The 72,089-nt window shown below is 47.5% G+C and overlaps 1 long non-coding RNA gene across 1 annotated transcript; it reads left to right on the top strand.

Moving 5' to 3' along the window:
- Positions 1-30,349: 30,349 nt before the first annotated feature.
- On the top strand, positions 30,350-57,071 carry LOC137327808 (uncharacterized). The gene is made up of 3 exons (XR_010964550.1): positions 30,350-30,425; positions 34,261-34,398; positions 56,856-57,071. It is a non-coding gene; the product is annotated as an uncharacterized lncRNA (long non-coding RNA).
- The last annotated feature ends 15,018 nt before the right edge of the window (positions 57,072-72,089 follow it).

The following is a 72,089-nucleotide window of genomic DNA, read 5'->3' as shown; positions in this document are numbered from 1 at the left end:
GGTATTAAGGGATATGGGGCTAAGGCGGGTATATGGAGTTAGGTCACAGGTCCACCGCGATCTCATTGAATGGCAAAACAGGCTGGAGGGGCTAAATGCCACTGCCACTTGCTGCCTCCTGATTTGCGCCACCTTCTCCTGCAAGAAAGCGGGACGTGTGTCTGGGTGATGTGCCTGTCATGGTTGAATAGCTGCCAGTGTGTGGCCTGTGAGTTGTGGGTGGGTGGCTTGAAACAGCGATAATGTGTAAGGGTGAGAGGAAGCATCTGATTGGAAGAGTTGAGTACTGATAGAAAGGGTTTGTTGGTATGTGGGTGATGAGGGGTGTAGTTGGTGGGAGACACCACTTGACAGTTGACCTCACTCACCTTGATCACTCATGTCAAAGCATTGAACTTCTTCCTGCACTGCGTCCATGTTCATGATGCTGTGCCCCTGGCATTGACTTCATCCCCTGCTGCCTCCCACTACCTTTTGGGCATATGTCTGGAGGGCCTCTTGCACCCCCCCAGGGCCTAGGAACATCTCAAGGCTGGAGCAGCCCATAGGCTAGATTTTCCCACAAATACTGCGTGATTTTCAGACGATATACTGGGAGTGGAAAACTGGGCAGCGATCAGATATGGGAGATCTCCATCCACTTTATCGCAAGTCCAATTTTCCACCAATTTTAACCTCTGGTGGATGGGGGAAGCGCCTTCTTTAAAAATGGCAGGGGGTTATGCTACATGCTGCGTCCGGATCTATAGCCCATCTCCACCCATAGGCACCACACCAGTAGTCACTGTAAAGGTCACTGTTGCCTGACCCTTTATGCTACAAGGTCGATCCAAGCTGCCACTGGAGATATCAGTAATGTTAGATCATCGGCAGTGCGCAGGTATAATAAGCAAATCAGAGATGCATTGTTTGCTAGAACAAGTCATTTTATCTACTTCTCCGTGGGCAGCTGGCACCAGAATGATCAAGCACTGCAGTTCTACAGTGTGGCAGGGTTCTCCAAGGCATCATAGATTGCACACACTTGCCCATATATGTATGCTCTCTTGATCATTGACATTACCGATGTCAGGAGGAAACTGAATGCTAGCTTCTTTGAGAGCTACGAAAATATTCTTCAATTTAAGGCTGCGGCAGCAAGCACTCTTCAATATAAAACCAGAAAATGCTGGAGGAGCTCAGCGAGTCAGGCGGCATCCGTGGAGAAAGAACTGGGTTCTGGCGAAGGGTCTTCGACCTGAAACGTTAACTCAGTTTCTTTCTCCACAGATGCTGCCTGACTTGCTGAGCTTCTCTGGCATTTTCTGTTTTTATCTCAGATTCCAAGCATCTGCAGTATTTTGCTTTTGATGCAGCACACTCTCTAACCCTTGCTGGGAGAGCAAGGTTACCCGCTACCAGCCATTGCTGATGACAGCAGGTATAACAAAATCCTTTCTCCCACCACAGTCTTCGGAGAGCACAGAATTGGAATGTTGAAGATGCACTTCAGATATCTTTCGTTATTTGTTCCCGGGTTGTGGTGCTGGGATCAGTCTGGGAGTGCTCAAAAATTTAGTCCGCCTGGGGTCTCAAGGTTGTATTCCGTCTGCTGCACTTTTTTTATTTGCCTTACATCATTGATGCCTTAGAGGAAGAAAGCTCTCAATTGACGGGGTCGGGGGGGGGAATCAGTTAAAAGAAGAGGAACAACCTGAAAAAGTGCTGGGAGAACTGGTCGCAGGCTGCAGGACACATTTGTGCTCCTCTTGTCGGTGCAGACCATCTTCAGCCGTAGCTCAGTGGGCAGCACTCTCGGTCTCTGAGTCAGAAGGTCGTGGGTTCAGGCCCCACTCCAGAGATTTGAGCGTGTATTCCCAGCTGACAATCTCGCTGCAGTACTGAGGGAGTGCTGCACTGTCGGAGGTGCTGTCTTTCAGATGGGATGTTAAATCGAGGTCCCGCCTGCCCTCTCAGGTGGACGTAAAGGCACTATTTCAATGAAGAGCAGGGGAATTCTCCCCAGCATTCTGACCAATATTTATCCCTTAAACAGCAGAATGCCAGCTCATTTATCTTATTGCTGTTTTTGGGATCTTGCTGTGCGCAAATTGGCTGCTGCCGTGATTCCTACATTACAACAGTGACTGCACTTCAAAAGTACTTCATTGACTGTAAAGTGCTTTGGGACATCCTGAGGTCCTGAAAGTCGCTGTATAAATGCAAGTTCCTTCCTTCTGACTTCCACGTCTGGGACTAACACCGTTCCCCTTCTTTTTCCAAATGCCACGCCCTTCAGACCCTTCTCTGCATCAATTCACACAACTCCCATTCAAAACACTTAAGACAAGCCACTTCTAATTTTGCCAAGGATAACGGGCCAGATTTTGCTGCCAAAATAACATCGAGATTAATGGCGCTCACCATTATTTATACGTAAATGATACAGCAACTTCAGGCGAGGAGCAGACGCGCGGTTAAATGCGAATATCCAAAAGTTGCTGTCCGAGATGTGCCGTTCCACAGTTAGCTTCGAGAAAGCGGCATTCCGCTGTCTGCCTCACCACTGACATACATTTGACTGTCATGGAGTTGCTGTGTTTGGGTGGTAGACACACACTAAACTCGCCGCAGGTATTTAGGGCTAGTAATTACAAGCGTAAGTACCCTTTTAATAACATGATAAGTGTTAATGACTGGCACCGAAAATTAACTATTACAAGTGTAAAGTCTCCTTCCTTCAGATTTTGAATTTTTCGGGGAGATTTTAAAAATGTCAAATTTAAATTTTTTTTTTCTCGCTTTTCCTTTCTGTCTCTTTTGTCTCTCTCTTAATCCAATCTTTCTTTCCCTGTCTCCATTTCTCTTTCTGCACCTGATTTGACCTTGAATTCACCCTCTTTACTTCACCCTCCTTCTCAGTCCTTCCGCTGTTTATTCCCTGATCCTTAAATCTCATTGATTAAGGAGATACCCAGTTGCCTGCCCTGTTCACTCAGGCAAACATTTATCGAGCTGAAGGGGGCAGGGACATGTCTAACCAATGGCAGGTGCCGTCAGATGCCCTGCCACAGCAAAACCTTGCCCAAAGTCTGCGTGTGTGACGTTAATTTTAATGAACGCCCGTAGTGTGTGTACATGCTTCTTACCACCAAGCTTCCTCTTGGTGCCAGTGTGTAAAGCGTCAATTCGCAACCCTTAATCTGGTAATTCTCCGAGGTGCAATTTGAGTGTCAGGAGGGGTGAGGTGACTGAGTGCTGGACTTCAATATAAGCCTGTTGGAACTATGTGGCTGAAGGCACAGCCACCAATGGTGGGGCAAAGTGAGTGGGATGGTGGGGGGGGGTTGAGGAATGCACAAGTTTTCATAGGGGTTGTAGCGCTAAAGGAGGTTATAGTGATCGGGAGGGACAAGGCCACGGTGAAATTCAAACCCAAGGATGAGAATTTTTGAATTGAGGCATTGGGAGACCTCGAGCCACTGTCCATCAGTGAGGATGGGGTGATGCTTGGTGTGGGATAGGATCTGGGCAGCTGTCATATTTGATGTTGTTTTTTTTTCTCTCCCTCTTTCACACACAAATACATGTACACGCATTCACACATGCGTGTACACAAAGACAACCTATCGATTTAGAAAAAGTTTATCCAAATAAAATTGTACACGTTGCATTTGCAATGATCTGCCTGCAATGAACAGTCACAATTCTAGGCAAACATATCGGGGGTTAAACGGCCAGAAACGGGCGCTGGGGATCGCGGTGCGCAATTAACCCGCACCCGGTCATTGAGATGCAGGCAGCATGTAACATTCAACAACATGTAACAAGAGGAGCCTGCACCTCTTAAAGGGGGAGGTGCACTGTGGCTGCAGGGAGACCTGGAATTGGTGTGGCAACTAACTCTGTGCTGGAATATACTGAGGAATGGCTGGGCCTGTGAGGTTCTCGGACGACGCACTGGAGGCCTTGGTGCAAGAGGTGGACGCTCGGAGGAGCATCCTTTATCCTCAGGGTGGCAGGAGAACCTCCAGACACATGGTGAAGAGACAGTGGGAGGCTATGGCGGACGAGGTAAATGCCAGGAGCAGCGCACCATGTACATGGATGCAGTGCAGGAAGAAGTTCAATGATTCGACACGAGTGGTCGAGGTGAGTGACTTCAACTGTCAAGTGGCATCTCCTACTAACTGCACCACTAGCCTCATCCACTGCTCCTCGCACTACACCCTCGTCACCCACCTACCAACAAACTCTTTCAATCAGTACTCAACTCTTCAAATCAGATGCTGCATCTCACCCTCACACATTACCACCCTTATGAGCCGCACACCCACAACTCACAGGTCACAAACACTGGCAGCTATTTAACCATGACAGCCACATCAGCCAAACATCTTGCAGGACCCTCACTGACACACGTCCCTCTTTCTTGCAGGAGAAGGTGGCACAAAACACTAGGCAGCAGGAAAGACCCGGGGGAGGAACAGGCCCGCCGACACGTCCTCATCCCCATGGAGGGGACAGTGCTATCGATCATTGGGCAGGCTGTCACTGAGGCAGTTGCCACGAGTGGTGCTGGAGATATTGATGATGAGGGTCTCTGCATACCTAATCCTCCTTCTCGCTTCCCACTTCTCCCTCATCCCACAATCTTTTTGTGCTGCAGATTGTCCAAGCACACACTTCTTACTTTCTCCTCTCCCCTCACCACAACTCAACCCGTGTCCCTTTGTCATTTCAGATACCCAAGACCTGGAACCTGCCCAATCAGAGGAGACAGAGGAAGACGACAGTAACGATAGAGACACACCCTCACTCGATCTGACACTCACAGCCACCAGCTCAGAGACTGGCACTGAGCGTACTTCAGAGCTAGGTTAGAGGAGGGATCTGCACATGGTGAGACACCGGGCACAAGTGTGCAGGAGCCGGGGCGGGGGGAACGGATACCACAGGTGCCAGCTCACTGGAGGGTGAGGCCGCTCATTTGTTCTGCTGCAGAGGAGTCAGATGAGGACTTTGATGGGCCAGGCTACATAAGACGGCTGATAGGTGTCCACCACCAAATGCTTGGGGCACTGGAAAGCCTGCCAGAAAGTCTGCGCACAATGAGAAGGGGCATGGAGGAGTCCATCTCCAACTTGGCACAGGGCTTTGCGCAGAGCTTGGAGCCCATCCTTTCCAACATGGAACAGGTGGTCACCTCCATCAGTGCACCTGTGGAACCCACCATGATGCAGCGTCTGATGACTGATGTCACAGCTTCCATTGCAGCACAAACATCCGCCATCAAAGGCCTGACTGCTGCCTGGGAAGCTCACACTGCTGCTATCGTGACTCTGGGTTCCACTGTCGAAGGGGGCTTCCAGTGCGTCTCAGCACTCCAGCAATCTGTTCTGCAGATCACCAGGATTGCTGAGGCGCCGCCCTGGGAGAGTGGCAGTGGCTCCATGGAACAGGAACCCCCTGTCCTCTCTCAGGATGACAGTGTTCCTGCTCCCACCCCTGCCACTCCGCCATTGCCCTTGCTGTTACCTGTCAGCAAGCCGGCCCAGACTGCTGAAGCCCAGGCCGAGATGGTGCAGTCTGAAGCTGGGCCCCTCTCGGCCCAGAGCTGCTCGAGGTCGTCCTCCAAGGCCGTCTGCACTCTCCTCCATTGAAGGTCAGCAGCCTCCCACCACCGATGCTCCAGCCATGGGGGATGCACCTTATGGGAGCACTGGGAAAGGTAAAGGCACAGGAGTGACAGGCACTGAGGGAATGCACACGGGTGAGTAGGATTATCTTGTTTGAATTATGAGGTGTTAATTTATAAATGTGGATTTGAATCTGTATTTGGTGTTGGTTTCTATTTCTGCAATGGGCTGGGGGAAGAAGCAATGTGTAATCAGAAGGAGGGTGATTTAATGGTCATGTGGGAGAGGAAAGGTAAGGAGTGTGGTGAATGGGGAGGTGTTGTAGAGTTACTGATACCGTTCATTAATAATCTGATCACACAGAGCCCTGGCAGACAGGGCCTGTCTACCTTGTAGCCTCCCTGCCTCTTCCTCCTCCTCCTCCTCCACTTCCTCCTCCTCCTCCTCCACGTCTTCCTCCTCCTCCTCCTCCACTTCCTCCTCCTCCACTTCCTCCTCTTCCTCCTCCTCCTCCACTTCCTCCTCCTCCTCCTCCACTTCCTCTTCCTCCTCCTCCTCCACTTTCTCCTCCACCTCTTTCTCTGCCTGTTGCTCAGGTTCTCGCCTGATAGGCGGTGGTCAGGGCTGGTCCCTCATAATGGCGAAGTTGTGCAGCATGCAGCATTCAACGACAAATCTTGATACCTGCTCAGCTGAGTACTGCAGGGCTCCTCCAGAGCAGTCCAGGCAGCGGAAGCATTGCTCGAGGACGCCTCTGGTGTGCTCAATGATGTTCCATGTGGCACCATGGTTCTCATTGTAAGCCTGCTGTGCACGTGTGCGTGTGTTCCTGACCGGAGTTCATGAGCCATATCATGAGGGGTTAACTCTTGTTGCCCAGTAGTCAGCCTTTGACTTGCCGTGCTGATTGAAATATAGGTGGAACAGAGGACTGCCGAGGGATGAAGGAATCACTGCTGCCAGGATAGTGAGCATTGACCTGCAGGATGCACTGCCTATGGTCACACACCAGCTTCACATTGAGGGAGTGGAATCCCTTTCTGTTCATGAATATATCAGAGTTCAGATGTGGAACACGCATGACAATATGCATGCAGTCAATGGCACCCTGCACCATGGGGAAGACTGCAATGTGAGCAAACCCTCGTGCTCGCTCCTGCTACTTGTCTCTGGCAAGAGGGAATGAGATAAATCTATTTCTGAGTGTGTACAGAGCCTCAGTAGCCTCCCTTATATAGCAGTGCACTGCAAACTGCAAGATGTTGTTTATATCTCCAGCAGCTGCCTGAAAGGAGCCAGAGCCGTAAAAATTAAGTGCCACGGTTACCTTGACATTCACGGGCAGTGCTGTCCTTGCCCTGCTCTGAGGCTGCAGTTGTGGCTGCAGCAGTTGACAAATTTCAGTCACGACCTCTTTAGTGAACCACAGCTGTCTGATGCACTGGTCATCGCTGAAATTGAGGTAAGAGAATTGGTCCCTGAAGACCCTCCTTGAATGTGGCCTCCTGCTGAGTGCCCTGCTCATCCTTGTAGTGGGTGGTGGTGTGTGTCAGCTTCACCTCTGACTACTGAGCGGTCCGAATCGCTCCCACTCCCTGGGTTCTAGACCTTGGACTTATTTGGGGGTTGTGACAAAAAATGCAGCAGACAACTGGTTTTGGTACAAGAAAAGAAACTGGGTTTATTGAAGTCACAAATGAACTTCTAACATTAGGATAATACTGAGATACAAAGTACACTTAGTTAAGAATGGGGAACACACGGCATAATGAGGGAAAATCACCCTACTAATCCCCTTACCCTTGTCCCACCCCCAAAACCTAACTAAATTGAACTAGGAGAGGTCAGCAATCATGCTCACCAACAACGTTCCTTGACAGTTCGAAATCCAGCCAGGTAATCCGGTTGCAGTTTTGGGGTACGCTCTTTATGTCCTCTGGGCCCTACCGTCCCCACGTGGTCCTGGTCTGTGGAATCTGCGAAGGTTCTTCAGTTGGATCGAGTCTGTTGGTACGGTAAGGCGCAGTTGTGGGTGGACGACCTTCGTGCAGGGCTGTGGCTGCCTTCTTGCTGCTTCAAAACTGCTGTTTTAAAGCTGAACTGCTTAGAACCTGCTCCAAAACCAATCTTTTTTTTTTATTCGTTCACGGGATGTGGGCGTCGCTGGTGAGGCCATCATTTATTGCCCTCGAGAAGGTGGTGGTGTGGCTTGCTAGGCCTTTTCAGAGGGCAATTAAGAATCAACCACATTGTTGTGGGTCTGGAGTCACATATAGGCCAGACCGGGTAAGGACAGCAGGTTTCCTTCCCTGAAGGACATTAGTGAACCAGATGGGTTTTTACGACAATCCGGTAGTTTCATGGCCATCATTACTGATACCAGTATTTTAATTCCAGATTTTTATTTAATTAATTGAATTTTTAATTAATTGAATTTAAATTCGCCAGCTGCCGTGGCAGGATTTGAACTCATGACTCTGGATTTTAGTCCAGGCCTCTGGATTACTAGCCCAGTAACATAACCACTATGCTACCGTACCCAGTTATACTGATTTTCGAATTTCTTATCTGATTCCCAAAACAAGGTTAGTTCTTTGTCTGATTATGGTGGGCTTCTTCCGGTGATTGTTGGTTTCCTGTCCCCATAACTCGGCTTGAACTGAAAGCCATTTCATTGATGGGTTTGCATAATTGCATTGATTGATTTATGCAAGGTTTTGATGGGCTTTGGTTTCGTGTATGTTGAAGTCTTTCTCTGGGTTGATTGTTTTAAAGGGAAGAATGCGTATTCTGTCTACTCTCATTGTCTGGTTTTCAGGAACAATCCACTCTGTCCCAACAAGTCCAGGCATGTCTTGCAGGGATCCATGTTTTAAACCTAGCAGTTGGTTCGTCTTCAAATAAAATTCCAAAAGTCATATCCTGGTTGATGATATGAAAAATGTGGGAATTTTGAGAACCCTTCATCCTCCTCCTCCCTTTTCTCACAGCTTGTCCTGCTCTGCGTGGCCTCTCTGCATGCTCCCAGTCATGATCAGTTCCCAGAGGAAGCCCCAGAGGGGCACCTATGTCTGGAAGCAACCTTGTTCAGCACACTGTTATAAATGCCACCAATGGAACGGCACTACGAGCCTGACCACTCTCTATGTAATATAGCAACTTTCTCCAAGTACAGGAAACATCCACAAACACCCACAACTGTACCAGCAGCCAGAATAACTATTCCAACAACGAACCTGTAAGTCCTGCATGCTCCCTTTAAATAACGCAGGTGGGGGTTCCTTCATGCCCTTTAACTCCTGTTGAGCTGTGTGAGGTTCGGACAGTGCATTGGCTGGAGCAGGGAGCTCGGAAATGGCGCCAGCCGCTTCAAATCAGTGTCGCACACTGATTAACGTCAGAATCCCCCTTCTTTACATGTTGCCGGCGTTCGTTAGGTGCGCATGCGCAAACTCCTTTACCAAGATGGCGTCCTGCGCAAGTCACGCTGGAAGTGTGCGCGCCCATCTTGGACACCATTTTCGGGGCTTAGGGGCCCACGTAGAGCCTACACTACGGGCGCTACATGGTCCAATTTAGACCCCACCAAGTTCAAGCCTTTGGGGGAGAGACTTAGACCCTGAAGTAAAAACTTTAGCAAAGGTGTTAAAAAGACACAAAAGACAGTTCGCTGGGAAAATTGAATCATATTTTTGTGAAATATTTATTTTTTTATGTTATTTTATTTAAAACTTTATTTTGAACACTAGAAATTTCAATTAACGAGAAAAAAATGGCAGGCAATGTTTTTTAAGTCGTTCAATTGGTTCACCGTCTTCATTCTTTTATTGATAGGTTCTCCGGACTAATCATTCAGGATTGATTGTTTTCATAAGTCCTCAGTTATTGGCGGTTTTCTAGCTATTTGCATCACTCTTGATTTGTGTGATCCCAACCTCTTCAAATCTGTTTTGCTGCTAATTTAGTTTGAGCCAAACAATGAAGTGTATCAGCAATAGTGTGATTGTGATCGAAAATCAGTGAATGTCACAGGAAGTGAGTGTTACACAACAGGAAGTGAGTGTTACACAACAGGAAGTGAGTGTTACACAACAGGAATTACGCACAGTCGTGAAACTTTCAATATGGCTAGCACACCTCCCAGGTCATTGCTTACAGTGGGGTTTTATGCCCAAACAATCTTGTCGGGGGCACTGATTTATCAGCTTTGGGAGTGGTCTTGTGATCTGGGAGCACTGGGTAGGTGGCCCAGGGCCTGGCAGTGCATTGATGTGATCTGCAGAGTTTAGCAGGACTTTGGGAGCGGCAGGGTGTGGGAGCATTAGACCGGGGTCTTAGGGTATTGAAACACTTTAGAGAGGGCTACTGGATGTATTAGGACAATTCCTAAGGTCTGGGATCACTGGGGGAGGGGCCCCTGGACCTGGAAGCATTTGGGAGGGAAGTTTTCAGGGTATTTCTGGGATTGGGGAGCATTGGGAGAGAGGCCTCTGGCTACAAGGACTCAGAATGTGGCCTTGTGGATTATGAGCACTGACGGGGGGGTTCCAGGATCAGGGGTAGGGGAAGAATTCCTAGGAAGGGAGGTTCTAAGATCCAGGAGGACTGAGGGGGAGGTTCTTGGAGCATGAGGACGCCAGGTAAATCAGGTAATTATTACTGGTATGGGTGTGTAGGGCACTGCCATCAGCACCCAGTCTGCCCGGCAGAAGTTGCCCTTTTTCCATTCCAAAGCTTGTTGCTTTTCTCTTTGAGCCTCCACTTTAACCTCTGATTTTCTCCCCGAACTCTTCCTATCCTACAGATATTGTGTTCGGGTACAATTCCACAGGTACCAACAGCCTTCCAGTATCTTGTTACAATTCAGACTCGGGTTTATCTCAATCTCACTCCCGTTACTTTTATCAACAAAAGTTCAATTGATCGAATGCAGCAAAGCAGTTATGGTCAGACCTGAGGAGTAGGACGGGGGCTCAGGGCTAGGGGAGGTGGTTAAAGGTGCTGGCGAAGATTTTAATGAGACTTTCAAAGCCAGTTAGAGGTGTTGTCAGTTGAAGGTTCAAGAACAACATCTTGCATTTATATAGCGCCTTTAATGTAGTAAAATGTCCAAAGGCGCTTCACAGGAGCGATTATCAAACAAAATTTGAAACCGAGCTACGTAAGGAGATATTAGGACAGGTGATCAAAACCTTGGTCAAAGAGGTAGGTTTTAAGGAGCGTCTTAAAGGAGGAGAGAGAGGTCGAGAGGCGAAGAGGTTTAAGGAGGGAATTCCAGAGCTGAGGGCCTAGGCAGCTGAAGGCACGGCCGCCAATGGTGGAACGATTAAAATCAGGGATGTGCAAGAGGCAAGAATTGGAGGAGCGCAGAGATCTTGGAGGATTGTAGGGCTGGAGGAGGTTACAGAGATAGGGAGTTCTAGGATTTTGACCCAGCGACGATGAAGGAACGGCGATATATTTCCAAGTTGGGATGGTGTGTGACGTGCAGGTGGTGTTGTTCCCATGTGCCTGCTGCCCTTGTCCTTCTAGGTGGTAGAAGTCCCGGGTGTGTGAGGTGCTGTCGAAGAAGCCTTGGCGAGTTGCTGCAGTGCATCCTGTGGATGGTACACACTGCAGCCACAGTGCGCCGGTGGTGAAGGGAGTGAATGTTTAGGGTGGTGGATGGGGTGCCAATCAAGCGGGCTGCTTTGTCCTGGATGTTGTTGAGCTTCTTGAGTGTTGTTGGAGCTGCACTCATCCAAGTGGAGAGTATTCCATCACACTCCTGACTTGTGTCTTGTAGATGGTGGAAAGGCTTTGGGGAGTCGGGAGGTGAGTCACTCGCCGCAGAATACCCAGCCTCTGACCTGCTCTCGTAGCCACAGTATTTATATGGCTGGTCCAGTTAAGTTTCTGGTCAATGGTGACTCCTGGGATGTTGATGGTGGGGGATTCGGCGATGGTAATGCCGTTGAATATCAAGGGGAGGTGGTTAGACTCTCGCTTGTTGGAGGTGGTCATTGCCTGGCACTTGTCTGGCGCGAATGTTACTTGCCACTTATGAGCCCAAGCCTGGATGTTGTCCAGGTCTTGCTGCATGCGGGCACGGACTGCTTCATTATCTGAGGGGTTGCGAATGCATCTGAACACTGTGCAGTCATCAGCGAACATCCCCATTTCTGACCTTATGATGGAGGGAAGGTCATTGATGAAGCAGCTGAAGATGGTTGGGCCTAGGACACTGCCCTGAGGAACTCCTGCAGCAATGTCCTGGGGCTGAGATGATTGGCCTCCAACAACCACTACCATCTTCCTTTGTACTAGGTATGACTCCAGCCACTGGAGAGTTTTCCCCCTGATTCCCATTGACTTCAATTTTACGAGGGCTCCTTGGTGCCACACTCGGTCAAATGCTACCTTGATGTCAAGGGCAGTCACTCTCACCTCACCTCTGGAATTCAGCTCTTTTGTCCATGTTTGGACCAAGGCTGTAATGAGGTCTGGAGCCGAGTGGTCCTGGCGGAACCCAAACTGAGCATCGGTGAGCAGGTAATTGGTGAGTAAGTGCCGCTTGATAGCACTGTCGACGACACCTTCCATCACTATGCTGATGATTGAGAGTAGACTGATGGGGCGGTAATTGGCCGGATTGGATTTGTCCTGCTTTTTGTGGACAGGACATACCTGGGCAATTTTCCACATTGTCGGGTAGATGCCAGTGTTGTAGCTGTACTGGAACAGCTTGGCTAGAGGCGCAGCTAGTTCTGGAGCACAAGTCTTCAGCACTACAGCCGGGATGTTGTTGGGGCCCATAGCCTTTGCTGTATCCAATGCACTCAGCCGTTTCTTGATATCACGTGGAGTGAATCGAATTGGCTGAAGACAGGCTTCTGTGATGGTGGGGATATCGGGAGGAGGCCAAGATGGCACTTCTGGCTGAAGATGGTTGCAAACGCTTCAGCCTTGTCTTTTGCACTCACTGGACTCCGCCATCATTGAGGATAGGGATGTTTGCAGAGCCTCCCCCTCCCGTTAGTTGTTTAATTGTCCACCACCATTCACGACTGGATGTGGCAGGACTGCAGAGCTTTGATCTGATCCGTTGGTTGTGGAATCGCTTTGCTCTGTCTATAGCATGTTGCTTCCGCTGTTTAGCATGCATGTAGTCCTGAGTTGTAGCTTCACCAGGTTGGCACTTCAATTGGAAAGACCTGGACTGTACTTTGAGATTCCATACTATTTTCAATGCATACTTTAATAGTACAAACATTTCACTGCTTATCCTGTCGCTTGCTATCCCAGATTGGGAAAGACAGAGAGTGAACCTGTAACAAGTGAAGCACTAACAGAGTGAGGACATTCAACTGGGAATTTGGTGAGTGAGAGAATTAGGTGCAGAGGGGGAAGGAGGTGCTGAGTGATTTAAACCAAAGAACTATAGACCAAGACTGAGCAGAGCATAAGGGAGTCTCACGAGGAATCAAATCAAGACAAGGAGGAGTGCCGAGGGTAAGTCAGTAAGTATTTAGTTCATTAGTTGGTGTTTTTTAGTGTTTTGCGGCCCCGTGTTCCTCTATGACAACTTCCTTGATCTCACCTCTGCGTCACTTACTTTTTCACTCCCGTGCACCGTATCAGATACTTTCACATGGCTCGAATTAAGTAGTACTTGTGAGGATTTGGCACCAACTGATTCAAAGAATACAAGAGAACTGGAGAGGTGGGGAGTGGGTGAAGATCTGCTACCTTGATGTTGAGGCCAAGGTGAAGGCTTGGGACCCAGATCACATGGGTAATCACCTGAAAAGAAAGCTGTTTTAGGAACGTCACACCTACGTACAGGCTCTGAGGTCAATTACTGAGGATGTATGGCAATGGAAAGTAGTGACTCTGGAGAACATCTGTGACCATTGGTGCCAATATCATAGAAGGGTTTCCATCATTGCTGGCACCAATGAAGCGCGTGGAATCAGCACCAGCCCCCCCCCCCACCTGAGAAACGGCCTGGGACCATTTGGTGCCTCCTCCTCCACGGAAGCACAGGCGATGGCTTGAATATACCTGCCTGAGGCTGCAGTTTCTGAGGACAGCAACACATGCCCAGGCATCTGGCCTTTCCTCTTAAGAGTACCATGTCAGTGAAACATAGAAGGTGACATCAGGCTGACCAGGAGCAAACTCTAAAGATGCAGCCAATAGCAGCTACCTGGCAGGAGCAAACCGCCATGAGAGTAAACTGCCTTTGGTTTCACCTCGGAGACACACTACTAATCAAAGGAAAGGCCCCTTTAGCCAGGAGAAATATGATGCAAGGAAAGAAGAGGTTCACTTCTGTTCACTTTGGAGTTTGTTGTGTGAACGAAGCATGTTCATTGATGTTGGGTTTGTTACTGATGGAGATTGGAGTCATGCAGGAAAGGGTGCAGGTCATTATTATTGGCATGGTTGTGTAGGGCCAAAGAGGTTTGATGTGTTTTCATGTTCTAGGATTGGTACTAGATTGAAGGATTTATCCTTTCTTTGAAAGTGGAGGAGGGGTTAAAGGTGACAAAGGTAGACTGCATAAAATGGATTGGTTAATCGGTTGTGTTGTGATACTCCTTGCAGCAGTCACTGATGAGTCCTTGGAATAACCGTCTTCCTGATGCTCTCCTCCATGTAATTCTGCCGCCAAAGCAGCAAGGGCCACCTCCACGGAAATGTCCATTTCTAGGCCTTTTTGAATGACAAAGTTGTGCAAGGCACAACAGGCTATAACTATGCATGACACGCAAATTGGAGCCTCTCCTGACATGTTAAGGCAGCAAAAGCACCCTTGTAACACACTGATGGTTCTCTCTATGACCATTCTGGTAGAAGCATGGGCTTCATTGTAGTGCTCTTCTGCTGCTGTTCATGCAATTTGCAGAAGGGTCATTATCCATGGCAGCAGGGAGTGTGCCTTGTGAACCATAAACCATCTGTTGACATGACTTTCTTCCTTGGAGCTCTCGCAGGACTGAATTCCGAAGGATAAATGCACTGTGGCAACTTCCAGCATATCTTACATTGACGTGGAAGATTGATCGCATGTTGTCGTATACAATCCGCACATTAAGCAACTGATAGCTCTTTCTATCAAGAAGTTCAGAAGGTTGACTGTGGGAGCTTGCAAAGTAACATGAGATGGACTTGGATTACGCTATCTCACTGTGGCCTTCCTGTAATTCGAAACTGGGTTAATTCCCCCGCTCTGTAGAACAGCATGTCAGTCACCTGACAAATGCATGCATCCTGGATGATTTTACACAGATTACCCACGGTTGTCTAAATGTACCCTGTGCAGTAAAAGTTGAGTGCAGTCATGACCTTCATCACCACAAATATAGCTGTCCAGACAGATGACAGGAACTGCGTGTCCTCATGCTCCCTTATTGATCTCTGGTGGTGCACTCTCTTCTCCTCCCACACATACCTGTGTTACCTGTATCTTCTTTGGGGATAAGGTAACATCTGGAAGGGCACATCTTCCTCAAAAGCTGCCTTCACTCTGCTTTCCTCCTTCCTCTCCTACCATTGCTCATCCTCCATGATTACAGCAGTCAAAGGTATGCCTGTTCGGAATCACATGATCTGCAGCTGTGAAGCGCTCGCTGCAGAGTGGAGTGTGTCATCTCCCGGTGGTCTCACAGTCCCATCAGCAAGTATAAGGCTTTGTCGGCTCAGAGCAAAGCAAAAACGAACATTTGGAACAATCATTCCTAGTTGCAAAAATCTACAATCAAATTTTCTGCAGTCTTCTGTCTCAGAAACTCCTCACTTCTGCCAATCTTGATCCTGGCAACAGCTACACCTGATTTTTCTCGTTTTAACTTTCACCTCGTGTATTGCAAGTATGAAAGAAAGAACTTGCATTTATATCGTGCCTTTCATGACCTCAGGACGTCCCAAAGAACTTCACAGCCAATGAAGTACTATTGAAGTGTAGTTCCTGTTGTAATGTGGGGAAACACAGGAGCCAATTTGCGCAAAGCAAGGCTCCACAAATAGCAGTGAGCTTCGCGTGGCGTCACCCCCACCCGTTCTCAGTGAATGAAATGCACCTTCACAATACCGACCTTGAAGTTCATATTATGGAAAATAGTTAATGCTGTGGATTTGTCAATTCAGACTCGCAGAGAAACGGTTACAGCCCCCGCCTCCCCCCCCCGCCCCTGCATGATCTCACAGTGCCCGTTCATGGGGCCACATTTGAAGGGGCCCACGAGTCAATTGCTGGGTTGGCCTGGCGTGGAGTGTTTTCAGAGTCAAAGCGAGGTGGGAGGCTGTTTAATGCAGAGGCCTCACTCCTCCAGCAGACAGGGGAGTTTGGTGAGAGTTTTTAATCACAACGTGCTGATGGCGTTCGACAATGTTCCACGTAAGAGACTGTCAACAAAAATGAGAGAACATGGAATCGGAGGCAATCTATTTCGTCGCCCTCCACACCTGTCTCCGAACCTGGATGTCAGTTCATCGAAACTCCAAGGAGACTCCACCTGATCTAAGTCAGCCTTATCCCACCACATGACCTCTGACTTTAACTCTGGACTCCCTCCTATTGTCCCCTCTCTATTCCCTGTTTATTATGGACATGTCTATCCTTATCTTGCGATGTAACTATGCCTATGTAACTTGAGTTTCCCTGTGTCCATTCCCGTGTGTGTTTTAGCTGCTGCTCTGGACCCGAGACCATCACTTCGATTCCCCTTTTATTCTTCTTTTCTCTTTACCTCTCCAAGCCCCTCCCCCCGCCACCGCCCCCCCTCCCTCCTGTCGTCATGCCTTCTTTCATTTTTCCCCTCTTGAATACTCTGTCTCCCTAAATCCCTACCCCAACCCTTCAGCACTCCTCGACCTTCCTACTCCCCTGCTGCCATCCCAGGCTTGACTCCCTCTTGGATAAGCCTACAGCATGCTTCTGTGCCTCTCTTGGCATCTTCTGAAGGCACTCGTCGCTGCCTCCTTACGAGCAGCAACCCCAAAGGCCCCATCTTACTCTCTCGCCGACTTTCCCGCCCAGCACGACCGATGGGGGCTAATCTCGCCCGTCCCACTCACCCCTCCCAGCGCTGACCCTGTGGACTCTGCCAGGGATCACCTATCATCACCCCTCTCTGCACCTCCCTCCAGAATGTCCATTCACTCGTGAACAAGGCCCTTGCCATCCACGAGCTTATGTCGATGATTGCATCAACATCATGGCCTAGACAGAGATCTGGATGATGGGTGATGACACCTTCCCCCTGAATGAAGTCTCCCCGTCTGGCTATATCTTTCACAACTTGCCGTGGTGGCAGTGTGGCCCTAATTACCAAATCACACCTTGGTCTGTCCCTCGACTCCTGCGGCACCTTCTGCTCCTTCCCTTCCTGGTCCCCATGTTAGCTGATATTGTTAACGGTTCCTTCTCCTTGAAATCTGTTGTCATCACCCCCTCAAAAAAACCACCCTTGCTCCCTCTGTCCTTGCAAACTACCGCCCCGTCTCCAACCTCCCGTTCCTCTCCAAACTCCTTGAACGTGTTGTCGCCTCCCAAATCCGTGTCCATCTTTCCCGCATGTTTGAATCCCTCCAATCAGGTTTCCGTCCCTGCCACAGTCCTGAAACGGCCCCTATCAAAGTCACAAATGACATCCCATGTGACAGTGACCGTGGTGAACTCTCCCTCCTCATCCTTCTCCACCTGTCTGCAGCCTTTGACACGGTTCACCACACCATCCTCCTCCAACGCCTCTCCTCCATCGTCCAGCTGGGTGGGACTGCCCTCGCCTGGTTCCAGTCTTATCAATCCCGTCATAGTCAGAGAATCACCTGCAATGGCTTCTCTTCCCACTCCCGCACCGTTACCTCTGGAGTCCCCCCGAGGATCTATCCTTGGCCCCCTCCTATTTCTCATCTACATGCTGCCCCTCGGCGATATCATCCGAAAACACAACGCTGATGACACCCACCTCTCTCAAACCCTCCACTGCCTCTCATTTGTCTCGTTGCTTGGCACAAACTCTTTTCCCGAGACACTGACTCCATCCCTCTCCCTGCCCACTGTCTGAGGCTGAACCGGACCATTCCCAACCTTGCCGTCCGATTTGACCCTGAGATGAGCTTCTGACCCCATATCCCCTCGATCACCAAGACCGCCCACTCCCACTTCAGTAACATCGCACCTTTCTTACCTCTTGACTTGACTGTTGCAATGATCTTCCAGCCGGCCTCCCATCTTCCACTCTCAATATACTTGAGCTCATCCAAAACTATGCTACTCGTTCTGACTTGCAGCAAGTCTGGTTCACCCATCACCCCTGTGCCCACTGGCTCCCGGTCCAGCAACATCTTCATTTTAAAATTATCATCCTCATGTTGAAATCCTTCCATGGCCTCACCCCTTCCGATCAGAACTCGGGAGTGTCAGAGATGTGCGTTCTCTGAACTCGGGAGTGTCAGTGTTGTGTGTTCTCTGAACTCGGGAGTGTCAGTGCTGTGTGTTCTCTGAACTCGGGAGTGTCAGCGCTGTGCGTTCTCTGAACTCGGGAGTGTCAGTGCTGTGTGTTCTCTGAACTCGGGAGTGTCAGTCCTGTGCGCTCTCTGAACTCGGGAGTGTCAGCACTGTGTGTTCTCTGAACTCGGGAGTGTCAGTGCTGTGTGTTCTCTGAACTCGGGAGTGTCAGTGCTGTGTGTTCTCTGAACTCGGAAGTGTCAGCACTGTGCGCTCTCTGAACTCGGGAGTGTCTGCGCTGTGTGTTCTCTGAACTCGGGAGTGTCAGTGCTGTGCGCTCTCTGAACTCGGGAGTGTCAGTGCTGTGCGCTCTCTGAACTCGGGAGTGTCTGCGCTGTGTGTTCTCTGAACTCGGGAGTGTCTGCGCTGTGTGTTCTCTGAACTCGGGAGTGTCAGCACTGTGCGTTCTCTGAACTCGGGAGTGTCAGTGCTGTGCGCTCTCTGAACTCGGGACTGTCAGTGCTCTGTGTTCTCTGAACTCGGGAGTGTCTGCGCTGTGTGTTCTCTGAACTCGGGAGGGTCAGTGCTGTGTGTTCTCTGAACTCGGGACTGTCAGTGCTGTGTGTTCTCTGAACTCGGGAGTGTCAGCGCTGTGCGTTCTCTGAACTCGGGAGGGTCAGTGCTGTGTGTTCTCTGAACTCGGGACTGTCACTGCTGTGTGTTCTCTGAACTCGTGAGTGTCAGCAATGTGCGTTCTCTGAACTCGGGAGTGTCAGTGCTGTGCGTTCTCTGAACTCGGGAGGGTCAGTGCTGTGTGTTCTCTGAACTCGGGAGTGTCAGCGCTGTGCGTTCTCTGAACTCGGGAGTGTCAGCACTGTGTGTTCTCTGAACTCGGGAGTGTCAGCACTGTGTGTTCTCTGAACTCGGGAGTGTCAGCGCTGTGTGTTCTCTGAACTCGGGAGTGTCAGTGCTTTGTGTTCCCTGAACTCGGGAGTGTCAGCGCTGTGTGTTGTCTGATCTCAGGAACGTCAGTGCTGTGTGTTCTCTGAACTCGGGAGTGTCAGCGCTGTGTGTTCTCTGAACTCTGGAGTGTCAGTGCTGTGTGTTCTCTGAACTGGGGAGTGTCAGCGCTGTGCGTTCTCTGAACTCGGGAGTCTCAGTGCTGTGCGCTCTCTGAACTCGGGAGTGTCAGCGCTGTGCGTTCTCTGAACTCGGGAGTGTCAGCGCTGTGCGTTCTCTGAACTCGGAAGTCTCAGTGCTGTGCGCTCTCTGAACTCGGGAGTGTCAGTGCTGTGTGTTCTCTGAACTCGGGAGTGTCAGCGCTGTGCGTTCTCTGAACTCGGGAGTGTCAGTGCTGTGTGTTCTCTGAACTCGGGAGTGTCAGCGCTGTGTGTTAACTGAACTCGGGAGTGTCAGTGCTGTGCGTTCTCTGAACTCGGGACTGTCAGTGCTGTGTGTTCTCTGAACTCGGGACTGTCAGTGCTGTGTGTTCTCTGAACTCGGGACTGTCAGTGCTGTGTGTTCTCTGAACTCGGGACTGTCAGCGCTGTGCGTTCTCTGAACTCGGGAGGGTCAGTGCTGTGTGTTCTCTGAACTCGCGAGTGTCAGCGCTGTGCGTTCTCTGAACTCGGGATTATCAGCGCTGTACGTTCCCTGAACTCGGGAGTGTCAGCACTGTGAGTTCTCTGAACTCGGGAGTGTCAGTGCTGTGTGTTCTCTGAACTCGGGAGTGTCAGCGATGTGCGTTCTCTGAACTCGGGAGTGTCAGCACTGTGTGTTCTCTGAACTCGGGAGTGTCAGCGCTGTGCGTTCTCTAAACTCGGGAGTGTCAGCACTGTGTGTTCTCTGAACTCGGGAGTGTCAGCACTGTGTGTTCTCTGAACTCGGGAGTGTCAGTGCTGTGTGTTCCCTGAACTCGGGAGTGTCAGTGCTGTGTGTTGTCTGATCTCAGGAACGTCAGTGCTGTGTGTTCTCTGAACTCGGGAGTGTCAGCGCTGTGCGTTCTCTGAACTCGGGAGTGTCAGTGCTGTGTGTTCTCTGAACTCGGGACTGTCAGTGCTGTGTGTTCTCTGAGCTCGGGACTGTCAGTGCTGTGTGTTCTCTGAACTCGGGACTGTCAGTGCTGTGTGTTCTCTGAACTCGGGAGTGTCAGTGCTGTGTGTTCTCTGAACTCGGGAGTGTCAGCGATGTGCGTTCTCTGAACTCGGGAGTGTCAGCACTGTGTGTTCTCTGAACTCGGGAGTGTCAGTGCTGTGTGTTCTCTGAACTCGGGAGTGTCAGCGATGTGCGTTCTCTGAACTCGGGAGTGTCAGTGCTGTGTGTTCTCTGAACTCGGGTGTGTCAGTGCTGTGTGTTCTCTGAACTCGGGAGTGTCAGTGCTGTGTGTTCTCTGAACTCGGGAGTGTCAGTGCTGTGTGTTCTCTGAACTCGGGAGTGTCAGTGCTGTGTGTTCTCTGAACTCGGGAGTGTCAGCGCTGTGCGCTCTCTGAACTCAGGAGTGTCAGCGCTGTGCGCTCTCTGAACTCTGGAGTGTCAGTGCTGTGTGTTCTCTGATCTCGGGAGTGTCAGTGCTGTGCACTCTCTGAACTCGGGAGTGTCAGCACTGTGTGTTCTCTGAACTCGGGAGTGTCAGTGCTGTGTGTTCTCTGAACTCGGGAGTGTCAGTGCTGTGCGTTCTCTGAACTCGGGAGTGTCAGCGCTGTGTGTTCTCTGAACTCGGGAGTGTCAGCGCTGTGTGTTCTCTGAACTCGGGAGTGTCAGCGCTGTGTGTTCACTGAACTCGGGAGTGTCAGCGCTGTGTGTTCTCTGAACTCGGGAGTGTCAGTGCTGTGTGTTCTCTGAACTCGGGATTATCAGCACTGTGTGTTCTCTGAACTCGGTAGTGTCAGCGCTGTGTGTTCTCTGAACTCGGGAGTGTCAGCACTGTGTGTTCTCTGAACTCGGGAGTGTCAGCGCTGTGTGTTCTCTGAACTCGGGAGTGTCAGCGCTGTGCGTGCTCTGAAATCAGTAGTGTTAGCACTGTGCGTGCTCTGAAATCAGTGGTGTTTGCACTGTGCGTGCTCTGAAATCAGTAGTGTTTGCACTGTGCGTGCTCTGAAATCAGTAGTGTTTGCACTGTGCGTGCTCTGAAATCAGTCGTGTTTGCACTGTGCGTGCTCTGAAATCAGTCGTGTTTGCACTGTGCGTGCTCTGAAATCAGTAGTGTTTGCACTGTGCGTGCTCTGAAATCAGTAGTATTTGCACTGTGCGTGCTCTGAAATCAGTCGTGTTTGCACTGTGCGTGCTCTGAAATCAGTAGTGTTTGCACTGTGCTTGCTCTGAAATCAGTAGTGTTTGCACTGTGCGTGCTCTGAAATCAGTCGTGTTTGCACTGTGCGTGCTCTGAAATCAGTAGTGTTTGCACTGTGCTTGCTCTGAAATCAGTAGTATTTGCACTGTGCGTGCTCTGAAATCAGTAGTGTTTGCACTGTGCGTGCTCTGAAATCAGTCGTGTTTGCACTGTGCGTGCTCTGAAATCAGTAGTGTTTGCACTGTGCGTGCTCTGAAATCAGTAGTATTTGCACTGTGCGTGCTCTGAAATCAGTAGTGTTTGCACTGTGCGTGCTCTGAAATCAGTAGTGTTTGCACTGTCCTTGCTCTGAAATCAGTCGTGTTTGCACTGTGTGTGCTCTGAAATCAGTCGTGTTTGCACTGTGCGTGCTCTGAAATCAGTCGTGTTTGCACTGTGCGTGCTCTGAAATCAGTAGTGTTTGCACTGTGCGTGCTCTGAAATCAGTCGTGTTTACACTGTGCGTGCTCTGAAATCAGTAGTGTTTGCACTGTGCGTGCTCTGAAATCAGTAGTGTTTGCACTGTGCGTGCTCTGAAATCAGTAGTGTTTGCACTGTGCGTGCTCTGAAATCAGTAGTGTTTGCACTGTGCGTGCTCTGAAATCAGTCGTGTTTGCACTGTGCGTGCTCTGAAATCAGTCGTGTTTGCACTGTGCGTGCTCTGAAATCAGTAGTGTTTGCACTGTGCGTGCTCTGAAATCAGTCGTGTTTACACTGTGCGTGCTCTGAAATCAGTAGTGTTTGCACTGTGCGTGCTCTGAAATCAGTCGTGTTTGCACTGTGCGTGCTCTGAAATCAGTAGTGTTTGCACTGTGCGTGCTCTGAAATCAGTAGTGTTTGCACTGTGCGTGCTCTGAAATCAGTAGTGTTTGCACTGTGCGTGCTCTGAAATCAGTAGTGTTTGCACTGTGCGTGCTCTGAAATCAGTAGTGTTTGCACTGTGCGTGCTCTGAAATCAGTAGTGTTTGCACTGTGCGTGCTCTGAAATCAGTCGTGTTTGCACTGTGCGTGCTCTGAAATCAGTAGTGTTTGCACTGTGCGTGCTCTGAAATCAGTGGTGTTTGCACTGTGCGTGCTCTGAAATCAGTAGTGTTTGCACTGTGCGTGCTCTGAAATCAGTAGTGTTTGCACTGTGCGTGCTCTGAAATCAGTAGTGTTTGCACTGTGCGTGCTCTGAAATCAGTCGTGTTTGCACTGTGCCTTGTCTGAACTCTGTAACTTGCCTGACAATGACTGGATCAAATGACACATTCCAGACAAAGGGTTGGGTGAGTCCTGTCGTCCCACATCCTGTCGGTGGCAATCGCAGAATGTGTTACCTCCTCCATCGAGTTCTGGGATCTTTCACATCCACCTCAGTATGTGGACAGAGCCTCAGTTTAATGTATCATCAGGAACATGGCACCTCTAACATTCTTTCAGTACTGCACTGAATTGTCAGTCTCGAGTGTGTGTCCCAAGTCTCTCGAGTGGAGTTTGAACGCACAACCTTCTGACTCGGGTGAGAGTACCACCACTGAGCCATGGCTGACACCTATTATAATGATGACTAACTGGACCTACTGAGAGCTCAGGACAGATAGTGCCAGTGTAATCTGCATTAGTGAGGTCCTTACTTTAAGCTCAACATGCACGAAGCTCCTCAGGGTGACATAGGAGGGCACTAACATGATGGAGCCATAACACAAGGCACACCGTGTTAAGAAACAGATCTGTGCAATTCTCACCAGGAATATCCTGAGAAGACCTAAAGTGATGTTGGATGGAAATGAGGTGTATTTTTGTGTGAGTGACACTCTATAAATGGGCGAGATCAGGGCGTAAATGACAGGAAGTCCAGGTGAGAATCAGTTGTGCTCGATCTCCACTCATAATACACCTCAAGCACATTTCCACCAGCACAGGGAGCTCTGGCCAGAAAGAGATGGGGGCTTCATCTCAATAGTTAATCAGAAGGGTCAAGAACATAAGAAATAGGAGCAGGAGTAGGCCATATGGCCCCTCAAGCCTGCTCCACCGTTCAATCAGATCATGGCTGATCTTCTACCTCAACTCCACTTTCCCTCCCTATCCCCATATCCCTTGATTCCCCCAGAGTCTAAACATCTATCCATCTCAGCCTTGAATATATTCAATGACTCAGCATCCACAGCCCTCTGGGATAGAGAATTCCAAAGATTCACAGCCCTCTGAGTGAAGAAATTTCTCCTCATCTCAGTCCTAAATGGCCGACCCCTTATCCTGCGACTATGTCCCCTAGTTCTAGATTCTCCAGCCAGGGGAAACAGCCTCTCAGTATCTGTTCTGTCAAGCCCTCGCAGAATCTTATGCATTTCAGTGAGATCATCTCTCATTCTTCTAAACTCCAGAGAGTATAGGCCCGTTCTACTCAATCTCTCCTCATAGGACAACCCTCTCATCCCAGGAATCAATCTAGTGAACCTTCATTGCACAGCTTCTGAGGCAACTATATCATTCCTTAGGTTAAGAGACCAAAACTGTACACAGTACTCCAGGTGAGGTCTCACCAAAGCCCTGCACAATTACAGCAAGACTTCCTTACTCTTGTACTCCAGCCCTCTGGCAATAAAGGCCAACATACCATTTGCCTTCCTAATTGCTTGCTGTACCTGCATGTTAACTTTCTGTGCTTCGTGTACGAGGACACCCAAATCTCTCTCAACACCAACATTTAATAGTTTCTCACCATTTAAAAAATATTCTGTTTTTCTATTCTTCCTACCAAAGTGAATAACCTCACATTTCCCCACATTATACTCCATCTGACACCTTCTCGCCCACTCACTTAACCTGTCTATATCCCTTTGCAGACTCTTTGTGTCCAACTCACAGCTTACTTTCCCACCTAGCTTTGTATTATCAGCAAACTTGGATACATTACACTCGGTCCCTTCATCTAAGCCATTAATATAGATTGTAAATATCTGAGGCCCAAGCACTGATCCTTCGACACCCCACTAGTTACAGCCGGCCAACCTGAAAATGACATTTTACAGCTCCCCAATTTACTTTACGGCCTTTACCTGTCAGCAAGGCTCTGTGCTGGGCGTGCTGACTTTTAAATTTACATCCATATGATAAGACTATATATTAGTTGGACTGGTGTAAATGTGTTCTCCATGGAGTACAGTGGGGGAAGGGGTCGGTTTTCACTTCAGTATTCAGTACTTCTCAAGCAGATATCCGGACGTGTGAATCTTAAAGGTCAGTTTACACTGGTAGTCAAACCAGAGGAGCAAACACAGTATAAAGAACGATATTCATAGTTCTGCTCTAACAATACCATCATTTGTGTGAATTCTATGAAATAAATTGTACTATTATTTATACAGCAAATGCAGTATGGGCAAATGGAACTGCATCGACCTGCCATGTCCAGGGCGATGTTCTATTGAAGGGGGCTCATTTGTCACCACGTTTGATTCAAGACGGTACAGATTCCATGGGGTCTGCATCTACCTCCTTGTCAAAGTAAGATTTTGCTTTTCTAAACAGAACCTTTATATCAGTGGGAAATCAAAATAACATACTGCAAATACACAGGAAGTGAGTCAGTATCTGTAAAGAGAAACATTGTGCCATTTGAGGTGTGTAACCTTTATTGCTCTGTATTTCTAGCAACTGCATTTTTTCCCCTTTTGTTTTACCTAAAAGCAGTAAGGTTTGATACAATATTAATTTAATATGCTTTCTGACCTGGAGTATATTCTTTATCACAATAACCACCATCATTTTTTGTTAATAAAATAAATGGTGCGGGGGTGAATTTCTGCGGGAGTTCTCCCACTTGTCTGCAGTAAGTTTGGCAGAAGAGCCCTCGAAACCCTGGAAAAACAGCGCAACTCCCGAAGGAGTGGAGAGTTGCAGATTTTACATTCCAGCTCAAAAAAAAGTACAGGGACAAAGCAGGAAATGATAGGCCAGTTAGTCTTCGCTCAGCTGTGGGGAAAGGTCCAAGGGCAATTTTCCTATTCCCTCGCTCTGAAGTGTGCCTAAATTTCAGGTGCAGCATGTCAGCCAATCTTCCTCTGTCCTTTTTGGTGCACTGTGCTCAGGAGCACCAGAAGGGAATGCAGCAACAATTTAAATACATGTCCAATGACGTCAGTCACCTGAATCAGTCGAAACACAGGTCGAGGAATTCAAATGGCACAAAATCACTGCAAAATAAGAGGTACCGACCAGCCACTGACTTCATCCAGAAGCTGCAAAATACAACTGTTTGAATTAATTTCATTCATGGTTTATTTATATAATAACTTATAGTGAACATTTTTTGGAGGAATGCTCATTTTAAGTAATTTTGTTTTGTTTTGTCATGAGTTCCTAATTGCTGTTTATGTGTGATGCAGAGTGTTAAGATTCCTGATGGTGGGACGATCGAAGCAGGTTTTGATAAATGTGGTGTAAGATATTCAGAAACCCAGCTAACAAGCATTATCTATGCCACAAATCAGGTAAGAGTCACGCACTGGGTTCGATGAACACTTACATATGGAACAAAAAATGCCTTACAATCAAATAAGCGTTCTTATTGCTCTTGACTAATGAAAAGAAACCACTACATAGCAACATTCTGGCTTTAATCCACATCTGCACATGTATTAGTTAAGACGGCTGGTGAGCCCTTTCCCACTGCTCTGCTGTTGCTGACCTAATGAATTAATTTCCACACAGCATTCTTTTTTATATGCATTCATGGGATGTGGGCATCGCTGGCGAGGCCAGCATTTATTGCCCATCCCTAATTGTCCTTGAGAAGGTGGTGGTGAGCCGCCTTCTTGAATCGCTGCAGTCCGTGTGGTGAAGGTTCTCCCACAGTGCTGTTAGGAAGAGAGTTCCAAGATTTTGACCCAGCCTCGATGAAGGAACTGAGATATATTTCCAAGTCGGGATGGTGTGTGACTTGGAGGGGAACGTGCAGGTGGTGTTGTTCCCATGTGCCTGCTGCCCTTGTCCTTCTAGGTGGTAGAGGTCGCGGGTTTGGGAGGTGCTGTCGAAGAAGCCTTGGCGAGTTGCTGCAGTGCATCCTGTGGATGGTACACACTGCAGCCACTGTGCACCGGTGGTGAAGGGAGTGAATGTTTAGTGTGGTGGATGGGGTGCCAATCAAACGGGCTGCTTTGTCCTAGATGGTGTCGAGCTTCTTGAGTGTTGTTGGAGCTGCACTCATCCAGGCAAGTGGAGAGTATTCCATCACACTCCTGACTTGTGCCTTGTAAATGGTGGAAAGGCTTTGGGGAGTCAGGAGGTGAGTCACTCGCCACAGAATACCCAGCCTCTGACCTGCTCTTGTAGCCACGGCATTTATGTGGTTGGTCCAGTTAAGTTTTCTGGTCAATGGTGACCCCCAGGATGTTGATGGTGGGGATTCGGCGATGGTAATGCCGTTGAATGTCAAGGGGAGGTGGTTAGACTCTCTCTTGTTGGAGATGGTCATTGCCTGGCACTTGTCTGGCACGAATGTTACTTGCCACTTATCAGCCCAAGCCTGGATGTTGTCCAGGTCTTGCTGCATGCGGGCTCGGACTGCTTCATTATCTGAGGGGTTGCGAATGGAACTGAACACTGTGCAATCATCAACGAACATCCCAATTTCTGACCTTATGATGGAGGGAAGGTCATTGATGAAGCAGCTGAAGATGGTTGGGCCTAGGACACTGCCCTGAGGAACTCCTGCAGCAATGTCCTGTGGCTGAGATGATTGGCCTCCAACAACCACTACCATCTTCCTTTGTGCTCGGTATGACTCCAGCCACTGGCGAGTTTTCCCCCTGATTCCAATTGACTTCAATTTTACGAGGGCTCCTTGGTGTCACACTTGGTCAAATGCTGCCTTGATGTCAAGGGCAGTCACTCTCACCTCACCTCTGGAATTCAGCTCTTTTGTCCATGTTTGGACCAAGGCTGTAATGCGGTCTGGAGCTGAGTGGTCCTGGCGGAACCCAAACTGAGCGTCGGTGAGCAGGTTATTGGTGAGTAAGTGCCGCTTGATAGCACTGTCGACGACACCTTCCATCACTTTGCTGATTATTGAGAGCAGACTGATGGGGCGGTAATTGGCCAGATTGGATTTGTCCTGCTTTTTGTGGACAGGACATACCTGGGCAATTTTCCACATTATCGGGTAGATGCCAGTGTTGTAGCTGTACTGGAACAGTTTGGCTAGAGGCGCGGCTAGTTGTGGAGCACAAGTCTTCAGCACTACAGCTGGGATGTTGTCGGGGCCCATCGCCTTTGCTGTATCCAGTGCACTCAGCCGTTTCTTGATATCACGTGGAGTGAATCGAATTGGCTGAAGACTGGCTTCCGTGATGTTGGGGATATCGGGAGGAGGCCGAGATGGATCATCCACTCGACACTTCTGGCTGAAGATGGTTGCAAACGCTTCAGCCTTGTCTTTTGCACTCATGTGCTGGACTCTGCCATCATTGAGGATGGGGATGTTTACAGAGCCTCCTCCTCCCGTTAGTTGTTTAATTGTCCACCACCATTCACGACTGGATGTGGCAGGACTGCAGAGCTTTGATCTGATCCGTTGGTTGTAGAATCGTTTAGCTCTGTCTATAGCATGCTGCTTCCGCTGTTTATCATGCATGTAGTCCTGAGTTGTAGCTTCACCAGGTTGGCACCTCATTTTTAGGTACGTCTGGTGCTGCTCCTGGCATGCTCTTCTACACTCCTCATTGAACCAGGGTTGATCCCCTGTCTTGTTGGTAATGGTAGAGTGAGGAATATGCCGGGCCATGAGGTTACAGATTGTGCTGGAATACAATTCTGCTGCTTCTGATGGCCCACAGCGCCTCATGGATGCCCAGTTTTGAGCTGCTAGATCTGTTCTGAATCTATGACCATTTATCACAGTGGTAGTGCCACACAACACGTTGGATGGTGTCCTCAGTGCGAAGACGGGACTTCGTCTCCACAAGGACTGTGCAGTGGTCACTCCTACTAATACTGTCATGGACAGATGCATCTGCGACAGGTAGATTGGTGAGGACGAGGTCAAGTAGGTTTTTCCCTCGTGTTGGTTCGCTCACCACCTGCCGTAGGCTCAGTCTGGCAGCTATGTCCTTCAGGACTCGGCCAGCGGTGGTTCTACCGAGCCACTCTTGGTGATGGACATTGAAGTCCCCCACCCAGAGTATATTCAGTGCCCTTGCTTCCCTCAGTGCTTCTCAACATGGAGGAGGATTGATTCTTCAGCTGAGGGAGGGCAGTAGGAGGTTTCCTTGCCCATGTTTGACCTGATGCCATGAGATTTCATGGCGGTTTGGAGTCAATGTTGAGGACTCCCAGGGCCACTCCCTCCTGACTGTATATCACTGTAGCGCCACCTCTTGTGGGTCTGTCCTGCCGGTGGGACAGGACATACCCAGGGATGGTGATGGAAGAGTCTGGGACGTTGGCTGAAAGGTACGATTCTGAGAGTATGGTTATGTCAGGCTGTTGCTTGACTAGTCTGTGGGACAGCTCTCCCAATTTTGGCACAAGTCCCCAGATGTTAGTGAGGAGGACTTTGCAGGGTCGACTGGGCTTGGTTTGCCTTTGTCGTGTCCGGTGCCTAGTGGTCCATCCGTTTTTTTTCTTATTATGACTTTTTGTGGTGAGATTGTACAACTGATTGTCTTGCTCGGCCATTTCAGAATCAACCACATTGCTGTGGGTCTGGAGTCACATATAGGCCAGGCCAGGTGAGGACGGCAGGTTTCCTTCCCTAAAGGACAGTAGTGAACCTGATGGGTTTTTACGACAATCCGATAGTTTCATGGCCACCATTACTGATACTAGTTTTTTTTAAATCCAGATTTTATTTAATTAATTGAATTTAATTGCTGTGGCAGGATTTGAACTCACAACTCTAGATTATTCGTCCAGGTGTCTGGATTACTGGTCTAGTAACAAAACCACAGTGCTACCATACCCAATGACAACTTGGTATTCATATACACAAATGAGAAAGGTGACCTTTTACTGATTGTGTTAGGAATTGATTGCACCCAACTTTGTAAGCTTCGAACTTAAAGTTTAAACAGAACTCAGTGATCCCGTGTCCCACCTTTTGCCCTCCATGGGTAGAAGATAAATGACGATCCCTTCAGCTCTTTTTGATCATTGAAAATTTCAGTGACACTTGAAGACCAATGAGCAAACTCCTCCATCTGTTTGAGTATGCATGCATGGAACTCTACTTTCCTCTGTTTACAGGTGATATGAACAAGCACTATAACTATGGCCACAACTTTAATTTACCTTGAAAATCACTAGAGTGTTACATAATCACTGAAAACGCTGGAAAGACTCAGCAGGTCAGGTGGCATCTGTTGAGAGAACACAAGTCAATGATTCGGGTGCGGATTCCTTCCTCAGAACTGTTTTGAGGGAGGTTTCCATGCCCAAAACGCTGCCTGACCTGCTCAATGTTTCCAGCGTTTTCTGTTTTTGTTTCAGGTTTCCAGCATTTTGCTTTTTGTGCATTAAATGATCCTCTCTGTGGTCGACATGTAATTATCCTCAGCAAGATGAAGCTGCCTTGTGTAACTCATAAAACAGCCTTATTCTTTTGCTCTGTTCATTGTATGAGGTGGACATTCAACTTCCCACCTGGGTGTAAAACGGACCTTGCAGCTTGGCCACCTCTTAGAGAAACCAACTGATTTTCATTTCCATGGAGATTAAACTTGGCCAATCCACAAGGCCGGTTTTACACCAGGGCGGCAAGTTAAAAATCCGCCCCTTTGTGTCTGATTATTTTAATATGCCTGAATTTAGTTTGGCTTAGCTTTGGTGATGTTGTATTTTGGTGTGATGTGACTGACCGTTAATCCTTTATTCAAGTTGTTATATTATATATTCACTCTGGTAACATTCAGTTTCATTATTCAGATCTGCCACTTGAAGATAATCTTCCAATTCATATTATTTGGTTATTTTATTTCTTTTTCACAGAAAAAAATCATAATTTCAAAGCAAGACACAATCGAAGTCAACAATAAAATCATGAAGTTACCCTACCAAGATGGTAAAAGAAACTTTGTATTGAAACTGTTTAGATTCTGATTTAAACTTTATATTGAGCACGTGTACAAGACTGACAGTTTAGATCTAGTTTCAGATAAAGCCCATATCTCTATCCATTGGACGTAACTATTGAGCAAAATATAACCAGAGGGGAACATAGGAACAGGAGTAGGTCATTCATCCCCTCAAGCATGACCCACCATTCAATTAGATCATGGCTGATCTGTATCTTAACTCCATCCACCTGCCTTGGTTCCGTAACCCTTAATACCTTTGCCTAACAAAAAATCTATCAATCTCAGTTTTAAAATTTTCAATTGACCGCCAGTCTCAACAGCTTTTTGAGGGAGAGAGTTCCAGATTTCCATTATCGTTGGTGCAAAGAAGTCCTTCTTGATCAGGGGATATATATTTGTTTTGGCTTTAGGTCAGAGTTTTCATGTTTCATTCAGACATATGCTCAGACAAAAATTACCACTCAGAGACTAGTTGTTATATTTGATATGACCTGCTGATTGATGCAGTAACTCTGCAACCAAAGATTTGAAATCTACTTTGCCTAAATCATTAATTACCATAGGCAGTATCACTGAAACAGATTTATTAATCTGCCACCAATAGAAATGAATTCTAAACCTTTTGATAGAAAGTGTGTTTATGGGTCTATAGTGTTATAATCGAATAGCCAGGCAATGAAGGATTGGATCCTGGAATCAAGTCTCCTGTTGGTCTTTATTTACTGAGGTACACATCACACACGATGCACCCCTTAACTAAAGCTTCCCTCGTTCCCAAGCTCACTCCCTTATAAATGACCCTGAGAGTTCCCAATTAATACATGCACCTGAACACAGTTAACATCAATTGATACAAATCACACGTCTATAATTAACACAAAGGGGAAAATTCCTGTGGGGTCGCCCTGCTCCTCCATCATCAGAAGTGCCGCGGAGACTCCATAAAAAGGCAGAAAAGCCACTTTTCCAGGGTTTTCCCGCTCTCCTGCTGAAGTTTTGTTGGACGAGCGAGGAGAAGCCTGTGGAAATTCACCCCCCCGCATTGTCACATAGTCCACCTATCATGGAGTCTCAGCATCACTGGACCTCGAAACCAGTCATACAGGAATCTAGTCCACAAAACATCAAGGGCAAATGGCCAGGAACAGGTCTTCTAATTGGCTGTCTTCTCTCAGCCCCAATTTACACACTGATAAAGGAAGCACACAGTCCACTCAAGAACAAATTACAGGATATAATGAGCAGGATCACTGTCGGTGAAGCCACCTTAAAGACATGGTCTCGGAATGATAAAGATGGCCATTGTCTCTTGTTTAAAAGTAGCTGACCTGAAGACCTGTCATAAAGGCATATATATATATATATCTTAAAGTTAAAAACTAATGCTGGTAGCCTGTTGCATCACCATTGACAGTTTAATGGTTGAAAAGAGCTGACAAGCTCCTTAGTTCTTTTTAATGATTAAAAGTCACTGGCAGGGGGAATCCAGTGAAGATAGCTTTATTTGTGGCTACTGGGCCTTTAATTGTAGCGACAGCCGGAACGCAGAGAAGACCCTCCACAAGGGGGACTGCTCGGACATTCTCATCTCCGTGAGGAAATTAAAATGGTAGATCTGTGAACGGTGGCAAAGATTAAAGGCTGGGCTGTGCTGGGAGTGCTTCACCAATGTGTCTGGACTCAAAAAAAAGTCATGTTATGGAAGTTGGGAGGATGCATGAATGACCTGCCCCTTTTCCCCCTCCCTCTCCCATGAAGTGTCTCGAGCAGCAGCCTCCTAACATGATACAACAGCAGAGTTACCCTGGTTGGGATTTCGGAGTCCAACAATGAGTCTTTTTGCCCATCTGGACCTCAGTACGGTCAGTCAGTAGCATGGAGGAAGCCTCCGAATCCCAGTCAGTAACCTGGAAGACTGCAAACTGCAGCAGAGCTTTACCGCAATAGATAATTCACAAGGTTGAACTCATACTAGCACTGCTCTAATTTGGGTTTGTGATTTTGCATCTGAACGCAAACACTCTACTGTAATGCGGAAACCCAGTGAAGAGCCCAGGTATTACTTCAGCTTGTGTATCACTGGTAGTGGTCTTAGCAGAATGAGCACAGAGCCCTGTCTTCCCCAAGTTCAGAATGATGCAAGCAGGCATTGAAAGCACTGCTGTGGGAGTCCCGTCAATGCTGCACTCTTCAGTGTGGTATGACTGGTATCGATCTTCTCTCTCTTTTGTTCACTTTTCTCTGTTCACTCTCTATTTGTTTTCTCTTTCCCTTTTTGCTTGGCATCTCTTTTCACAGCCAAGGATTTGCTGGTGCTTCCATTAGGAGCATTTTCATCCTTCTCTAATTCTCCAGGGAGAGCGAAGAGAAGAATTTTAGACATACTGATCCGGGTTGTCTACTTCTGCACTCGGCAGCCTATTCACTTTAATAGATGGAAAATTATGGAAAATCCAGGCCGTCCTCTAGTTTTTATGGAGACCGTTCACATACACGATGAATGCAGGGACAGCTTCCCATTTACAGTATTTTTCTTTTACCGGACAGCAAAAACAAGCAAGAGAACATAAGAATGCCCTCGCCTGGTTCCATTCTTACCTATACAGTCGTAGCCAGAGAATCACCTGCAATGGCTTCTCTTCCCACTCCCGCACCGTTACCTCTGGAGTCCCCCGAGGATCTATACTTGTCCCCCTCCTATTTCTCAACTACATGCTGCCCCTTGGCGACATCATCCGAAAACACAACGCTGATGACACCAAGCTCTATCTCACCTCCATCTCTCTTGACCCCTCCACTGTCTCTCATTTATCACACCGCTTGTCCGATATCCAGTACTGGATGAGCAAAAATTTCCTCCAAATTAATATTGGGAAGACCAAAGCTATTGTCTTTAGTCCCCGCCACAAACTCCATCCCTCTCCCTGGCCACTGTCTGAGGCTGAACTAGACCATTTGAGACCTTGGCATTCTATTTGACTGTGACATGAGCTTCCAACCACATATCTGCTCCACTACCATGACTGCCTACTTCCACCTCCGTAACATCGCCTGTCCCCGCCCCGCCTCAGCTCACCTGCTGCTGAAACCCTCTTCCATGCCTTTGTTACCTCTAGACTCGACTATTCCAATGCTCTCCTGGCCGGGCTCCCATCTCCCACCCTCCATAAACTTGAGCTCATCCAAAACTCTGCTGCCTCTATCCTAACTCGAACCAAGTCCCGTTCACCCATCATCCCAGTGCTTGCTGACCTATGTTGGCTCCCGGTCTGGGAACGTCTCGATTTTAAAATTCTCATCCTTGTTTTCAAATCCCTCCAAGGCCTCGCCCCCTCCCTATCTCTGTAACCTCCTTCAGCCCGACAACCCTGCAAGATCTCTGCGCTCCTCCAATTCTTGTCTCTTGCGCATCCCCGATTTTCATCGCTGCACTATTGGCAGCCGTGCCTTCAGCTGTCTAGGCCCTCAGCTCTGGAATTCCCTCCCTAAACCTCTCCGCCTCTCTACCTCTCTCTCTCCTCCTTTAAGTAGCTCCTTAAAACCTACCTCTTTGAACAAGCTTTTGGTCACCTGAACTAACATCTCCTTATGTGGCTCGGTGTCAAATTCTGTTTGACAATCGCTCCTGTGAAGTGCCTTGAGAGGTTTTACTATGTTAAAGGTGCTATATAAATGCAAGTTGTTGTTGTTCCTTTCAGTGAAATCTTAGTGGGCATATCTCAAATTTGTGCATTGATTTTTGATTCAGTCTTTTAAATAAGATACGAATTTTACAGTGAATCTATTGATCATATAATTGATTTTATTCTTTTCTTTTAGGGGACATTGCAATTTACAGACAGTCCTCAAGTTACATTCAGGTAAAATCCACTTTTGGCCTGGAGATGCAAGTTCAAACATACCCAATTTTGCAGCTGTACATTATTGTTGATGAGAGCTTCACCACAACCACTCACGGTAATCAGAATGAATTTATATTACTGAACCATTAGTACACGAGTCTGGAAATTGTGCTGTAGAATATTACAATGATAACGTTTAACATGTGTGACAGTTAAATTCGTTGGTTTAATGAAGCTGTCAACTTGGAATGGAGATGGTGGCCAAGGGGGTGGGCCCTCACTGTTCAGAGAAGGGGAGGCATGGTCTCAATTGCTGCTCAGTGAGGGAGGGGAACCACACACAGAAATGTTGTTGAAAGGGGTGATGGGGTCGTGGGTAGAGTGGAGTCGTGGAGAGGGCAACAGGCTGAAGCCCTGCTCGCTACGGGGTGGGAAATCCTGCTCAGTTGAGGGGGGGGAGCAGGGTATGTCGCCCAGTGGGAGGGAATCATGGACACAAGGCACAAATGCTACGTGTGGGCACAGGGACTGAAGTGTTGCTCTCAAGTGCGGGGTGGGAGGGGGGGGAGCGGAGATTGTTCGAAATATTGAGACGGAGTACAGGGGTGGAATGCTGCTCAGTGTAGGGGTGGGGGGACATGCGACTGATAGGATGCTTGGTGGGGGTTGGAGGGCACAGGTCAGTCAGGTGCTCAGTGTGGTGGAGGGCACGGGTCCGAAATGTTGCTTCGTGGGGATGTTGGTGGGGGGGAGGACCTAAACAATAAGGGGGCTCAGGGCGAAATGAAGCTTGGAGGGGGCATTGGGGCCGAAACGCAGCTCAGTGACAGGAGGGGGGGAACGGGGAAGGAGGCACATGGCTGAAAACCTGGACAGTGGGGGGCGTTTGGGAATATGGCATTTATAATCCTGCATTGTGACGATAAGAGATTGCCTCATGGTGGAAGGTTCTTTTCTTTCATTTGCAGTCGGTCCTTGGGCAGGTCAGGTGCCGCTAAAGACTGGGAGAGACATGGCTCACTGGGCCAGTAGGGTTAGGGTTAGGGTGGGAGGGCAGGTTGACTGAGTGGCCGACCAAGGCATATGGCATGGGTGGACATGGAACACAGGTGTGAAATTTGGAGGTCGGGGATGAGACTGGATCTTTGACTTTATTAATAGAGGCATAGAATACAAAAGCAAGGAAGTTACGCTAAATCTTTCTAAAACACTGGTTAGGCCCCAGTTGGATTATTGTGTTCAATTCTGGGCACCACTCTTTAGGAAGGATGTCTTGACCTTAGAGAGGGTGCAGAGGAGATTTACTAGAATGGTAGCAGGGATGAGGGACTTCAGTTACGTGGAGAGACTGGAGAAGCTGGGGTTGTTCTCCTGAGCAGAGAAGGTTAAGGGGAGATTCGATAGATGATTTCAAAATCATGAAGGGTTTTGATAGAGTAAATAAGGAGAAGCTGTTTCCAGTGGCAGAAGGGTCGGTAACCAGAGGACACAGATTTAAGGTATTTGGCAAAAGAACCAGAGGCGAGATGAGGAAGAAATGTTTTGCGCAGCGAGTTGTTATGATCTGGAATGCACGGCCTGAAAGGGCGGTGGAAGCAAATTCAGTCGTAACTTTCAAAAGGAAATTGGATAAATACTTGAAGTGGAAAAATTTGCAGGGCTGTGGGGAAAGAGCAGGGGAATGGGACTTTCAAAGAGCCTGCACAGACACACTGGGCTGAATTGCCTCCTTCTGTGCTGCTATTATAAAGGATGTGATAACAGGAAACTTAGAAAATAATAATAAAATTTGGCAGTCAACGTGGATTTATGAAAGGTAAATCATTTTTGACAAACCTATTGGAGTTCTTTGAGGATGTAACTAGTAGAATAGATAAGGGGGAAACAGCAGATGTGGTGTATTTGGATTTTCAGAAGGCTTTCCATAAGGTCCCACAGGAGGTTGGTGAACAAAGTTAGAGCACATGGAATTAGGGGTAATATACTGGCATGGATTGAGAATTGGTTAACAGACAGAAAACAGAGAGTAGGAATAAACGGGTCTTTTTCAGGTTGGCAGACTGTGACTCGTGGGGTATCGCAGGGATGGGTGCTTGGGCCCCAGCTATTCACAATATATATCAACGATTTGGATGAGGGGACCAAATGTAATATTTCCAAGTTTGCTGATGACACAAAACTAGATGGGATTGTGAGTTGTGAGGAGGATGCAAAGAGGCTTCAAGAGGATATAGACAGACTAAGTGAGTGGGCAAGAACATGGCAGATCGAATATAATGTAGAAAAATGTGAAGTTATCCACTTTGGTAGGAAAAACAGAAATGCAGCGTATTTTTTAAATGGTGAGAGATTGGTACCTGGGTGTCTTTGTACATGAGTCACTGAAAGCTAACATACAGGTGCAGCAAGCAACTAGGAAGTCAAATGGTATGTTGGCCTTTATTACAAGAGGATTTGAGTACAGGAGTAAAGATGCCTTACTGCAATTACATAGGGCCTTGGTGAGACCACACCTGGAGTATTGTGTGTAGTTTTGGTCTCCTTACCTAAGGAAGGATATACTTGCCATCGAGGGAGTGCAACGAAAGTTCACCAGACTGATTCCTGGGATGGCGGGATTGTCGTATGAGAAGAGATTGAGTAGACTAGGCCTGTATTCTCTAGAGTTTAGAAGAATGAGAGGTGATCTCATCGTAACATACAAAATTCTTACAGGGCTAGACAGGCTGGGAATATAGAAGTGGGAAATGTCATACTAGTATTGAACTTCAGTATCTAAGGTTGTGGTATTATCAAAGAGCCCTTCCCCTTTAACTGCTGTAGCTGTGAATAGTCATGGATGGTCTCAGCAATAACATGGATGGTCTCAGCAATATTACTTTGGTGAACTCTTAACAATAAAAACTGACACTGATTTAAAAGAAGCATTTAAACAAAAAAATTTAAAGTTCCAAATAATTACACTGCAATTTTTGCTTTGTCGCAAACCTTGTAGTTTTTATTGATTTTCAAAACTTGTTATGGTGACATTAGTTGGACTTTTCAGGTAAATAAATACCTGCTTGAAATACTTACAAAGTCTTTTTTAAGCAGGAGCCAGAATCATCAGCATTATATGAGCTGTGTTTATTTGTTTCAAATAATATGCTTTATTTTAAAGTTGAGGACGTTAAAACAATCTATTTTAACATAGTATGGTAGTGTGAGAATATGGTTTAAAACTAGCATGGTCAGTATCCAGTCTCGCATAGCGTCTAGGCATTTAGAAAATGGGTGGTGCTCAGGGGGCACTTATATCTGGTTTAACAGAACACACAAGGACATGAGACTGAGATAAGGGATATGGTAACTAAGGACCTCCATATTCTTAAGAGGAACAAACAGCTGTAAACAGAGATGAAAGTTAAGGTCAGTAGTTACGTTATGTAAAACAGCTCATCTTGAGTTGCTGTTAGCGGATTTCTCCCATTACTGTCGCAACCATGGGTTGTTAATCCTTCAACAATAACTTCCGCTTGATTCTAGCTCGAGTGGTCATAAAATAGCAAGTTTAATAGATTGACTTACAACAGAGTTGCATTAAGCTTTCTTCAACATTACATTCAACAATATTATAGTTATAATACAACTGTCTACAGATGTAATCAATCAAACATTAATTGCTTTTATTGACAAGCAATCAATACTACCTGATCTGTCCATGAATCCAGGTAGATCAGACCTAACCTTCACGGACTGCTTGTGGCAATGGACTTACAACCATCCCCTCTTTAGAGTTCTAACTTTTGGGAGGGAGCGTGCCCTATCTTTATACTATTCGGCCACGTTGTTCTGTACGTAAGCACCGCTGTCTGATCTCATGGTCGTAAACCATCCCACTTTGCTGACTCTCAGAAACCACCAAGGATTGTTTATACTATCTGTTGTACAAACAGTTTGTTCCATGTCAACCTTGAACATGACTCCTGTGATGGCTATTGTTTACATAGTCTTTCACTGTCCTCAGGTCTTAGAATGTGGCTTCTTTAGCAACCACATCTCTTGTTTTGGTGTAAAGCACCTTCTGATGTTATAGCATCTAGAAACAGCCATCTCTTGACCTTTGGTGTTTAGTTTTGAAGTTTCAACATACTCTGTCTCTTGCAAGCTGTCTTTCACACACACCCCAAGACACGATATCGCCCCCCTCCTCCTATTAACACTGCCCTCTTTCTAAATGTTTGGGAGCTTTGTACAAGATGGGTATTGACTATTCCTGGCTTTAAACCATATTCTTACAGTTGTTAATGTGGCGTCAGCCTGGCGGGATAATTAACAACGAGGAGATAAGAACAGAGATGCTTATGTGCAGAACAAAGCAGTCGAATAGTATAAAGATAGGGCACGCTCCCTCCCAAAAGTTAGAGCTCTCAGGACAATTGGAAGTCCACAACCCAGAAAGGCAGCCTACGGAGGTCGAGTTACCTTGAATTCAGGTTATATGAACTGCTTGTCATTTAATGTAAAGCTGAAGACAGCTATAGTGCAATTCTGTTTTAAGTCAATATTAAACTTCATGTTGAATAACCACTCAGGCCTGAATCACACAGAAATTATTGTTGAAGGACTAAAAACCCTTTGTTGTGACAGTAACGGGAAAATCCGCCTATTTTGACATCCCTGGGGGGCCTCCAGGAAAATCCGCCTATATTGATGTCCTTGGGGACCTCCAGAAAAATCCGCCTATATTGGCATCCCTGGGGGGCCTCCAGGAAAATCGGCCTATATTGGCATCCCTGGGGGGCCTCCAGAAAAATCCGCCTATATTGGCATCCCTGGGGGGCCTCCAGAAAAATCCGCCTATATTGGCATCCCTGGGGGACCTCCAGAAAAATCCGCCTATATTGGCATCCCTGGGGGGCCTCCAGGAAAATCGGCCTATATTGGCATCCCTGGGGGGCCTCCAGGAAAATCGGCCTATATTGGCATCCCTGGGGGGCCTCCAGGAAAATCCGCCTATATTGGCCTCCTTGGGGGGCCTCCAGGAAAATCCGCCTATATTGTATCCCTGGGGTGGCCCGAAAGTTAAAGGTTTGAAAATAACCAGTGTTAAGAAATTGGCTGCTTCCGACACGAAGGGTAAAGAGGGATAGTGTTTATTGAAAGGTAGCCACCACCCTCCCACCAGCATCTGTCAGACTTTGTGCGAGGTGGAGACTAAGATGAAGAAACTGGTAAAGGAGAAGAAAATTAAAGAGGAGGATTGGAACGCGGGAGTCTTGTGGGTTCAGCCACAATAGTTAGGGAGGTCGAGAGAGGCTGTTGAAAGGGTAGGTGTGTAGGTTAGGTAAGTCCGGGTGCGTTGGGGGCGCGGTGGGGGGGGCATTGAAAATCGGGAAAATCCGGAGGGGGTAAGGAAGCCAGCCCCAACCCGTCAACTTCCGCGTTTCACATGGACGCATCTGTGTGCGCGCACGCATCAGGAATGCAGAAGTCCCACCGGCAATTAAAGCCGGCGGGCTGATATTTAAAGCAATCATTAAGATATTTAAACTTGTTAAAGTACTTAATTTTATGTGAGTGAGGTAGGGAAAGGGTTTTCATTCTGCTTCAGCGTGTTTCCCGTGCTGTGTGAAACACTCCGTGTTGTAGCAGTCGTGTTTCAGCCGGCAGCCATTTGGACATTTAAATGCCTGTTTGACAGATGGGGATCACAAATCCTTCGCCTTTCTCTTCTGACTACTCCTACGTGGTGCATCCCCTGTGGCTGCAGCAGAGGTAGTGGCAGGTTGCTCTTGTTCATGCCCTGACCGATTAGATGCTTTTGGCCTGCACCCTCTGGGTTTCGGTGCCCGTGAGGGCCCCTCCAGAGACTGCTCCACCTGCACCTGTGCAGGGGCAGACTCGGCCACCTGGAGAGGAGGCAGCATTACGGGTACTGGTTGAGAGGAGGGGCAACGGGTGAGGCGTGGGGGCGCTTTGAGTGGCGTCCCCACTTCCATGTCCCCTTTCACCATCAACCCTCCCCTGGGCCAGGCCCACACCACTCCTACCACCTTGCTGGAGAACAGCTTGAAGGACATGTATGATGCCTTGTGAGGCCAGTGCTAATGTATCTGCCTGCCTGTCTAAGGCAGCAGAAGGTAGTTCACCCTGAGTCCACACAGCCATTGTCAGGGCCTGAATGGACTCATTTGTGGGCCTGCTTGAAGCTCGATGGAGGCTAACCTTCCCTCCATTGCAGACATTCCCGAACATACCCGTGACACTATCTCAGACATTTCCGCAGTTACCTGTGACACTATCTCAGACAGTTCCTGCCGTACCTGCGACACTATCTCAGAGATGCCCTCATGTCCCTGCGACACTATCTCAGAGATTCCCTCCAGTACCTGTGCCACCATTCCACTCATGCAGGAGTTGGACTCCTCCATCCTCTGCGCGATTGTGGAGAGTGCGAGTGGCACCTGTTCCAGCACCTCGCAAATGTGCTGCTGTCCCTCGATCATTCTCCTTTTAAAGGATGGCCCCCAGGGTTCAGCATCTGTGTCCAGCTGAGCACAGCCTGGAGAGGGGTGCTCCCACCGACACGGACTCTCCACAGCTGCCCCTGCCACCAGTGTCTGCTCGTGCTCACTTGTGTGTGGTCACTCACCAGGTGCGACCCCAACTAACTGAGGACTAGGACCCACCGAGGTGTGAATATCTGCGCTGGTGGATGGCTCACTCAGATGTGACGGTGCACCCTCAGAGGCCGGGAGCTCCTCTGAGGAATCGCCCTCTGCCGTCACTGCTGTCTTTGAAGGGTCTGTAAGAGAACAGAAGTCAATATTAAGCATGATCACAGATGTGTCATGTTGCGATGAGCATACTGAGGTGTTCAACATGCCAAGCATTGTTAACATCAATTCATATTGTGTGTGATGAATGTTAAAGTTGTGTCACCAGACGTTTGTGTGGTGCCAGTCTCGGCGCCCCCGACGGACGGGCACTCGAGGGTTTGGATCAGCTCCAGCGCCTCCGACTCTGCCTCTGTGAGGACCACTATTTGTTGTGGCCCCCCCCAGTCCTCGCCCGCTCACGTGCATTCTGAGCTCTCTTCTCCTAGAAGGGGAGAAAGTACAGACGTGTGAGTGAGTGATGGTGAAGTGGCCAACCAATGAATGCATTGCTTTGGGTGGGGCTGACCGTGGAAGAGGAGCATCAGAGGGTGAGTGAGACAGAGCCATCACATTATATCAGGATTGGGATGAGTGGTAGTGGTGGGGTCACAAATGGGGAGGTGAGGAAGTGCTCAGGAATTGAAGGTAAGTTGAGGATGAGGCTTAAGTGGGTGTGAGGAGTGATGTGATGAGTAATCTTGGCAGTATAGAATGAGTTGGGGGGGGTGGTGGTTGATGTGCACCATGGAATGTAGGAGAATCAGTAAGTATACTCACTTTTGCTGACCTAGTTAGGTCATTGAAACGCTTCCTGCACTGGATCCAGGTGCAGGATATGCTGTTGCTGCTGGTGACCTCCTCTGTCACCTCGAGCCAGGCCTTCTTGGTGCCAGAGGCAGGGCACTTCCTCCTGTCAGCCGGGTAAAATATTTCCCTCCTCCTCCTCACCCCGGCCATATTGTGTTTTTTTGGTCTTTGCTCCAACAAAAACCATCGGAGCAATGGCCCTTTAAATCTAGACGCTCCAGCTGACAGCCTGTCATGCGGGTGCGCAGTCCGCCCACTGCGCAGCTTTCGGACGGCAAACCCAGAAGCCACTTTAAGGGCCACCAGTTAACTCGCGATCGTGTGGGGAATGGTAAGTTTTTATTATCCTGAATAAAAACAGAAAGTGCTGGAAAGGTTCAGCAAGTCAGGCAGGATCGGTGGAGAAATAAACTGAGTTAACGTTTCAGGTCGATGACCCTTCGCCAGAACCGGAAGAAGTTAAAAGAGTTGAAGTTTTTGAGCAAGTACAGAGCGAGGGATAGGGTGGAGGGAGGGAGGGCAGGGACTGGACAATATTAAGAGAGATAAAGTTAAACTTTAATCTTCAACATCTCCCAGTTCTGAGGAAGGGTCATCGACCTGAAACATTAACTCTGTTTCTTTCTCCACAGAAGCTGCCTGACTTGCTGAACCTCTCCAGCATTTTAGAGTCATAGAGTTATACAGCACGGATAGAGGCCCTTCGGCCCATCGTGTCCGCGCCGGCCATCAGCCCTGTCTACTCTAATCCCATATTCCAGCATTTGGTCCGTAGCCTTGTATGCTATGGCATTTCAAGTGCTCATCCAAATGCTTCTTGAATGTTGTGAGGGTTCCTGCCTCCACAACCCTTTCAGACAGTGAGTTCCAGACTCCAACCACCCTCTGGGTGAAAAAGTTCTTTCTCAAATCCCCTCTAAACCTCCCGCCTTTTACCTTGAATCTATGTCCCCTTGTTATAGAACCCTCAACGAAGGGAAAAAGCTCCTTAGTATCCATCCTATCTGTGCCCCTCATAATTTTGTACACCTCAATCATGACCCCCCTCAGCCTCCTCTGCTCCAAGGAAAACAAACCCAATCTTCCCAGTCTCTCTTCATAGCTGAAGCGCTCCAGCCCTGGTAACATCCTGGTGAATCTCCTCTGCACCCTCTCCAAAGCGATCACATCCTTCCTGTAGTGTGGCGACCAGAACTGCACACAGTACTCCAGCTGTGGCCTAACCAGTGTTTTATACAGCTCCATCATAACCTCCTTGCTCTTATATTCTATGCCTCGGCTAATAAAGGCAAGTATCCCATATGCCTTCTTTACCACCTTATCTACCTGTTCCGCCGCCTTCAGGGATCTGTGAACTTGCACACCAAGATCCCTCTGACCCTCTGTCTTGCCTAGGGTCCTCCCATTCATTGTGTATTCCCTTGCCTTGTTAGTCCCTCCAAAGTGCATCACCTCGCACTTTTCCAGGTTAAATTCCATTTGCCACTGTTCCGCCCATCTGACCAACCCATCTATATCGTCCTGCAGACTGAGGCTATCCTCCTCGCTATTTACCACCCTACCAATCTTTGTATCATCAGCGAACTTACTGATCATACCTTTTACATTCATATCCAAGTCATTAATGTAGACCACAAACAGCAAGGGACCCAGCACCGATCCCTGTGGTACCCCACTGGCCACAGGCTTCCAGTCACAAAAACAACCTTCGACCATCACCCTCTGCCTTCTGCCACTAAGCCAGTTTTGTATCCAAAGTGCCAAGGCACCCTGGATTCCATGGGCTCGTACCTTCTTGACCAGTCTCCTGTGGGGGACTTTATCGAAGGCCTTACTGAAATCCATGTATACCACATCCACTGCGTTACCCTCATCCACACGCCTAGTCACCCCCTCAAAAAATTCAATCAAATTAGTCAGACATGATCTTCCCTTGACAAAGCCATGTTGACTATCCCTGATTAATCCTTGCTTCTCCAAGTGGAGACTAATTTTGTCCTTCAGAATTTTTTCCAATAATTTTCCTACCACTGATGTTAGGCTCACTGGCCTGTAGTTCCCTGGTTTTTCCCTACTCCCCTTCTTGAATAATGGTATTACATTAGCGGTTCTCCAGTCCTCTGGCACATCCCCTGTGGCCAGAGAGGTTCTGAATATATGTGTCAGAGCCCCCGCAATCTCCTCCTTTGCCTCACACAGTAGCCTGGGATACATTTCGTCCGGGCCTGGGGATTTATCCATTTTTAGGCCTGCTAAAACCGCCAATACCTCCTCCCGCTCAATGTTAATATGTTCGAGTATATCACAGTCCCCCTGCCATATTTCTATGTCTACATCGTCCTTCTCCATAGTGAAAACAGATGCAAAAAATTCATTTAGAACCCCTCCTACATCTGCCGGCTCCACACACAGATTGCCATTTTTGTCCCTAATGGGCCCTATTTTTTCCCTCGTCATCCTCTTACCCTTAATATACTTATAAAACATCTTAGGATTTTCCTTTATTTTGCTCGCCAGTGTTATTTCATGGCCCTTCCTTGATCTCCTAATTTCTTTTTTAAGTATCCCCCTGCACTTTTTGTACTCCTCTTGGGCTTCCTCCGTCTTTAGCCTTTTGTATCTGCCAAAAGCCCTCCTTTTTTTCCTAATCCATTCTCGTATATCCCCTGACATCCAAGGTTCCCTGGAGTTCTTGGAACCACCCTTGACCTTTACGGGAACATGTTGCCATTGTATGGTCTCAATCTCCCTTCTGAAAGACTCCCATTGCTCCGATGCGGATTTTCCTACAAGCAGCTGATCCCAGTCCATTTTGGCCAGATCCTGCCTTATCCTACTAAAATCGGCCTTCCCCCAATTTAGAACCTTTATTTCCGGCCCCTCCCTGTCCTTTTCCATGACCACCTTAAATCTCACCGAATTATGGTCACTGTCACCAAAGTGCTCACCTACTAGCACTTCTTCCACTTGGCCGGCCACATTCCCTAGAATTAGGTCCAGTACCGCCCCCTCTCTTGTAGGACTTTCTACATGCTGGCTCAAAAAGCTCTCCTGGATGCACGTTAAGAATTTTGTACCCTCTAAGCCTTTTACACTCTGAGTATCCCAGTTAATATTGGGGAAGTTGAAATCCCCCACTATTATTACCCTATTATTTGCACAATTTTCTGAGATTTGCCTACATATCTGTTCCTCTATCTCCCCCTGACTGTTTGGGGGCCTATAGTACACTCCCATCAAAGTGCTTGCCCCCTTTTTGTTTTTAAGCTCCACCCATATGGCCTCATTAGAGGAACCTGCTAATATATCATCCCTCCTTATGGCAGTAATTGATTCTTTAATTAATATTGCGACCCCCCCCTCCTCTTATACCTCCCCCTCTGTCTCGCCTGAAGATTCTGTACCCCGGAATATTGAGCTGCCAGTCTTGCCCCTCCCTCAACCATGTCTCTGTGACAGCAACAACATCATACTCCCATGTGTTTGTCAACACCTTCAGTTCATCCACCTTATTCGCAAGACTCCTTGCATTAAAATAGATGCCATCCAGCCTTGCCCTCACATATTTGCCCTGTCTTCCAAGCTGACTTGTTTTTTTCTCAATATTTGGCTGCACATCACCCCCTATTGTAGCTCCACTCTGTATCCCATCCCCCTGCCAAGTTAGTTTAAACCCCCCCCAACAGTGCTAGCAAACCTCCCCGCAAGGATATTTGTCCCGCTCTGGTTCAGATGCAACCCGTCCGACTTGTACAAGTCCCACCTTCCCCAGAAGCAGGCCCAGTGATCCAGGAAACTGAAACCCTCCCTCCTGCACCAACTCTTTAGCCACGCATTCATCTGTTCTCTCCTCCTATTTCTATACTCACTCTGTTTTTATTTCCGATTTGCAGCTTCCGCAGTACTTTGCTTTTGTTTTATTACCGGTGTTGGCCACATGCCCATTGACCCACTCCCACTCCCCCACTGCTTACCATCCCACCACCCTTTGAAAATCGAGCTCTTTCAGTCAGTACAGAATGGGATTCAGTCACAAACATGAGAAATTGAAATTTGGTTTCAGTGAAAAAGAATAGTCTGTGATGGAATCCAGAAGGAGTGTGACAAGCTGCAGAACGTGTTCTTTTGTTTTCAGTGTGCTGTCTCTTGAAAAGCCTTGTTAGTGCTTTTTCTTTCCACTGTTGGGGGCTACGCCCCCTTTCCAATGTTTGCTTTGTGTTCTCTTTTGTATAATGTTGCAAAGTATTTGTCCAGCTGTGAAGGCTAACTCGTCCTTCAGTTTAAAGTGGAAGAAATGAAACTTCGGGGGTTAAATTGGATAAGGCCCGATACCGAGCGCTGGGATCGCAGTGCGCGTCTAATCCCCGCCCAGTGCAGCCAGCACACGAGACTGGCTCTGTGTCCTCATCTCCACAATCTCCGCGTGCAGCCACAACACGAGACTGGCTCTGCGTCCTCATCTCCACAATCCCCGCCCAGTGCAGCCAGCACACGAGACTGGCTCTGCGTCCTCATCTCCACAATCTCCACGTGCAGCCACAACACGAGACTGGCTCTGCGTCCTCATCTCCACAATCTCCGCGTGCAGCCACAACACGAGACTGGCTCTGCGTCCTCATCTCCACAATCTCCGCGTGCAGCCACAACACGAGACTGGCTCTGCGTCCTCATCTCCACAATCTCCGCGTGCAGCCAGCACACGAGACTGGCTCTGTGTCCTCATCTCCACAATCTCCGCGTGCAGCCAGCACACGAGACTGGCTCTGCGTCCTCATCTCCACAATCTCCGCGTGCAGCCAGCACACGAGACTGGCTCTGCGTCCTCATCTCCACAATCTCCACGTGCAGCCACAACACGAGACTGGCTCTGCGTCCTCATCTCCACAATCTCCACGTGCAGCCACAACACGAGACTGGCTCTGCGTCCTCATCTCCACAATCTCCACGTGCAGCCACAACACGAGACTGGCTCTGCGTCCTCATCTCTACAATCTCCGCGTGCAGCCACAACACGAGACTGGCTCTGCGTCCTCATCTCCACAATCTCCACGTGCAGCCAGCACACGAGACTGGCTCTGCGTCCTCATCTCCACAATCCCCGCCCAGTGCAGCCAGCACACGAGACTGGCTCTGCGTCCTCATCTCCACAATCTCCGCGTGCAGCCACAACACGAGACTGGCTCTGCGTCCTCATCTCCACAATCTCCGCGTGCAGCCACAACACGAGACTGGCTCTGCGTCCTCATCTCCACAATCCCCGCCCAGTGCAGCCAGCACACGAGACTGGCTCTGCGTCCTCATCTCCACAATCTCCGCGTGCAGCCAGCACACGAGACTGGCTCTGCGTCCTCATCTCCACAATCTCCGCGTGCAGCCAGCACACGAGACTGGCTCTGCGTCCTCATCTCCACAATCTCCGCGTGCAGCCAGCACCGCGCCATTGAGTGGCTGCACGCACCAGCAGGCGGCCCGATGTGGGGCGTGGCCAGCACTAGGTAAAGGCAGCCTGCACCTCTTAAAGGGGAGGTGCACAGTCAATGGAAGCTGTGCAGGATGACAGGCAGAATGGCTGGAGCAGCAAGAGAGCGTGCCCCGAGGTTCTCCGACAACGCACTGGAGGCCTTAGTGGAGGGAGTGCAGGAATAGAGAGCCATCCTGTACCCGCAGGGTGGCAGGAGACCCTCCAGATACTGCGGAGGCAGTGGGAGGAAGTGGCCGTGGAGGTGAATGGCAGGTGTACAGCACCATGCACGTGGATTCAGTGATGGAAAAAGTTCAATGATTTGACACGAGCGGTCAAGGTGAGTGAATGCGAGTGTCGAGTGGCGCATCCTACCAAACATAGCACTTCTCCACGCACGACACCCCCCCTCACCCACCCACCAACAAACGCTGCCCATCCATACGCAACACTGCACTTCGCATGCTGCATCTCACCCTCACATAGCAGCACACATGCAATCCTCACAACCACCACTCACAGGTCACACACACCGGCAGCTATTCGACCATGACAGGCACATCACCCAAACATCTTGCAGGACACTCACTGACACACTTCCCTCTGTCTTGCAGGAGAAGGTGGCGCATAACAGCCGGTAGACCGAAAGACCTGAGGGAGGACAGGCTTGCCTACAAGTCCTCGCCCCACTGGAGGAGATCGTATTGCAGATCATTGGGCGGGCCGTTGCTGCAGCCGTGACCACTGGAGGTCCCGACGAAGGGGGTCTCTGCATACCTAATCCTCCTCGTTTCCCACATCTCCCTCGTCCCACAATCTTTTCAGACGCACGTGCTGCAGGTGGTGTCAGCACGCACATCTTACTTGCTCCTGGCCCTGCTCCACAACTCGACCTATCTCCCTTTGCCATTGCAAGAACTGGAGCAGGTACCGTCCGAGGTGGAGGAGGAACAGGAGGAGGGGGAGGAGGAGGAGGGGGAGGAGGAGGAGGGGGACACCGGTAACAAAGCCACACCGTCACTTGATCTGACACTCGCATCCACCAGTTCAGATACTTACACTGCGCGTCCTTTACAGGCTAGGTTAGAGAAGGGATCTGTATGTGGTGAGACACCAGGCACAAATGCACAAGAGCCGGAGCGGGGGGAACGGACACCACAGGTACCAGCTCGCCGGAGGGTGAGGTCGCACAATGGTTCTGCTGCCGAGGAGTCAGATGGTGACTTCGATGGGCCAGGCTACAGAAGACGGCTGATGGGCGTACACCACCACATGCTTGGGGCACTGGGAAGCCTGCGCACAATGAGAAGGGGCATGGAGGAGCCCAGCGCCAACTTGGCACAGGGCTTTGCCCAGAGTTTGGAGCCCATCCTTCCCACATGGAATGGATGGTCACCTCCATCAGCGCACCTGTGGAACCCACAATGATGCAGCGTCTGATGACCGAAATCACGGCTTCCATTGCAGCACAGACCGATGTCATCAAAGGTCTGCATGCTTCAGTTGAAGCTCAGACTGATGCTATGGAAGCTCAGACTGATGCTGTGGCAGCTCAGACTGATGCTGTGGCAGCTCAGACTGATGCTGTGGCAGCTCAGACTGATGCTGTGGCAGCTCAGACTGATGCTGTGGAAGCTCAGACTGATGCTGTGACAGCTCAGACTGATGCTGTGGCAGCTCAGACTGATGCTATGGAAGCTCAGACTGATGCTATGGCAGCTCAGACTGATGCTATGGAAGCTCAGACTGATGCTATGGCAGCTCAGACTGATGCTATGGAAGGTCAGACTGATGCTAAGGCAGCTCAGACGGCTGCTATGACAGCTCAGACTGATGCTATGACAGCTCAGACTGATGCTATGGAAGGTCAGACTGATGCTATGACAGCTCAGACTGATGCTATGGAAGGTCAGACTGATGCTATGGAAGGTCAGACTGATGCTATGACAGCTCAGACTGATGCTATGGAAGCTCAGACTGATGCTGCGGCAGCTCAGGCTGATGCTGCGGCAGCTCAGGCTGATGCTGCGGCAGCTCAGGCTGATGCTGCGGCAGCTCAGGCTGATGCTGCGGCAGCTCAGGCTGATGCTGCGGCAGCTCAGGCTGATGCTGCGGCAGCTCAGGCTGATGCTGCGGCAGCTCAGGCTGATGCTGCGGCAGCTCAGGCTGATGCTGCGGCAGCTCAGGCTGATGCTGCGGCAGCTCAGGCTGATGCTGCGGCAGCTCAGGCTGATGCTGCGGCAGCTCAGGCTGATGCTGCGGCAGCTCAGGCTGATGCTGCGGCAGCTCAGGCTGATGCTGCGGCAGCTCAGGCTGATGCTGCGGCAGCTCAGGCTGATGCTGCGGCAGCTCAGGCTGATGCTGCGGCAGCTCAGGCTGATGCTGCGGCAGCTCAGGCTGATGCTGCGGCAGCTCAGGCTGATGCTGCGGCAGCTCAGGCTGATGCTGCGGCAGCTCAGGCTGATGCTGCGGCAGCTCAGGCTGATGCTGCGGCAGCTCAGACTGATGCTGCGGAAGGTCAGACTGATGCTGCGGAAGCTCAGACTGATGCTGCGGAAGCTCAGACTGATGCTGCGGAAGCTCAGACTGATGCTGTGACAGCTCAGACTGATGCTGTGGAAGCTCAGACTGATGCTATGACAGCTCAGACTGATGCTGTGGAAGCTCAGACTGATGCTATGACAGCTCAGACTGATGCTGTGGAAGCTCAGACTGATGCTATGGAAGCTCAGACTGATGCTATGACAGCTCAGACGGCTGCAGTGGAAGTGCCGACCGCTGCCATTGTGGTCTTGGCTACCGCTGTGGAACGGGGTTTCCAGGGCGTCACAGCACTCCAGCAATCCGTCCTCCAGCTGATCACCAGGATTATTGAGGCGCCGCTCCGGGAGAGTGGCAGTGGCGCCATGGCAGTCGAACCTGCTGTTCTCTCTCCGGATGACAGCCTTCCTACACCTGTCCCTGCCACCACCAGTGCCCTTGCTGTTACCTGTCAAGTCAGCCAGGCCAGATTGTTGCAGCCCAGGCCGAGACGGTGCAGTCTGAAGCCGGGCCCTCCCGGCCCAGAGCAGCTCAAGGTCGTCCTCCAAGGCCGTCTGCACGGTCCTCCATTGAAGTTCAGCAGCCTCCCACCACCCACGCTCCAGCCACTGGGGGATGCACCTCATAGGAGCACTGGGATAGTTAAAGGCACAGGAGTGACAGGCACTGAGGGAATGTACACGGGTGAATAGTATAATGTTTGATACTTGAGTACATGTGTTACGTTATAAATTTGGATTTGAAGTCGCAGTTGGTGGTGGTTTTTATTTCTGCGATGAGCTAGGGGAGGAAGCGATGTGCGATCATCTGGAGGGGGATTTGATGATCATGTGGGAGAGGACGGGTGGGGAGTGGAGGACTGTTGGTGATTTGCTCACAAATAAGTTGAGCACACAGAACCCTGGCAGACAGGGCCTGTGCACCTCCTTGTGTCTTCCTCCACTCCCTCCTCCGTCTCCTCTTCCTCCTCCTCCTCCTCCTCCCCCTCAACCTCTTCCTCCTCCTCCTCCCCCTCAACCTCTTCCTCCTCCTCCCGCCCTCAACTTCTTCCTCCTCCTCCTCCTCCTCAGCCTCTTCCTCCTCCTCCTCCTCCTCCTCCCCCTCAGCCTCTTCCTCCTCCTCCTCCTCCTCCTCAGCCTCTTCCTCCTCCTCCTCCTCCTCCTCAGCCTCTTCCTCCTCCTCCTCCTCCTCCTCAGCCTCTTCCTCCTCCTCCTCCTCCTCCTCCCCCTCAGCCTCTTCCTCCTCCTCCTCCTCCTCCTCCTCCTCAGCCTCTTCCTCCTCCTCCTCCTCCTCAGCCTCTTCCTCCTCCTCCTCCTCCTCCCCCTCAGCCTCTTCCTCCTCCTCCTCCTCAGCCTCTTCCTCCTCCTCCCCCTCCTCCTCCTCCTCAGCCTCTTCCTCCTCCTCCTCCTCCTCCTCCTCCTCAGCCTCTTCCTCCTCCTCCTCCTCCTCCTCCTCCCCCTCAGCCTCTTCCTCCTCCTCCTCCTCAGCCTCTTCCTCCTCCTCCCCCTCCTCCTCCTCCTCAGCCTCTTCCTCCTCCACCTCCTCCTCCTCCCCCTCAGCCTCTTCCTCCTCCTCCTCCCCCTCAGCCTCCTCCTCCTCCCCTCAGCCTCTTCCTCCTCCTCATCCTCCTCCTCCTCTGCCTCTGGCCCAGGGTCTTGGTGGGTAGGCGGTGGAAGGGCTGTTCCCTCATAAGGGCGAGGTTATGCAGCATGCAGCATACCATGACCAACCTTGACACCAGCTCAGCGAAGGACTGCAGGGCTCCACCAGAACGGTCCAGGCAGCGGAAGTGTTGCTTTAGGAGGCCTTCGGTGTGCTCGACAAATCCGTGTGGCCGCACGGCTCTCGTTGTATGCCTGCTCTGCACGTGTGCGTGTGTGCCTGACCAGAGTCATGAGCCACCCCTTATGGTGATAGCCCTTGTCACCCAATAGCCAGCCTTTGACTTGCCGAGCCGATTGAAAGATAGTTGGGACGTTGGACTGCCGCATAATGAAGGCGTCATGACTGCTGCCAGGGGAGCGGGCAATGACCTGCATGATGTGCAGCGTGTGGTCACACACCAGCTGCACAATGAGGGAGTGGAACCCCTTTCTGTTTATAAAGATGGCTGAGTTCAGATGTGGACCGTGCATGGCTATATGCGGGCAGTCAATGACACCCTGCACCAAGGGGAAGCCTGCAATGTGAGCAAACCCTCGTGCTCACTCCTTCTGCTTCTCTATCAAGACGGAATGTGATGAGCCAGTTGCCCAACTCGAACAGTGCCTCCGTGACCTCCCTTATGTAGCAGTGCACTGCACACTGTGAGATGTTGCTCACATCACCAGCAGAGGCCTGAAAAGATCCAGAGCAATAAAAGTCAGCACCACGGTCACCTTGACAGCCACAAGCATTGCTGTCCTTTGCCCTGCTCTGAGGCTGCAGTTGTGGCTGCAGCAGTTGACATATCTCCGTCACAACCTCTTTGGTGAACCGCAGCCATCGGATGCACTGATCTTCACTCATGTTGAGGTAAGAATATCGTTCCCTGAAGGCCCTCATGGGATATGGCCTCCTGCTCATTGCCCTGCGCCTCCTCCTCCCTCTCCTCTGAGAGACAGGATCTACAGGCATTTGGAGAGGCAGGGACTGATTAGGAACAGTCAGCATGGTTTTGTGAGAGGAAAATCATGTCTCACGAATTTGATTGAGTTTTTTGAAGGGGTAACCAAGAAGATAGATGAGGGCTGTGCAGTAGACGTGGTCTACATGGACTTTAGCAAAGCCTTTGACAAGGTACCGCATGGTAGGTTGTTACGTAAGGTTAAATCTCACGGGATCCAAGGTGAGGTAGCCAATTGGATACAAAATTGGCTTGACGACAGAAGACAGAGGATGGTTGTAGAGGGTTGTTTTTCAGACTGGAGGCCTGTGACCAGCGGTGTGCCTCAGGGATGGGTGCTGGGTCCGCTGTTATTTGTTATTTATATTAATGATTTGGATGAGAATTTAGGAGGCATGGTTAGTAAGTTTGCAGATGACACCAAGATTGGTGGCATTGTGGACAGTGAAGAAGGTTATCTAGGATTACAACGGGATCTTGATAAATTGGGCCAGTGGGCCGATGAATGGCAGATGGAGTTTAATTTAGATAAATGTGAGGTGATGCATTTTGGTAGATCGAATCCAACCAGGACCTACTCCGTTAATGGTAGGGCGTTGGGGAGAGTTATAGAACAAAGAGATCTAGGAGTACAGGTTCATAGCTCCTTGAAAGTGGAGTCACAGGTGGATAGGGTGGTGAAGAAGGCATTCGGCATGCTTGGTTTCATTGGTCAGAACATTGAATACAGGAGTTGGGATGTCTTGTTGAAGTTGTACAAGACATTAGTAAGGCCACACTTGGAATACTGTGTACAGTTCTGGTCACCCTATTATAGAAAGGATATTATTAAACTAGAAAGAGTGCAGAAAAGATTTACTAGGATGCTACCGGGACTTGATGGTTTGACTTATAGGGAGAGGTTAGATAGACTGGGACTTTTTTCCCTGGAGAGTAGGAGGTTAAGGGGTGATCTTATAGAAGTCTATAAAATAATGAGGGGCATAGATAAGGTCGATAGTCAAAATCTTTTCCCAAAGGTAGGGGAGTCTATAACGAGGGGACATAGATTTAAGGTGAGAGGGGAGAGATACAAAAGGGTCCAGAGGGGCAATTTTTTCACTCAAAGGGTGGTGAGTGTCTGGAACGAGCTGCCAGAGGCAGTAGTGGAGGCGGGTACAATTTTGTCTTTTAAAAAGCATTTGGACAGTTACATGGGTAAGATGGGTATAGAGGGATATGGGCCAAGTGCAGGCAATTGGGACTAGCTTAGTGGTATAAACTGGGGGACATGGACATGTTGGGCCGAAGGGCCTGTTTCCATGTTGTATGATTCTATGATTCTATGATCCTCGCAGCGTGACGTGCTCTGCGTGGTCTCTCTGCATTCTCCCAGTCATGTTCTACGCCCAGAGGGAACCCTAGCAGGCCACCCATGGTTGCCAGAAATCTTGCTCAGCACATTGTTGTACATGACACCAACAGTAATGCAGGACATGCCAAACCACTCTTTATATACTATAGCAACCCTATAGGAAGCTTCAACAAACATGTTACAATTGTACCAGCAGCCAGAATCAATAAACCAGCCTCTAACCTGCATGACCCCTTTAAATAGCACTGGTGGGGGGGTCCTCCAGGCCGTCCAAGACATGTTCAACTGTTCGTGGTTAAGAAAGTTTGTTTGCTGGAGCGTTGAGTGCCAAAATGGTGTCTATCTCTTTAAATCAGGTTGCTCACTGATCTAACGCATATTGTCCTTACTTTACATGATACCGGCATTTGTTATCTGCACATGCGCAAATGCCTTTACCAAGATGGCGTCCGGCGCACATTAGAAGCGTGCGCGTGCATTTCAATGCCAGTTTGGAGGCCACATAGCGTCTGGCACTACACGGCCCAATTTCTAGCCCGTAATTTCCTGTCTCTATGACAACAATCTGGAAATGTTGGACTAACTAAAACTAAGATAAACGAACTGAAATGCTATCTCCCCTGAGACGAAAGGTTTTTTAAAATTTACGTGAAAGCTGCGTTGACGCATGCTGTGTGAGTTGTTTATTTTTCTGCGAAGAAGCTAACCCGTCCCAAGAGAACCGACATCTGTTTTTAATTCCCCGGACAACAACCTTTGCATTTATTTAAAATTTAAGTGGATATTTCCCCATGAGATAGAAGGAAATATTGGCCATTATTTTTGTGCTTCCTTTGCTGACTTTTCCTCTTGGAGTGAGGTAATTAGATTCATTCACAGAAACATGTGAGGAGTCCTTTCTGGTCCTGGGATAAAGGATGACAGAAGAAAATTAATGTATTGTTTCAAGAAGAGCCACTATGGATTTTTTGTGTTTCCTTTTAAACAGGGGTCTATGGTTTTCAGGACCGTAAAAGTGTTGGTTCAGGAGATGATCCAGTGGTGTTAAGAATTTAAGACCTTATCTGCAAACATCAAATGTCACAGCATGGTGATGTTTTGGACTAAGACTTAAGCCCTTTCAAAAATTCAAAATAACATAAAGAAGGAAAGGCAATCATCAGCCTTGATCAAATCTCTTCTATACTTCTTTAAGAATAAACCAAGTCGCTTTTCCTCGTTTGGAAATGTTTTGCTTTGTTTTGCTTTAACCCATTTATTTTCCGAGACAGAATTCATAAAGGGGTGGGAAGATATATCCAAAAGTAATTACAAGCACTTCTGTCTCTACTGTAAAACCACAAAGCCTGGACATAATGAGCTTCTGAAATTGGAATTGATAAGATAAGTTGATATGAGTTGCTGTTCAAGGACTCAAGAAGAGAACATTGACCTGAAGACGAAGGGGATAATCAAATTATATTGTAATATAAAAGGAGTCGAGTCTAAGTGGTTCCTGCCCAATGCCCTGTCAAGGAAGAGAGTATTTTGGGGAGGAGATAAAACGGAACATTACCAAGTCCTGTCAGTCCAACAATTCTGCTCTCTGGAATGAAGATAATGAAAAGCAGTCCATGAAGCATTTATATACAGAATTTATAATAAAATAAATAAAAAATGTATTGAGATATAGTAAATATTGTATTGGACAGTAAAGGGCCTCCAGTGCTCGTGAATGAGATGACATGGTAATCTAATGGGATGTGTAAAATTAGATGAGAGGAAGTGAGTGAGAATATATGATAGAAACAGGGAAATTACACCATCAAATGGAAATTTCTCTAAAGTCATCGCCCTGGCTGATTATGGGTAAATAAATCACCTGGGCATGATTTACCAGAAGATATCAACATGGTCTAAATGTAAAATCTAGTGAAAGTCAGGAGAGTACAGTTGAGAATAATAAATTGATAGCTTTCTCTTGGAGATATTTGTGTCCTTGCCTATACTGAACAATGAGAAAACTGCATTTGACAGCCTGGCCACTACCTAAGATATCGGGACCATACAGGGGGAGATAAGCAAAGACCTCCAGACACCCCCCAATAACACGGAAGCCCAAGAATGGTTACAGTGGACAGGAAAGATACAAGTGTATGTTGCCATCAGTTGAAAATGGGGACCAAGATGAAGAACATGACTACAAATACTTTCGGCCTGGTGAGCTACTGGAACCAGTCGTCAAACAGAGCAGTTACTCTTACAGGATTGGATATTACTGGACATGTGAAGTGTGACATGGAAAACACATTTGCCAATACCATGAGGAAAAATTAACTGGCCAGCTGAAAGTTAATATTGCAGAATATTACCTCTGATACGTTGCGTGTGAGGTAACTAGTATATGAGGAAATGGGTGATGAAGATGCACTGAATAACAGGTCTCAGACATGCTCAGTTACTTGACAACAGCATGACATGAAATGGTTAATGTGGCTCAGGAGAGTGAGAAATCCTTTTATGCAAGGCACTAACACATGGTCCATAGAGAAACCGACTAATCAGTGAAACAATCAGGAAACACGGGTACCTATCAGAGATTGAAATTAAAGTAAAGAGGGACATAGTCATTTGGATTTCCAAAATTCAGGGTTAGGTTCCTTTGAGTTAACAATAAAATTGGGCGAGGGAGAAATAATACTTAGCAAAAATACGATGGATATTAAAACAAGATGGATATTAGTAAAAGGAGAGCTAGCGAATCTTTTAAGTCCATGATTTCTTGAAAATATGATACTGTTTTCTGAACAGTGTATTATGTTTTCTTTGCCGATATTGAGATGTGTAATATTAACTAGAAGCAATATGTATATGTCTATGTGTGTTTATGTAAACATAATGTTAATAAAATGTAACTCAAAGTGATCTTAGGCAAGACCATGAAGAAAGTTAAGGGATACGATGAAAATTGAACCAGAGTGGTTTCACTCAGGTTCAAAAGGAGGGAGACATCAAAACATGGTTTAAAGTTAGCAATGTTCTGGATTACACCAAATGCAGTTGTTTTAAGTGGGAAAAGTAGTTGGTAGACTGCAAACTGCTTCATTAGTTTACCTACCACTGTAAAAGCTGTGCTTTCTTTATTATACTAGATCTTGCTATTATATATTTTATTCTCTTTCAGGACTCTGTGGCAATTTTGATGGATCATCGCAGAACGATTTCAGGAGCAGTATGGGAATTCAGGAAGGAACGGCTGCTAGTTTTGTTGATTCCTGGAGAGTTATCGAACACTGTCAATTTGCTCATGATAAAGATTGTGACGCATGCTCATTAAGCCAATCAAATAGTAAGTGGCTAATATCAAGGTGAGGGTTCCTTACAGTGGCACCCTATAATAAAACTGTCACACAGCCTACAATATCAGCTCCTAACTCAGTGAGTTAACTGTTACTGTGTAATATTGTGAATTTTAACCAGTAACTAATACCTATTTTGCAGTTCAAGCTATAAACAGAGTCGACATAACTTATTTTTGGTAGGTTTTATTTATCCCGAATGGTCTAAATGCAGAGCTCCTACCACTATTGACACTGTTGGGTTCCAGCCTCCGAATCCATGACAAGAAACATAGCACATCATCAACCTCATTACTTACCCCTTTTTTATTTTAATTAACTTTAAGAAAAAAATTGCCCCTGCATTTATTTTCAAGAAACTAAATATTACAAGCAAACAGATCACAAGTTGAAACAGGAAAACTGGCGAGCTTCTAATAATTAATTTTGCTGGTATCAACAGGTTTTTCTAATTTAAACTTTTTAGAAACTTTTCCTTTACAATAGAGAAAAGTTGTACAGTTTTTCACACAGATGTAGGATTGGTGCATTTTCTCAACAGGGTATTTACAGGAGGTTACATTGACTGTCTAGTTGTATAGATTTGTACAGTCATTTTTTAAAAATTGGTTCTTAGGATGTGGGAAATGCTAGCAAGGCTGCATTTACTGCCCATCCCTAGTTGTCCTGAAAAGGTGCTGGTGAGCCTTCTACTTGAACCATTGGAGTCCTTACGGAGATGGTGCTCCCATAATGCCATCGGGGAATTCTAGGATAGTGACCTAGTAACCTGAAGGAATGACAAAGTATGTCCAAGTCAGGGTGAACTTGAGGCTGATGGTGTTCTCATGACGTTGCTGCTCTTGTTCTTCTCAGGGGGAGGTGCTGTCGAAGTAAGCTTGGGTGAGTTGCTGCAGTCCATCCTGTAAATCATATACACTGCAGCCACAGTGCGCCAGAGGTATAGGGGCTGGATATTGAATCCAGCAAACTGACCTGTCCTGGATGGTGTCCAGCTTCTTGAGTGTCGAGGGAGACTCTGAATTGGTGGTCTCCACTGAAGGTTAAGGGGAGGTGGTTGATCCTTTTCACGTTGGAGATGGTCATTGCCTGGCACTTATGTGACATGAATATTGCCTGCCACTTATGAGCCCATGTTGTCCGCATTGTGTAGGCTGGTATGGGTTAATCCATTATTGGAGTTTTGAACAGAGCTGAACACTATCGAATTGTTAGTGTATCGTCCATTCCTGGTCTTACGACAGAGGGAAGGTCATTAGTGAAGCAGCTGAAAGTGGTTGGGCTGAGCACACTGGCCTGAGGTTATCTTTGCACTCCAGGATGATTCTGGAGTCGTGAGCAGTTTTGGCAGAGGAGATCAGGATCTGATAGTGCTTTATGTGGTCCAGCCAGATCTGGCAATGAATGGCTAAACAAATTGTTTCCCATACAAGTTCAAGTCTATTCTGACCAATGATTTTTACAGGTTTAACATTTTAAAACAGCTTAAAAAGCTTGTTCTTCCACTTTTAAAGATTTAGGTATTTGAACCCCTAAATCTCCCTGTTCCTCTAATCCTTTTAAAGGTTTCCCATTTAGTGTAGATGGACTCTCGCTATCCTTGCTACCAAAATATATCTCCTCACATTTTTCCAAATTAAATTTCATCTGACATTTATCTGCCAAAGCCATTAACCTGTGTCATCCTGAATCCACTTACAGTCATCTTTACAGTTAACCAGACTCCCTATTTTTGTGTCATCTGCAAATTTTGACATTGTGACCCCTACACTCAAGTCCAGCTCATTGATAACTATTGAGAAGAGTACTGGTCTCAACACTGACCCCTGATGGACACCACTGTTTACATCCCACTAGTCCATTAGCCACTCTCTCTGTTTTCTATCTTTTAACCAACTTCCTAACCAATCTGTCACATTCTCTTTAATACCCCGTGTTTAAACTCTATCAACAAACCTGCTATGTGCATTTTATCAAAACCCTTTAAAAATCCATACACACAACATTCACTTCATTTTGTTCAACAATACACTCCATTATTTGCTCAAAAAGCTCTGTTAAAAACTGTCAGACATGAGTTGCCTTTTACAAATCCACATTGGCCGTCCTTAACCCATTTTTTCGATATGAACATTAACTTTATGTTGGATTAAGGCTGTAGTGATGTTAGGTTGGTTGATCTATGGTTACCTGGTTTATCCCTTTCTCCCTTTTTCTGGCACAATTTACGTATCCAAAGATGTTTAGAAGATTGTGCTCAGAGCCTCTGCTATTTCTTCCCTGACTTCTCTAAACTGCATTTTCTGCTTTGAGTTCTACCAATGTTTTTCAGTACTGCTCGCTTACTTGTAGTTGTTCTATTTAATTGCTCTGTATCCTCCACTTGTACCCTTTCATTCCCACAGGCTGTTTGCCAAATCTCCTACTTTTGTTTTGTCAGCAAATTTTGGGATTGTGTCTCGTACCTAACCCTAAATGATCTAACAAAAAGCAAAATACTGCAGATGCTGGAGATATGAAATAAAAATAGAAATTTCTGCAAACACACAGCAGGTCAGGCGGCATCTGTGAAGAGAGGGAGGTAGAATTAACGTTTCAGGTCTATGATCGTTCGTGGACCCAGCACTGAACTCTGGGCTACACCATTTCCAACCTTTCTTCAATCCAAGCAATATCTCATTTACCCTGTCGTCTGTCAACCAACCTTCTATCCATGGTGCTACATTTCTTCTTATAGAATCTGCTATCTCCTCCCTGATTTATTTCAACAGTTTGAGGTTCATGTTAGCAGGGCCCAGTGGCCTATTCACCTTGAGTCCTGGTCATTTTTTTTTTAAACCAATTCCTTTTCTACAGTTAGCTCTAACAATTATTCCATATCCTCCTCTGGTCCACCTACATTCTCACTTTCACCATCATCAGTAAAAAACAATTCAAAATGTAATATCTCCATCATGCCTTCATCCTCCACCAATTAGACACCCTCCTTCACCCCTGAGTGTTGGGCTTTTCACATGATTATAAAAGCCCTTGTTATTTCCTTTCATATTATTTGACAGCTTTTTTTCATATTCCATTTTAGCCCTTCTAATCACCCTTTTCACCTCCCACTGAACTTCCTGTATTCCTCATGATTTTCTTTATTATTGTTAGTTCTAATTTTATCAGGTATTTCTTTTATAGAGGAGAACTTTCAACTTTGGCAGCGGCATAGACTGCCTGTTATACATCCCGTCAATTTTGCTTTCCATTGACTTCAATGTCAGGCAGGGTGTGTAACTGGCAGCTGAGCTCCCACTACCATTTTGCGTCCCTGTCTAAGTTGTAAGTACCACCCATAAGTTTCACTTTAATTTTAATCACACTGTTTACGCACAATACTCTATTCTTTTATACACTCATTTATTTGCACTCTATCCATCTTTAGATTTAAAGAACACCTACCATTGGTCGCCAACCCTTGTCCCCAGTAAAACCCTTACTCTCTCTCACCCTGGTCGTTCACCCTGGTTCAGCTCCCATCTCTGCTCCCTTATGTCCAAGGGACATAGACTTGAACGTTTATAGTGGACAACTAGTTTAGCCATTTCTCTCCGACTCCTGAAGGTAATCAAAAAAGAGTCCCAGGAGATAACAATGACCTTGAGGTACATTACCAAACATCCCACCCACATTTTTTATGCAGTTATATCAGCCTCCTCCAGGAACTTGTCCAGCTCTCTTTTGGACGTTTGGAGTGAATCTGCTCCCACGGCAGCTGAAAAGACAACATATTCAGGCACAATTTCCACTATTCTGGTGCCAATCTACTCCAAATGATGATGTTGTGTATATGGACTTTCAAAAGGTGTTTGATAAAGTGCCACATAATAAGCTTGTCAGCAAAATTGAAGCCCATGGAATAAAAGGGGCAGTGACAGCATGGATACAAAATTGGCTAAGTGATAGGAAACAGAGAGTAGTGGTGAACGGTTGTTTTTCAGACTGGAGGGAGGTGCACAGTGGTGTTCCCCAGGGGTCGGTGCTGGGACCACTGCTTTTTTTGATTTATATTAATGACATGGACTTGGGTGTACAGGGCAAGATTTCAAAATTTGCAGCTGACACAAAACTTGGAAGTGTAGTAAACAGTGAGGAGGATAGTGATAGACTTCAAGAGGACACAGACAGGCTGGAGGAATGGGCGGACACATGGCAGATGAAATTTAACGCAGAGAAATGCGAAGTGGTACATTTTGGCAGGAAGAACGAGGAGAGGCGATATAAACTAGAGGGCACAATTCTAAAGGGGGTGGAAGAACAGAGTGGGTATATGTGCACAAATCATTGAAGGCGGCAGGACAGGTTGAGAAAGCAGTTAAAAAAGCATACAGGATCCTGGGCTTTATAAATAGAGACATAGAGTACAAAAGCAAGGAAATTGTGTTGAACCTTTATAAAACACTGGTTCGGCCACAACTGGAGTATTGTATCCCATTCTCGGCCCCGCACTTTAGGAAGGATGTGAAGTCCTTAGAGAGGGCGCAAAAAAGATTTACTAGCATGGTTCCAGGGATGAGAGACTTCAGTTACCTGGATAGATGGAGAAGCTGGGGTTGTTTTCCTTAGAGCAGAGAATGTTGAGAGGAGATTTGATAGGAGTGTTCAAAGTCACGATGGGTTTAGATAAAGTAAATAAAGAAAAACTGTTCCCATTGGCGAAAGAGTTGAGAACCAGAGGACACAGATTTAAGGTGATTGGCAAAAGAATCAAAAGTGACATGAGGAAAAACTTATTTATGCAGCGAGTGGTTATGATCTGGAATGCCCTGGCTGTAAGAGTGGTGGAGGCAAATTCAACTGTGGCTTTCAAGAAAGAATTGGATAAATATTTGAAAGGAAAAAATTTGCAGGGCTACGGGGAAGAGCGGGGGAATGAGACTAACTGGATTGCTCTTTTAAAGAGCCAGCAAGGGCTTGATGGGCTGAATGGCCGACTTCTATGCTTTTTTTTATTCGTTCATGGGATGTGGGCATCGCTGGCGAGGCCAGCATTTATTGCCCATCCCTAATTGCCCTTGAGAAGATGGTGGTGAGCCGCTTTCTTGAACCGCTGCAGTCCGTGTGGTGACGGTTCTCCCACAGTGCTGTTTGGAAGGGAGTTCCAGGATTTTGACCCAGCGACGATGAAGGAACGGCGATATATTTCCAAGTCGGGATGGTGTGTGACTTGGAGGGGAACATGCAGGTGGTCTTGTTCCCATGCGCCTGCTGCTCTTGTCCTTCTAGGTAGTAGAGGTCGTGGGTTTAGGAGGTGCTGTTGAAGAAGCCATGACGAGTTCCTGCAGTGCATCCTGTGGATGGTACACACTGCAGCCACAGTGCGCCGGTGGTGAAGGGAGTGAATGTTTAGGGTGGTGGATGGGGTGCCAATCAAGCGGGCTGCTTTGTCCTGGATTTTGTCGAGCTTCTTGAGTGTTGTGGGAGCTGCAGTCATCCAGGCAAGTGGAGAGTATTCCATCACACTCCTGACTTGTGCCTTGTAAATGGTGGAAAGGCTTTGGGGAGTCAGGAGGTGAGTCACTCGCCACAGAATACCCAGCCTCTGACCTGCTCCTGTAGTCACAGTATTTATGTGGCTGGTCCAGTTAAGTTTCTGGTCAATGGTGACCCCCAGTGTGTTGATGGTGGGGGATTCGGTGATGGTAATGCCGTTGAATGTCAAGGGGAGATGGTTAGACTCTCTCTTGTTGGAGATGGTCATTGCCTGGCATTTGTTTGGCGCGAATGTTACTTGCCACATATCAGCCCAAGCCTGGATGTTGTCCAGGTCTTGCTGCATGCGGGCTCGGATTGCTTCATTATCTGAGGGGTTGCGAATGGAACTGAACACTGTGCAATCATCAGCGAACATCCCCATTTCTGACCTAATGAAAAAGAGAAGGTCATTGATGAAGCAGCTGAAGATGGTTGGGCCGAGGACACTGCCCTGAGGAACTCCTGCAGCAATGTCCTGGGGCTGAGATGATTGGCCTCCAACAACCACTACCATCTTCCTTTGTGCTCGGTATGACTCCAGCCACTGGTGAGTTTTCCCCCTGATTCCCATTGACTTCAATTTTACTAGGGCTCCTTGGTGCCACACTTGGTCAAATGCTGCCTTGATGTCAAGGGCAGTCACTCTCACCTCACCTCTGGAATTCAGCTCTTTTGTCCATGCTTGGACCAAGGCTGTAATGAGATCTGGAGCCGAGTGATCCTGGCGGAACCCAAACTGAGCATCGATGAGCAGGTTATTGGTGAGTAAGTGCCGCTTGATAGCACTGTCGACGACACCTTCCATCACTTTGCTGATGATTGAGAGTAGACTGATGGGGCGGTAATTGGCCGGATTGGATTTGTCCTGCTTTTTGTGGACAGGACATACCTGGGCAATTTTCCACATTGTCGGGTGGATGCCAGTGTTGTAGCTGTACTGGAACAGCTTGGCTAGAGGCGCGGCTAGTTCTAGAGCGCAAGTCTTCAGCACTACAGCTGGGATGTTGTCGGGGCCCATAGACTTTGCTGTATCCAGTGCACTCAGCCATTTCTTGATATCACGTGGAGTGAATCGAATTGGCTGAAGACTGGCTTCTGTGATGGTGGGGATATCGGGAGGAGGCCGAGATGGATCATCCACTCGGCACTTCTGGCTGAAGATGATTGCAAATGCTTCAGCCTTGTCTTTTGCACTCACGTGCTGGACTCTGCCACCATTGAGGATCCTCCTCCCGTTAATTGTTTAATTGTCCACCACCATTCACAACTGGATGTGGCAGGACTGCAGAGCTTTGATCTGATCCGTTGGTTGTGGAATCGCTTAGCTCTGTCTGTAACATGTTGCTTCCGCTGTTTAGCATGCATGTAGTCCTGAGTTGTAGCTTCACCAGGTTGGCACCTCATTTTTCGGTCCGCCTGGTGCTGCTCCTGGCATGCTCTTCTGCACTCCTCATTGAACCAGGGTTGATCCCCTGGTTTGTGTTTAATGGTAGAGTGAGGAATATGCCAGGCTATGAGGTTACAGATTGTGCTGGAATGCAATTCTGCTGCTGCTGATGGCCCACAGCACCTCATGGATGCCCAGTTTTGAGCTGCTAGATCTGTTCTGAATCTATCCCATTTAGCATGGTGGTAGTGCCACACAACACATTGGATGGTGTCCTCAGTGTGAAGACGGGACTTCATCTCCACGAGGACTGTGCGGTGGTCACTCCTACCAATACTGTCATGGACAGATGCATTTGCGACAGGTGGATTGGTGAGGACGAGGTCAAGTAAGTTTTCCCCTCATGTTGGTTCGCTCACCACCTGCCCCAGGCCCAGTCTGGCAGCTATATCCTTCAGGACTCGGCCAGCTCGGTCAGTAGTGGTGCTGTAACGATTCTATGTTTCCATGATTCTCGGTGAATGATGCTCTGGCAAAAGAAAAACCTCCTGACATCTAACATCGTTCTATGCCTTATAGCTTGTATATCCGCTTGTTGTTCCTAACTTATCAATTCAAATAATCTGTCCGCATGTACACATGTTCTCATAAGAACGTAAGCAATAGGAGCAGGAGGAGACCGTATGGCCCCTCGAGCCTGCTCCACCATTCAGTAAAATCATGGCTGATCTTCAACCTCAACTCCACTTTCCCGCCCGATCCCCATATCCCTTGATTCCCCCAGAGTCTAAACATCTATCCATCTCAGCCTTGAATATACTCAATGACTCAGCATCCACAGCCCTCTGGGGTAAGGAATGCTGAACATTCACAACCCTCTGAGTGAAGAAATTCCTCCTTATCTCAGTCTTAAATGGCCGACCCCTTACCCTGAGACTATGCCCCCTAGTTCTAGACACTCCAGCCTGGGGTAACAACCTCAGCATCTACCCTGTCAAGCCCCCTCATAATCTTATATGTTTCAATGAGATCACCTCTCATTCTTCTAAACTCCAGAGAGTATAGGCCCATTCTACTCAATCCCTCCTCATAGGACAACCCTCTCATCCCAGGAATCAATCTACTGAACCTTTGTTGCGCCACCTCTAAGGCAAGTATATCCTTCCTTAGATAAGGAGACCAAATCTGTACACAGTACTCCAGGTGAGGTTTCACCAAAGCCCTGTACAATTGCAGCAAGACTTCCTTACTCTTGTACTCCAACCCCCTTGCAATAAAGGCCAACATGCCATTTGCTTTCCTAATTGCCTGCTGTACCTGCATGTTAACTTTTTGTGTTTCGTGCACGAGGACACCCAAATCTCTCTCAACACCAACATTTAATAGTTTCTCACCATTTAAAAAATATTCTGTTTTTCTATTCTTCCTACCAAAGTGAATAACCTCACATTTCCCCACATTATACTCCATCTGACACCTTCTTGCCCACTCACTTAACCTGTCTGTATCCCTTTGCAGACTCTTTGTGTCCTCCTCACAGCTTACTTTCCCACCTAGCTTTGTATCGTCAGCAAACTTGGATACATTACACTCGATCCCTTCGTCTAAGTCATTAATATAGATTGTAAATAGCTGAGGCCCAAGCACTGATCCTTGCGCTACCCCACTAGTTACAGCCTGAAAATGACCCGTTAATCCCTACTCTCTGTGTTCTGTCCATTAACCAATCCTCTATCTATGCTAATATATTACCCCCAACCCCATGAGCCCTAACCTTGCGTAACAACCTTTTATGTGGCACCTTATCGAAAACCTTTTGGAAATCCAAATATACTACATCCACTGGTTCCTCTCTATCTACCCTGCTAGTTACATCCTCAAAAAACTCTAATAAATTTGTCAAACACGATTTCCCTTTCATAAAACTATGTTGACTCTGCCTAATCAGATTATGATTTTTTAAGTGCCCTGATACCACTTCCTTAATAATGGATTCCAGCAATTTCCTGACGTCAGACGAACTAGCCTGTAGTTCCCTGTTTTCTCTCTCCCTCTTTTCTTGAATAGCGGGGTTACATTTGCTACCTTCCAATCCACTGGGACCATTCTAGAATCTCGGGAATTTTGGAAGATCACAACCAACTATCTCCGCAGCCTCCTCCTTTAGAACCCTAGGATACAGGCCATCAGGTCCAGGAGATTTATTGACTTTTAATCCCATTAGTTTCTCCAGTACTTTTTCTCTACTGATATTAATTACATTAAGTTCCCCACTCTCATTAGACCCTTGGTTCCTCACTATTTCTGGTATGTTTTTTGTGTCTTCTACTGTGAAGACAGATTCAAAATATTTCTTTCACGCATCTGCCATTTTCATCATTTTAAATACTTCAATCAAGTCTCCCCAAAGTCTACGCTTTGTAAAAGGACCAAGCTACCTGAACCTATTGTGATAGCTAAGGGTTTTAAAACTAGTTATTGATCTAGTAGCTGTCCCTTGAACTTTATCAGAGCCTCTATATCTTCCACCAAGTGAGGGGACTAGAACTGGACACAGTATTCTGCATGGGGCCCAACCAAGGTCTTTTACGAGGACACCATGGTGCTCATTGCTTCATTACAGATTGCCTTAGTATTACCTCCTTGTTATACCCTAATGCTCTCACTGGAATCGTGGATCTTTAGACACTCATGCATTCTAATACTAAGTCTCTTTCCCTCTCAAAAGAACTTAATTCAGAGTCCTGGATGGTGTACACATGCTTGGTATTAGCTCTACCTATTTGCATTACACTACTTTTATCAACATTAAATGTCATCTGCTCGATGCTAGCTCATTCCCCCATAGCATCGAAATGAGATTGTAATTTTTTTTTTGCTCCTCAACCGTTCTGACACCAGCACCGATCTCCGTTACATCCGTGAACCTGCGGGCAGTACCCCCAACCCCTTCCTCCAGATTTTTAATATAAATTATGAAGAGTAACAGCTCTAATACAGATTCTTGCGGGTCTCCACTTGTAACCGGTCTCCACGTGAAGCCACCAGCATTAATGACCGACCTCTGCCTACGAGAACACAACCAATTCCCTATCCAGCCCACGATCTGCCCTCCAATCCCACAGGACTCGATCTTAAAAAGCAGCCTATTGGGAGGCTACGTGTACAAAGTCTACCGGACTACCGCCATCCATCGACCTGGTAACCTCCTTAAAGAATTTACTCAGCTTGGTAAGACATGGCCTTCTTTTCTGGTAGCCACGTTTCACATCCTGAATAACCACTTCTCTGTCAAGTTGGTCGGAGAGAGAATCCTTAATAATCCCTTCCTGTAACTTTCCTACACCTGAGGTGAAGTTAGTGAGCCTTTGGTTCTGACTTGTTGCCCTTTTTGAGTAGGATGATTCCTATCCCTATTCTTTTGAGAATTGTTTTCCTTTAGTCTGTAAAAGTATTCCTGCTTAAATCTGATGAGCCCTTGCACATGGCCAGTAGATAGATATAGAAACAATACAATAACATACAATAATAAAACAACTTAATTTCTGTTTACCAGGTGTGTATGCCCAGTCTCATTGCTCCATACTGATGAGTAAATCCAGTATATTTGGAAAGTGTCATTGTATGGTGGATCCCTCGGATTATTATGAGGTAAAGGACAATTCTGTTTTGGAGAACATTGCAACCTTTTTACTGTCTAATTTTTAGAACCTGAAAGCAGATTTCTCACTGGTGGTGGGGAGATACCACAGCCTGATCACATGTTTGAACTCAAGCCCCATAAATAGTGCTCGACAAGAGGGAACATACAACATGATTTAGTTTTGCACACTATTCAGTCTGTAGTGTACTGAGGACAAGCTAGTAAGTCTGAGACACTGGACCACACCAGTTAGCCTGCTATCACCAGGGCAGTACAGGCGAAGAGACCACATATCATGTTCAGGCACAATTTCCACTATTTTGATTCACTGTATTGTTCAACAGGTCCTTTCAGATTTCATCACTGGATGTGTTCACACACATCTGTGACAGTGCCGGTGAAATATTGAAGATCATGATAGGCTTTTAACTTATCACGTGCCAATGAATATCGGTGGGGATCTGTAAAGGCCGGGCGATCTGCTTCGCCAGATTACCGCCCAGGTGGTGAAGATGAAAATCCACCCCAGGGTGTTGCTATGGGCAAAAGTTTAAATTCTCAGGTGCTACCTCAATGTTTAATATGTAATTTTGTCCTTTTAAAGTAATTTTTTTCATATTAATTAATTGTTTTCCCTTCAGAGATGTAGGTTTGAAACTTGCAATTATGAGAAGAGTGAGGACTTCATGTGTGCTGCCCTTGGAATGTATGCTCGTGCTTGTGCCATAAAAGGCCTGATATTGACAGATTGGAGACATTTTGTGGATGAATGCAGTAAGTGTTCAATGAGGATTGCTCAGTTTCTGGTTTCACAGTTATTAATAGTGTTTAATTAGTATAATCCAAGAACTGCTGTTGAAATTCCTTGAATAGCTCAATAACTGACACATTAAAGGCTGATGTTAAATTGCTCTATCGTTTTGAGATCGGCAGCTGTAGAGTGAGACATTCGGCTGGCAACACCTGTTATACTGGCAGCTGCAAACCACACTCTACCCTTAAAGAGAGATATCTGAAGGTGGGCTTGCATGTGTGTGCACAACTCTGTTCCACAGCACGTCATTTGTAGAGTATTTCTGAGAGATCAGTTGGGAGCTTGCACTCCTTCTAAAAACATTAAAGACTCTGAGGAAGGTTTATAAAGTGGTCTGGAGGTCTCGTGCAATGCCGGAGCACCTTTGAAACCTGACTTTTCACCAGTTTGGAGTTCTACTGCCCATGGTATGGAGCCCAAGTGATGTGAGATGGCCTTCCAAGAGGGTCTGGCTTCAATGCTTTTCTGCAGTCAGACTGGGACCTGACATTTTTGTATCAATGCGCAGCCAAAGCAGTTCCTCATTAACACGAGGCTGTGCGTTTAACAGGACCCTGAAATGCTCCATTAAATAACACTGCCATCTGATGTTTGATCAGGGTATGGAGTTTTCATAATGGATTTCCTGATAAAAAAATATATCGCAAAGAACAAGAATGTTGAGTGTCGTGTAGAAAAACCATTGTAAATCTAAGGGTCACTCTGGAGTGACACATACTGATGTTTTAAAGATGTATAATTACAGTTGTTTTGAATGGGAAGGTGAACTTCACAGTATAATGGCGGTCTCACTTGATTTTTACTTTTAAGAATGATAAGGATGTCTGTGCTTTGTTTGAAAGTCCTCAGGAGTTTATTATATTATTCGAAGGTTATGCTAATAGGGTTTGATGAAGAGGGGCGGGAGGGGGCTCGTGTGGAGCATGAACACCGGCATGGACCAGTTGGGTCGAGGGGCCTGTTTCTGTGCTGTACATTCTATGTAATTCTATGTAATTATAATCCTGAATGAATTTGCTGGACAATAAAGGGGGTGTATTTTCCATGGTGGGGCGGGGAGGAGTTTCCCACTCGTCTGGGGAGCGTCAGAAAATGACAGTGCAACAGCAGCCGAGCTGGAGAACCCCCGCATTCAAGGGAATTTTCTTTTAATTCAGAGCTTACAACTGAAATAATTACAAAATGATCATGTAAGAGATCCAAAAACATTCTGCGCTGTGCCCTACCTGAGAAAGGTTCGTGAACTGTGCTTGATTTTTGCTTTCAGAAATCCCTTGCCCTGGCGGTCAGGTTTTCAGTTATGATTCCAAAGCGTGCAAACGCACCTGCTTTTCACTGTCCAATCCAACCCTCGAATATTCTGAGAGTGGAGTTCCCGTAGACGGCTGCAACTGCCCACCGGATTCTTTCCTTGATGCTACCAGCACATGTGTCAGTGTATCTCGCTGCCCATGTTTTTTGCTCGATGATACAATTATACCTGCTGGCCAGAGTGTTAACTTGTTCAATCAAACTTGGTGAGTTGAATAATGAATAACATTCTCTCTTGTTTGAGAGACAGCCTGTAAAAATGTAATTTTTCTTTACTCATCAACCAAGGACAAAAATAACATTGCCAATAGTGGGCATGTGGGCAAATCGAGGGGGTACTACTCTATATAAATTTATGCCCTGATCTGTTTCACTATTCTCCAAATGTAAGGCTATCTGTGAACTATCACCCCAGTTTCTTTTCCAACATGTTTGATTGGCATTAGTCATTTCATTTGTCAGAAACAATTTGAACTAGCTATTTCTGGTGACATAGGAGGGACGATTTTCATGGCTTTAGCACCTCAGGAATGCCTGTAGGGGAGGCGCCGTGCATCGGAATACTTGGTGCAAACCTGTAACAGCTGGCCCACTGCCCCTGAATGTCCGGTCCTGATTTTAAATGCCCCACAGTGCTGCATGAAAAGCAATCGTTGAAATTCAAATAGCTAGCTCTTGTACATCACAATGATCTGCGACCCAATTTCCTATCACAACGCTGGTTACAGGTCGGTGCGAATTCCCATCATAAAAAGAGCACCCTAGAGAAAAACTAAGAGTATTTTGAGTGCCTTGAGTTCTGCTAGTCCATGATTGCAGAGGTTCAGTTACTGGATACTGTAACTTTACTGTATTTGAATGCAAATACATTTTGGGATAGGGTGTCCTGAGTATTTCGGCTGCCATGAGGAGACCTTACTGTGTGGAATTATGGACGTTCCTTTAAGAATCCCTCTACGCATTTGCTCTCTGAAGGGGGAGAAGAAGGAGGAGGATGAGTATGGAGCTCTGCAAGATGCCCGAGCAGTCAAACAGAGAAGGAGAGTTTTAACTAGGAGGTACCCAGCTGTGTGGGTATAGGGTCCCTGAAGGACTTTCTTGAACTTCAATGAGGAGCAGTGCTCGTGGAATTTCTGTAGGGAAGTTGTTAGGGAGTTGTACCATCTGCTAGGACCTGCAACTCATTCAAGAGCTAACGTTGCACTCTCAATGCCAGGGAAAATTGCAACAGAATTAAGATTCTGTGCCACTGGAGGGTTTCAGGGAACACCAGTGACACAGTATGTATCAGCTAGTCTACGGACCACTGATAGCAGGTAACGGAAGTGTTATTTACCAGGGTGAACCAATATATAGGAATGATAGATGAAACCCTTTTTTGACTTTGTGTTTCTGTGGAAAGGAATACCCCTTACTTGAATACTCCATAAATGTGCAACTTGTCTATCACCACTGACATAAAATAATGCAGATGAATGCCAGGTCCTAGCAGCTCTCGTAGTTCCTTTATCCTCAGGCAGTCTACCATTCCACCATTGTTTGAAGAAGGACAGTGATCGACGGATTAACTACTGGGGGACCTTGGCTACCTACTGTTGCCAAGATGTGGAGATGCCGGTGATGGACTGGGGTGGACAAATGTAAGGAGTCGTACAGCACAACACCAGGTTATAGTCCAACAGCTTTATTTGAAATCACAAGCTTTCCTCCTTCGTCAGGTGAGTGTCACCTGACGAAGGAGCAAAGCTCCGAAAGCTTGTGATTTCAAATAAAGCTGTTGGACTATAACCTGGTGCTGTACGACTCCGTACTGTTGCCATGGCAGATGACACCACTGAGAGCAGTTTCCAATGCATCTGAGCAATGTTATAATGAGCCTCATACATCCATGACAGTATCCTAGAAAACATCTTTGGAATGCTAAAGCAGAGGATTAGGTGTTTGGATCATTACTTAAATGTAACCCTGTGGGAGCTTTCTAGGATCACTGTAGCATGTAGTGTGCAACTTAAGTACAGCAATATACAGGGGCATTCAACTGGATCATCGGGAGGTGGACCATCCTGAAGAGCAAGAGAATTTGCTGTTAAACACCGCCTTCTCCTGCAGAAACATTATATGGGACCCTTCATTTACTGACAGCGGTATATTGAGTCCAAGATCCCCATGTGAGCTGAGTCCTTTCCCTAAGCATGAAGAAGGTGCTTTCTTGAGGTAGCAGATGCTGTTGCACAAGTCTGCTTCCTGCATCAGATTTTCCAGGCCATTATATGCAATCAGTCTATGGAAATAGTCAACAGGGAGACATTCTTAGGTGAACAAGAGATTCTGATGGCTATCACTATTTCATTTAAAAGGAGGACATTGCATTGTGGAAGGAGCTGTGC

This window comes from Heptranchias perlo, chromosome 12 (genome assembly GCF_035084215.1).
Source record: "Heptranchias perlo isolate sHepPer1 chromosome 12, sHepPer1.hap1, whole genome shotgun sequence".
Classification (NCBI taxonomy): Eukaryota; Metazoa; Chordata; class Chondrichthyes; order Hexanchiformes; family Hexanchidae; genus Heptranchias; species Heptranchias perlo.
The sequence above is the reverse complement of the archived record's forward strand: the minus strand, read 5'-3'. Positions and strand labels throughout refer to the sequence as shown.